At 45.8% G+C, this 61749-nt stretch overlaps 1 protein-coding gene across 1 annotated transcript; it reads right to left on the bottom strand.

The window, feature by feature from the left end:
* Positions 1-31672: 31672 nt before the first annotated feature.
* lkaaear1 (LKAAEAR motif containing 1) lies at positions 31673-39875 on the bottom strand. The gene is made up of 4 exons (XM_033041260.1): positions 39827-39875; positions 36753-37066; positions 34335-34457; positions 31673-31860 (listed from the first exon to the last, which is right to left on the bottom strand). The coding sequence occupies exons 2-4, from the start codon at positions 37035-37037 to the stop codon at positions 31798-31800; spliced, it is 471 nt and encodes a 156-aa protein (XP_032897151.1). The 5' UTR covers positions 37038-37066; positions 39827-39875; the 3' UTR covers positions 31673-31797.
* Between the last annotated feature and the right edge of the window lie 21874 nt (positions 39876-61749).

Consider the following 61749-nt stretch of genomic DNA (forward strand, 5'->3'; position numbering starts at 1 on the left):
CCCAATTTCGCATTCACTACCTTCACAACTAACCTACAAACCCGCACGTCTTTGGGACGTGGAAAGAAACCGCAGCACCTGGAGGAAACCCACGCAGTCACAGCGAGAACGTGCAGACTCCACACAGGCAGCACCCCGGGTCAGGATCAGCTGCACCACTGTGCCACCCAAAGGTATCATTGAATGAAGCTGTTAATAGAACGCCCATATAAAAACAAGAAGGTCTTGATAGATGCTGGGAGTATCTGAGCTAATGGTATGCTCGCAGGAAGAACAAAAAGCTATTGGTTATTTTTTGGCTGCAACTGGAGCCACTGATTCATCGCTTCGGAGATCCAGGTTCAATCCTGACCTCGGATGCTGTCTGCGTGGAGTCCACACCTTCTCCCTGTGACCAAGTGAGTTTCCAATAGGTATTTTCCTGCCCCATCCAGAGACATGCGCAGATAGGCACAAAATGCTGGAGTACCTCAGCGGGAACGGCAGCATCTCTGGAGAGAAGGAATGGGTGATGTTTCGGGTCCAGACCCTTCTTCAGACTGAAGTCAGGGGAGAGGGAGATACAGAGATAACAATGATCTATTCTACTTCCCCCCCCCCCCTGATCTCCATCCCCTTTATCTCATTTTCACACTTTACACTTCCTTATCTCTGTATCCAGCATTTTGTGCCTATCTTCGGTTTAAACCAGCATCTGCAGTTCCTTCCTATCTAAGACATGCAAGTTGGTCCGTTAATTAAATCGATAAACTGCTCCTCGTGTGTAGTTGAGTGAGTACAATCTGGGAGAATTGATGGGAATGTGGGGAGATTAAAACATGGGATTAATATAGGATTAGTGTACATGGTCAGTGGGCCGAAGGGCCTGTTTCAGTGCTACATCTCTGTATCACCCTATGACTCTATGGTGCATGACACAAAAACATATTTTACCATTTCTGCATTTTAATATGAATACAATAAAAGTTGATATCATTATGATTTGATTTAGGAAAGCGAGTGTCGTGTCAGTTTTTTATGTGAGACAAAACGCATTGAATTACAATATGAAACTAAAACAGGAGAAATGCAAGAGCTAGATCGTTACACATCAGTAATCAGCAGCTGCATGGAATTGCTGTCAGAAAAACTAGAATTATGTGACTCGCACAGATATTTGTCAAGAATAATTAAGAGGTACGAGCCAAATGATGGGAATATCAATAACCGTCAAGAAACAGCAGGTGACGTTGGAGCAAGGAAGATACACACACACAAAATGCCAGAGTAACTCAGCGGGACAGGCAGCATCTCTGGAGAGAAGGAATGGAGTGATTCTGTCCGATTCACCTCTACCCCATTGCGGACATTGGACCTTGTCTATGGAATCGACGCACTACAATGCTGAGAACTATATTCTGCACTCCACATCTTTCTCACGCAGTCACGGTGGCGCAGCGAATGCAGCGCCGGAGACCCGGGTTCGATCCCGACTACAGCTGCTGTCTGTACGGAGTTTGTACGTTCTCCCCGTGATCTGCGTGGGTTTTCCGCGTGCAGGTTTGCAGGTTAATTGGCTTGGTAAACGTAAAAACTGTCCCTAGCGGGTGTAGGATAGTGTTAATGTGCGGGGATCGCTGGTCAGGGCGGACCCGGTGGGCCGAAGGGTCTGTTTCCGTGCTGTATATCTAAAAAAAAAATTTTCTCCATCTATTGTACTGGAGTTTGACTTGAATGTATGGTAGCTGTCAGTCTGAAGAAAGGTCTTGACCCTAAATGTCACCCATTACTTCTCTCCAGAGACGCTGCCTGTCCCGCTGAGTTACTCCAGCATTTTGTGTCTTTCTTCGATTTAAATCAGCATCTGCAGTTCTTTCCTACACGTTGATGCAAGGAATATGAATAAGAAAAGCAGTTATTGTGGAGAAGAGGTGCATGATATTCGAGCAATGGGGCATTTGAACAAGAACATGTGATGAATCTTCAAAGAAGCAAAGATTACCATCGAGGGGACAGCTTCAAATAATTGAAGTGCGGAGCTAAATTATTCTGAGTAAATCACCAAAAAAGATCGTAGTGTGGTGAATCGCAGGAGTACATTGATAAGATCAATGAAATGCCCGATCTGAATCAGATCTGTGAGAAAATTGTCCAATTCAATGGATTCCCTGTAAATGCTAATTCTCCGGGGGCTACTGTGAAAGTGGTGTGAGTCGCGAAGAAAAAAACCCAAACCTCATGAAAAATGCTTCCAAAAATGAATTAATTTTAAAAGAAGTGAATATTGAATAAGTTGCTGGAATAAGTGAAAGGAAGTGGCCGATTCGGAAATCCTAGCTGCGGAGGGTGTTCCCCGTACCGATGCCGGAGCTCCGATCATCCCGGCGAGAGGGCCTGTAACATCGGGCTGCCCTTAGCGGCGACTGCGGAGGGCCCAAAAGGCCCCGACCACTTTATTGCCTTCCCACACAGTGGGGAGTGGGAGGTACATAGAAAAGGAACTGTATAGATAAGGAAGTGAAAGGTGTGAAAACAGGATAAAGGGAATGGAGATCAAGAAAAATGTAGAATAGATCATTGTTAGTTGGGAGAAGGTAATAACAAAGAAATGTTGATTCCGCTGTGTGGGGATGTTCATGTTAAACTCTATCATGCATTGTGTTCGTTTTTATTCGTGTGGCTGCATGGTAACTCAAATCTCACTGTACCAACTGGTGCATGTGACAATAAATGTCTCTTGAACTCTTGAACTCTTGAAAATGTGGAAATATATTTTCTTTGATTGCAGAGGCGTTATAACATAATGGAAACCTTTCTTATTGTTGCACAGCGGGTCATGGCAGCATCTCTGGAGAACATGGATGGGTGACGTTTCAGGTCAGGACCCTTCTTCCGCAGATCCGAAACGTCACCTATTCATGTTCTCCATAGATGCTGCCTGACCCGCTGAGTTACTCCAGCACTCTGTGAAACGTCACCTATCCATGTTCTCCACAGATGCTGCCTGACCCACGGAGCTAAGGAAATAGGCAACGTTTCGGGCCGAAATCCTTCTGGAAATAGGCAAAGTTGCCTATTTCCTTCGCTCCATAGATGCTGCCTGACCCGCTGAGTTACTCCCAGCACTCTGTGAAACGTCACCTATCCATGTTCTCCACAGATGCTGCCTGACTCGCTGAGTTACTCCAGCACTCTGTAGTTCCACACCTGCAGTTCCTGGCGTCTCCTTTCTTTGATCTCATGTGCCCAGTGAGTCCAAAGAAACACCACTCAAAAATGTTGGTAAAACACCAGACTGTTGTATCTTTTGAGAACATTTATTTTTTGACATTTTTTATAAAGATGAGTGAAATTGCTCCTTTACAGTTAGATAATGAGATATTAATACACAGGAAATTGTCTTGGTGAGACTGCTCTATAAAACAGCCGTGAAGTATTTTGATAACAGGCGCATGATGGAAATTGTTGAGAAAATATTTGTGTTGTGAAAGCGAAATACTGTGAAAATCTAAAATTAAAAAATAGCTGATAGTGCGAATGCTTGACAGATCTAGCAGGCAGGAAAGATCACACACCTGTCACTGCTCCCCAGACTGTTTGAACTGACTTGTGACCCTCTGGCAGGCACTTGCTGGATGAAGGTGAAAGGGGCAAAGGTTAAAAGAGATGTGCGGGGCAACTTTTATTTTTACACAAAGGATGGTGAGTGCCTGGCGGTGGTGGTTGATCTGAATGGTGGCCGATTAGGAAAAGGGGAGATGCAACGAGACCTGGGTGTCATGGTACACCAGTCATTGAAAGTAGGCATGCAGGTGCAGCAGGCAGTGAAGAAAGCGAATGGTATGTTAGCATTCATAGCAAAAGGATTTGAGTATAGGAGCAGGGAGGTTCTACTGCAGTTGTACAGGGTCTTGGTGAGACCACACCTGGAGTATTGTGTACAGTTTTGGTCTCCAAATCTGAGGAAGGACATTCTTGCCATAGAGGGAGTGCAGAGAAGATTCACCAGACTGATTCCTAGGATGTCAGGACTTTCATATGAAGAAAGACTGGATGGTACTCGCTAGAATTTAGAAGATTGAGGGGGGTTCTTATAGAAACTTATAAAATTCTTAAGGGGTTGGACAGGCTAGATGCAGGACAAGGGGTCACAGTTTAAGGATAAGGGGGAATTCCTTTAGGACCGAGATGAGGAAAACATTTTTCACTCAGAGAGTGGTGAATCTCTGGAATTCTCTGCCACAGAAGGTAGTTGAGGCCAGTTCATTGGCTATATTTAAGAGGGAGTTAGATGTGGCCCTTGTGGCTAAAGGGATCAGGGGGTATGGAGAGAAGGCAGGTACAGGATACTGAGTTGAATGATCAGCCATGATCATATTGAATGGCGGTGCAGGCTCGAAGGGCCGAATGGCCTACTCCTGCACCTATTTTCTATGGTTCTATGTTTGAGACAGCTACGATAGTGACATTGAAGAGACTTCTGGATAGGCACAAGGATATGGAGGTGCCTCACATGTTACACATGGGTTGCGTTCGTGTAAAGCAGCATGCATTCCACAAACATGTAAATTAAACATATGTGCGTTTAAGCTGGTGCACGGAGGAACTGCAGATGCTGGGTTTAAATCGAAGATAGACACAAAATGCTGGAGTAACTCAGCGGGTCAGGCAGCATCTCTGGAGAGAAGGAATGAGTGACGTTTCGGGTCGAGACTCTTCTTCAGGCTGATGTCAGGGGAGTGGGAGGTACATAGATCTTCTTGTGTATGGCGTGCACAGCCTAAAGTTGTAGGTCAACTTGTTCTATTTGATCTTATTTGATTGTGCACGCCGGGTTGATTGCATTCGTCGAAACAGGGCGGACCACGTGAAGGTTGCAATCTCCCACCCCAAGGTACATAGATAACCAAGTGAGTTCATTGTCATGTGTCCCTGTATAGGACAATGAAATTCTTGCTTTGCTTAAGCACACAGAAAATAGTAGGCATTTACTACAAAACAGATAAATGTGTCCATATACCATGATATAAATATATACACACATGAATAAATAAACTGGTAAAGTGCAAATAACAGAAAGTGGTTATTAATAATCAGAGTTTTGTCCGAGCCAGGTTTAATAGCCTGATGGCTGTGGGGAAGTAGCTATTCCTGAACCTGGTTGTTGCAGTCTTCAGGCTCCTGTACCTTCTACCTGAAGGTAGCAGGGAGATGAGTGTGTGGCCAGGATGGTGTGGGTCTTTGATGATACTGCCAGCCTTTTTGAGGCAGCGACTGCGATATAACTAAGGAAGTGTAAGATGTGAAAACTGGACAAAGGGAATGTAAATTGTAAATTGTCCCTAGTGTGTAAGATAGTGCGAGTGTACGGGGATCGCTTGACTGAACAATATCATGTTATGACAATTTGCTGAGTATTTGTTTGCCAATGACATTTCTCAACATAACTGTGTCAAACTTACATGAGATCAAAGTGTGATGTGCTGTGGTTACTTTAGCTTCTGTCAGCTGCTTTACATGGATAGTACCGGATCAACAACCCACTTTAGTGTTTAAGTTTAGTTTAGAGATATAGATATAGATGTTTTAGCTTGGTTTAGACACAGTCCACTTTGGCCCACCAAGTCCGCACCGACCAGCGATCCCAGCACATTAACACTATCTTACACATACTAGGGACAATTTACCCATACACTAAGCCTATTAACCTACAAACATGTACGTCTTTGGAGTGTGGGTGGAAACCGAAGATCTCGCAGAAAACCCACGCAGGTCACGTGGGAGGACGTACAAACTCCGTACAGACAGCACCCGTAGTCGGGATCGAACCCGGGTCTCTGGCGCTGCAAGCGCTGTAAGGCAGCAACTCTACCGCTGCCCCACCGTGCCGTTCTTCTTTTACTTCCCAATTCCCAAATCTAAAGCAATATTGGCAGGAAGGCAAACTGCTCATGTGATTTTCATGCTCATGTTTCTCCTCGACCTCAGGGTAAAAATCTGGGATTATCCAAGAAAAAGAAAGGACGAGGCTGTTAAGGGGTTGGACAGGCTAGACGCAGGAAGATTGTTCCCGATGTTGGGGAAGTCCAGAACAAGGGGTCACAGTTTGAGGATAAGGGGGAAATCTTTTAGGACCGAGATGAGAAAAACATTTTTCACACAGAGAGTGGTGAATCTCTGGAATTCTCTGCCGCAGAAGGTAGTTGAGGCCACAGTTCATTGGCTATATTTAAGAGGGAGTTAGCTGTGGCCCTTGTGGCTAAAGGTATCAGGGGGTATGGAGAGAAGGCAGGTACAGGATACTGAGTTGGATGATCAGCCATGATCATATTGAATGGCGGTGCAGGCTTGAAGGGCCGAATGGCCTACTCCTGCACCTATTTTCTATGTTTCTATATTTCTATGTTAGGTCTGGCAGGGTCTCGCAGGTCTGTTCTCTGCCCTGCATGTCTTTAACACATCTCTGCCTTTTCCTTTATTCCCCCCCTCCCCGACATCAGTCTGAGAAGGGTCTCGACCCGAAACGTCGCCTATTTCTTCTCCCCATAGATGCTGCCTCACCCGCCGAGTTCCACCAGTGTTTTTGTTTGCCTTCTGCAGTTTTTGTTTGGTTGCATTCGAGATCATTATCTGAGCACTTGGCAACAAGTTCAGGAAACAAGCGGCTGCTGCATTTTCCTACCCCTACACTTATTTGCATGCACCTTTGCTGCGTGAATTTCCCTCTGCAAACTTCTCTGAATAAGTTGCGTGCATGTGCATGTGAAAATGTACCTTCACAACAACAGCGACAAATGAGCAAATAAATAGTCTTCTTGAGGATGCAACAAGTAGGATAGATAAAGTGAACCAGTGTGTGTAGTTATGTATGGATTGCTAACAAATAATTCACAAGGCTTTTCCACACAAAATGTACATACAAACATATTAACAGTAAAGTTAGGTCTCGTCAGGTAGACAAAGGCGCTGGAGAAACTCAGCGGGTGCAGCAGCATCTATGGAGCGAAGGAAATAGGCAACGTTTCGGGACATAACCCAAAGGAAATAGGCAACGTTTCGGGCCGAAACCCAAAGGGTTTCGGCCCGAAACGTTACCTATTTCCTTCGCTCCATAGATGCTGCTGCACCCGCTGAGTTTCTCCAGCACCTTTGTCTACCTGACGAGACCTAACTTTACTGTTAATATGTTTGTATGTACATTTTGTGTGGAAAAGCCTTGTGAATTATTTGTTAACGTTGCCTATTTCCTTTGGGTTTCGTCCCGAAACGTTGCCTATTTCCTTCGCTCCATAGATGCTGCTGCACCCGCTGAGTTTCTCCAGCACTTTTGTCTACCTTCGATTTTCCAGCATCTGCAGTTCCTTCTTAAACACTTAGGTCTCGTCAGGTTTGGTTGACCAATAGTTAGGAAACAGAGTGAGTGTGAACAGGTTTGTCTCAGTTCGGGCTTGTGTTTCCGGTAGAGTCTCACAGGTCTTTGGAATGTGGGAGCAAACCAGGGCGCCCGGAGGAAACCCACGGGGTCACAGGGAGAACGTGCAAACTCCACACACAGACAGCACCCGTAGTCAGGATCGAACCCAGGTGAAGTCTGCGCGGAGTTTGCACGTTCAACCCCGTGACCGCGTGGGTTTCCTCTGGGTGCTCGGGTTTCCTTCCACATCCCAAAGATGTGTAAGCTTTGCAGGCTAATTGGCCTCTGTAAATTGCCTCTAATATTTAGCGAGTGGATGAGAAAGTAGGATAAGATAGAACTAGTGTAGGCGGGTGATCAATGGGCAGCATGGACTCGGTGGGCCGAATGGCCTGCTTCTTTGCTCCATCTCAAAACTTAACTAAACGTACCAGCCCTTCACACCCGCTAACTTATTTAACGTGCGTTTATGCGTGTTTGTGTGTGTGTGTGTGTGTGTGTGTGAGAAAACTAGTCTAAGCAAATAAATCTTATCTTTCCTCATAACGTCATTCCGTGTCGGCAAAACACGCGGGGATGTGGTATAATCTGAATGAGATCTTGGCCGATTACAAAAACACATCAAAAAGGAGGAGTTTTTTTTTGACTATCAACCTTCAGTTTAGATTGAACAGAAAACATTTCTTAATCTAATATTCATTAAGATATAAAGACATGGTGTCATTTGAAATATCAATGTTATGTCATATTACACCAGCACAATGCTTTTTGTATGTTACATGTTAAACAAAAAAATCCTGCTTACAGTGCAAATCTTACTTTATGTTCATATAATTGTAATACTTCCAGGTTATTTAAAAAAACATTAGACCAAGGGGGACCCGTAGGGTCTCGTCCCCTCAACACGTGATTGCGGGAGGGGGTAGATCGGCCTGCGGCGTCACACACATACTAACCACCCCCCCCCCCCACACACACACACTAACCACCCCCCACACACACACACACTAACCACCCCCCCACACACACACACTAACTACCCCCTCCCCCATACACACACACTAACCACCCCCCTTGATATTATATTAATATTATTCATTCGCTCCTTTTACCCCATCCCCTGCCCCATCCACTCACACATAGCCCCCAACTCGCAGGCACGTCTAGAGAGGGAGAGGTAAGTGGGGATAGAGAGAGAGAGGGCAGAGAAAGAGGGGGCAGAGACAGGGAGAGAGGGGCAGAGACAGAGAGAGAGGGGTATGGATAGTCCTTGGAGAGGGAACACGCGGTGTCCACGGGAACTTTGGAGGCCTTCCGTGGGCGCTGGTCACCCCGTGGGGTTGAGAGTATTGTAAACAATGAATGCACTGTTGTGCTATAATGATTATTTGTTATATTGTAATTTCTGATTATGTTTTGATGTGTTATATCATATGATTGTGTCGAATAAAGTTTTTGAAAAGGAAAAAAAAAAAGGGTATGAATAGGAAGGATTTAAAAGGCTTTTGTGCCAAATGCAAGTATATGGGACATTGCCCAGCATGCCAACTTAGTCAGCATTGACAAAGTGGGCCGAAGGGTCTGTTTCTGTGCTGTATAGTTTTATGGCTGTGTGAAGCGTCTCGACCCGAAACGTCACCTATTTCTTTTCCCCAGAGATGCTGCCTGACCCGCTGAGTTACTCCAGCGTCTATCTGTAGTCTCATGGATTCATTGGAAATATGGAAAGTGGTGGATTTGGCTGTTTCTGAACTTGATGACTGCTGTTCCTGTGCTAAACAAGAAAAATACCTAACCGTGGCTTTGCCTTGGAGACAGTTTGCTAATTCATTCACCAGCTTCTACAAAGGAAACCGCTAAGGTTGCACTGAGTTTATCCTCCGGAGTTTCGGCACTGCTGTGCTGCACACACACAAATAGGCAAATGTTTTGTACCAAGTGAATTAATATTTCTGAATACTGTAATATGTTACTGCAATCTTAAACTGATCCAATTCTTTTTAAAATCTCAACATCTATTATTGATGGAAAGAAACAGCATGGAAACAGCCCCCTCGACCTATCTCTCCATCCTAACCCCATTCTCCTGTCCTCTACCCATAACCCTTGACACCTAATCACAAATTTGTCTATCTCTGCCTTAAAAATATCCACTGACTTGACCTCCACAGCCTTCTGTGGCAAAGAATTCCACAGATTCACCACCCTCTGACTAAAGAAATTCAATAGACAATAGGTGCAGGAGTAGGCCATTCGGCCCCACGAGCCAGCACCGCCATTCAATGTGATCATGGCTGATCATCCACAATCAGTACCCCGTTCCTGCCTTCTCCCCATATCCCCTGACTCCGCTATCTTTAAGAGCTCTGTCTAGCTCTCTCTTGAAAGCATCCATAGAACCTGCCTACACCGCCCTCCGAGGCAGAGAATTCCACACTCACAACTCTCTGTGTGAAAAAATTCCTCCTCATCTCCTTCCTAAAGGATCATCCTTTAATTCTGAGGCTGTGACCTCTGGTCCTAGACATCCACTAGTGGAAACATCCTCTCCACATCCACTCTATCCAAGCTAACAGACCATTTGCCTGGGGTCTGAAGAAGGGTCCCGACCTGAAACGCCACCCATTCCTTTTCTCCAGAGATGCTGCCTGACCCACTGAGTTACTGCAGCCCGTTGTGTCTATCTTCGGTGTAAACTAGCATCTGTAATTCCATCCGACACCGTTTGCCTTCCCGAGCGCTCACTGTGCATGAGCGATGGCTTTCAGTAATGTGCGCATCTCAGCGTTAAAAAGTGGCAATTAAAACAGCTGAAAGGATGATTGATAAAAGGTTCAGTGCCACGATCCCAGGGCAAGCAGAGAGAGAACATCATTGCAGTTTTGATGCTAACTTCCACATTCTAAGAACGAAATAATACTGAGCAATGATACCAGGAAGCAGAACAAACAGAACAAATCTATGAAAAACCCTCACAGGTCTCAGAATCCATGTACGCACAACCTCTCAATAACCACAAAGTGTTTTATATGGTAAAGTTCATCTTGTTATCATGGGCTGAAGAGTCCTGACACTACTGGGACACATCATTTAGCAAGCAAGCCAATGGAAGGTGCTACAAGGTGGAGTACCACCAAGAACACAGGGCTCCTCATCTATGGACACACTGTGCGTAGGTAGGGGAGAGGGTAGGGCTGGTTGGGTTGCTCCTGGGCCCGGCCAATCTGGCCATCCGCGAGTCACGGCGCCAGGCGGAAGAGGGCTCTGCCCGAGCCGGGGTTACGTCTGCGCCCGGGTGGTGCTAGAAAGGGACTACGCGCTGTCCACGGGCACCCTGGGGGATTTCCGGGAGCGCTGGGCACCGCGGAGGGTTGAATATATCCTGGACAAGGATTGCAAGGATTGCAATGTATTGGAAGGATTGCAATAAACTGTGTAGCAGTTTACTTAGTATATTGGTATTGTCTGGTGCTATGGTGGTGGGTTCTGATTTGTTTTATTGTCTTGTAAATACTATTTTAATATTTGAATAAATATTTTTGAATTAAAAAACAACAGGGCAGCACGGTGGTAGAGCTGCTGCCTCACAGCGCCAGAGACACAGGTTCGATCCAGACCCCGGATGCTGACTGTACGGAGTTTGCATGTTCTCCTCCATCACCACGTGGGATATATCTGGGTGTTCCCATTTCTTCCAACATCCCAAAGATGTGCGGGTTTGTAGGTTAATTGGGCCTCTGTAAATTGTCCCTAGTGTGTAGGGTGCAAAACTGGGATAATAGAACCCGTGTTGATGGGGTGATCATTGGTTTCCATGTTGTATCTCTAAATTAAACTAAATTAAACTGCACCTGTAGTATAAATACACAGTTTGTTAGGAGCCAACTGACTAATGGGCCTGTCCCACTAAGGCGATTTTTTAGGCCACTTCAGGCGACTAGGCTGTGGCTGTGATGTCGCCTGTACGGTCGTGAGTCGTCTCCCAAAGTCGCCCAAAGAGTCGCAGCGCATTTCTGGTCGCCGCTGGATTTTCAACATGTTGAACATGTTCCGGCGACAGTGGCGACCCTGGGATTGACGCCAATGAGCGTAGCTTGACATAGGTGCTGCGTAGGTTGTCGCCAGGTTAACGTGGGTTGTTGCCGCCGCTGACTTTGGTGAATTCCCCCATTGCCGTCTTCGCCGGCAGTCGCCTAAAAAAATCGCCTAACGTGGCCGGTTTTTCAGCGACCCGCTACGACTATGACCATCGCCAGCAGTCGCCTACAAATCGACAAAGTGGGACCGGCCCATAAGTCAGTTATCGAGTTCCATAGCGTGCAACGACGTATCCCTCGTGAGTTCTCCCTGCCTGAGGTCATCTGTTGTCAGCCATGATTTGTGTCGGTCTCTTCTTGCTTCCAATTCCTTCCCCACAATCAATCTGAAGAAGGGTCCTGACCCGAAACATCGCCTATCCTCTTTTCCGAGATGCTGCTTGACCCACTGAGTTACTCCAGCATTTTGTGTCTTTCGTAGGAGTCAACTGGGTTGGAGTCACACGGGGCAGGTGAGAGATGGATGGCAAACTTCATCCCCAGAGGGCATTAGTGATACCAGGTGGGTTTTAACAACAGTTCTGTAGTGTGGTGGCCATCATCAGAAAGGACACGAGAAGTCACAGAGTGCTGGAGTAACTCAACGGGTCTGGCAGCATCTGTGGAGAACATGGATAGATGACGTTTCACAGAGTGCTGGAGTAACTCAGCGGGTCAGGCAGCATCTATGGAGCGAAGGAAATAGGCAACGTTTCGGGACGAAACCCATAAGGGTTTCGGCCCGAAACGTTGCCTATTTCCAGAAGGATTTCGGCCCGAAACGTTGCCTATTTCCTTAGCTCCGTGGGTCAGGCAGCATCTGTGGAGAACATGGATAGGTGACGTTTCACAGAGTGCTGGAGTAACTCAGCGGGTCAGGCAGCATCTGTGGAGAACATGGATAGGTGACGTTTCACAGAGTGCTGGAGTAACTCAGCGGGTCAGGCAGCATCTGTGGAGAACATGGATAGGTGACGTTTCACAGAGTGCTGGAGTAACTCAGCGGGTCAGGCAGCATCTGTGGAGAACATGGATAGGTGACGTTTCACAGAGTGCTGGAGTAACTCAGCGGGTCAGGCAGCATCTGTGGAGAACATGGATAGGTGACATTTCACAGAGTGCTGGAGTAACTCAGCGGGTCAGGCAGCATCTGTGGAGAACATGGATAGGTGACGTTTCACAGAGTGCTGGAGTAACTCAGCGGGTCAGGCAGCATCTCAGGAGAACATGGATAGGTGATGTTTTGGTTCAGACCCTTCTTCAGACTGATGCAGAATGGCCTTACCTTTGTGTTTATCTTCGATTACAAATGACTAGTTTGTTTTCAAAACTCTCTCCCAATTTAGATGACGAAGCAATTCCATGAGCAAACACATAGTGCACAGTACCAAAAATATCACTTCCATAGCAAACGTTAGCAAACACAACGGTGTTGAGACTTTGCTGTGTCCCCTTCAGTTCACTGGTCTCCTACCAATGATCACAGAAGCACCTCTTGGTTATAAAGTGCTTTAGGTTGAAAGAATTTCATTTCAAAATGAAATTACTGAAATGTAAGATTAAAATATCACTGACGTCATAACACCGAGAGGTCAAACCAACCTTCAAAAGCTGCGGTTTTTCTAAAAAGCGAAGCTATGCAAAGTCAAGCATGTGTTTTTGAATGTCAAATAGGTTAAAGGCCTGTCCCACTTGGTGATGTTTTTGGCGACTGCCGGCATCGTTGACTGACGTATCAGGTCTCTGTAAAACTTGCGGCATGATGCGGCGTGATGACGTATCAGCGCGCGGTGTTTTCTCAAGTGTCGCAACATTTTTTTGTCGCCGCTGGATTTCGAAATGTTCAAATACCGCGAATATACTCAGGCCTGTTCCCATACTGTATCTCCAAAGTCTAAAGTAATTTTTGGAATTTGTTTGGAAGCGCTGGATACATTAGGTTAATGCGGGACACTGAGAGAAAGTCAGTTGAGATATTTTCTGAATCAGAACGCCTCTTTCCTTTCTTAATCACTCAAACCATGCAAAAGGGAGGGTGATACTCTGTCACACTGCGTAGTCATAGGGTCAAAAGTGATAGGACCAGAATTAGGCCATTCGGCCCGTCAAGTCTACTCCGCCATTCAATCATGGCTGATCTATCTCTCCCCCCTAACCCCATTCTCCTGCCTTCTCCCCGTAACCCCCGACACCCAGCCTCATTGTTACAGTACAGGTCATAACGTGGCATCTCCCATGATAGAATGGACACTGCATCTGTTTGCTGCTAAATAAATCTTAACCATTTTTCTGATTCATAATTTAATTATAGCAGTAAGGATAAATCAAGGCCATTTGATGATTTAATTTTAAAAGAAAATACTTTTTAATATTACAAAATCGCTTAAACTTTTCCACCTGTGTCAATGTATTGATTATGTTAAATCATTATTTTAGTTTAAAATTAAATATAAACCAGCACAAACAAAGTGCAGCAGTGAATGGACTTAGTTGTAATACAAAGTAGCATTCAGTTGGAGATATTCGCACTGTAGCGCAGCGGTAGAGTTGCTGCCTTAAGGGCCTGTCTAACTTGGGCGTCATTTGCGTGTCACGCAGATGGCGCGCAAAGATTTTGTACATCACAAAATACTAGGGCGCCGCGCGCACCCGTGCGTCACTGCCTACGCGCGCGACCATACGTCACCACGCACCATGCGCACTTAATGCGCACCATGCACGCATCACGTGCACGTCACAACATGCACGTCGTGACGCGTAAATTATGTTGCGTAAATGTCGTGCAAATGAAGCCCAAGTGGGACAGGCCCTTTACAGTGCCAGAGATCCGGGTTCGATCCTGACTATGGGTGCTGTCTGTGTGGAGTACGCACGTTCTCCTGTGACCACGTGGGTTTCCTCCGGGTGCTCCCATTTCCACCCACATCCCATAGACATGCAGCTTTGTAGGTTAACTGCCCCTTGTGTGTAGGGAGTGGATGAGAAAGTGGGATGATATAGATCTAATGTGAATCGGTGATCAGCGTGGACCCGTTGGGCCGAAGGGCCTGTTTCCGTGCTGTTTCCTTTCAATTAATCAATCATTGGTTATAAAAGACTTGTACCTGGTTAGGGAGGGAGAATGGTGAATCGATCAGGATCTCCGACGTACACAAGGTTTACGTGACCAAGTGTTTACATGGCCATTTCCGGTTGCCCCACCACGAGCTACAGTGCTTTAGTATCAAACCACAGAGGTAAGGTGGCCTTCACCACGTCTAACACGATTGTGGTTTAGTAGGAAGGGGGACAAAGAGATGAACGGAACTGACAATTAAAAGTAAATTAAAAGTAAATACCGCCCCACCTTGCCATCTCCATTTCTCGTTGTCCCACCCCGCCTCCCGTCAGGACTCTATTCCATTTCCCCAGTCTTCTGTCTTAAGGGGCCGTCCCACTGTACAAGGTAATTCAAGAGTTCTCCCGAGTTCTCCCCTGATTCGAGCTTGTGTAATGTACGTAGCGGGTACGTAGGGGCTCGTGGATGTCACGTAGCGGCTCGTACGAGTAACGGTAGGTACTCGGGAAACCTGGTAAACTCGTGACGTTTTTTACTCGTACGACCCGCTACCCGATCTCGAACTCACCGGGGAAGTCTGTGGAACTCTCTGCCTCAGAGGGCGATGGAGGCCGGTTCTCTGGATACTTTCAAGAGAGAGCAGAGGATATGAGGAGAAGGCAGGAACGGGGTACTGATTGGGGATGATCAGCCATGATTACATTGAATGGCGGTGCTGGCTCGAAGGGCCTACTCCTGCACTTATTGTCTATTGTCTATTGACTTCTGCGGCCGATCTTCCCCCTGCAGCCGGGGTTCTGGAACTTCAGCCTGACCGGAGCTGGCAGATCCGTTCCCGCAGCCGACTTCCGGAATGTTCCTGTACCGTTGAACTCCTCTTAGAGGCTGTGACCTCCGTTGGTCCGACAACAGGGATAATCCAGAAAGGCTGAGTTACTCCAGCACTATGCTACAGAGAATGGTGGACACTGCCCAGTCCGTCACAGATACTGGCATTCCCACCATCCAAGGGTTACTCCTGAGGAAAGAAGGCCAGTAGATAAAAGTGCAGGGAGGACTGACGTGGAATTTATTTTGTTAATGGTTTTGTTGTTCATTTGAAATCAATAAATTACGATAGATTGAGAGTGGCCTAATTGCATTGAAGATATGTAAAATGAATTTTAACCAGATGCATCCTGATTTTTTGCAAAAGATAGACACAAAGGCTGGAGTTACTCAGCAGGTCAGACAGTATCTCTGGAGATAAGGTGCCGATTCGGGTCGAGACTCTTCTTCAGTCTCAAGAAAGGTCTCAACCCGAAACGTCACCTATTCCTTTTCTCCAGAGATGCTTTTTGTGTCTATCTTCGATTTAAATCAGCATCTGCACGTCCTTCCTTCACATTCCTACCGATTTTTTTGCACCATTAGAAGGAATTTTATGAGGATGTTGCCAGGACTCGAGGGTCGGAGCTACAGGGAGAGGTTGAGCAGTCTGGGACTCTATTCCTTGGAGAGCAGAAGGGTGCGGGGTGATCTTATAGAGTTGTATAAAATCATGAGAGGAATAGATCTGGTAGATGCACAGAGTTTCTTGTCCAGAGAAGGGGAATCGAGGCCTTAGGTTTATGGTGAAGGAGAAAAGATTTAAATGGAATATCCGCTGCTCTAGGTGTCAGCTACTCTACATCGGTGAGACCAAGCGTAGGCTTGGCAATCGCTTCGCCCAACACCCAACAGCACTTCAACTCCCCCTCCCATTCCGAATCCGACCTTTCTGTCCTGGGCCTCCTCCATGGCCAGAGTGAGTCCCACCGTAAATTGGAGGAGCAGCACCTCATATTTCGCTTGGGCAGTTTACACCCCAGCGGTATGAACATTGACTTCTCCAATTTCAGGTAGTCCTTGTTTTCTCCCTCCTTCCCTTCCCCTCCCCTTCCCACTGTCTCCGCCTCTTCCTTTCTTCTTCCCGACCCCCCCCCCCTACCCCCACATCAGTCTGAAGAAGGGTCTCGACCCGAAACATCACCTATTTCCTTCGCTCCATAGATGCTGCCTCACCCGCTGAGTTTCTCCAGCATTTTTGTCTACATTCGATTTTTCCAGCATCTGCAGTTCTTTCTTAAACAATAGGAATATGAGGGGTAACTTTTTCACACTGAGAGTGGTGGGTATATGGAAGTTGCTGCTGGAGCAGGTAGTTGAGGCAGGGACTATCACAACGTTTAAGAAGCAATTGGACAGGTACATCGATTGGACAGGTTTAGAGGAATATGGGTCAAGGTGGGACTAGTGTAGTTGGTCGGAGTGGGCAAGTTGGGCCAAAGGGCCTGTTTCCACGCTGTATCACTCAATGACTCTAATTCTTGAAACACTGATGGCCCTGCCAATGAGCAGCACAGAAGGCGGCTGCCTGCCCCTTTTCCGGGGATACGTCCGTGCCCGGGTGCGGTTGGAAAGGGAATACGCCGTCTACGGGTACCCTGAGGGAGTTCCGCCACCGCTGGGCACCGAGGGGGGTTGAATGAATCCTGGACAAGGATTGCAATATAGTTGTTTAGCAGTTGCTTAGCATATTTGTTTCGTATTGTATTATGGTGGTGTTTTGTTTTATTGTATTGTAAATACTATTTTAATATTTGAATAAATATTTTTGATTTAAAAAAAAAAAAAAAAAAAAAAAAATGAGCAGCTCAGAAGTTTAATCAGGGCACGCCGTGGAAAGTTTGAGGCATTACACAATCCACCAGTGAGACCATTACTTCTGCAACACGCCAATTGTGCAACCCAACGCTGAAGAGCTGGTAGAAATGGCTTAACAGGAAACATTTGATGTGACATGCAGACCCAGTTTTGCATCACACTGCTCATTTTGCTCATTCCACACTTGGCCTCCACAGCCCTCTGTGGCAACTAGTTCCACAGATTAACTACCCTCTGAACAAAGAAGTTCGTCCTTACCTCCTTTCTAAAAGAGCGCCATTTAATTTTGAGAAGCCCAGGTCTCGTTGCACCTCCTCTTCTCCTAATCTGACACCATTCTAATAACAATCTGCCTTCCTGTTCTTGTCACCAAATTGGATAACCTTACATTTATCCACATTATACTGCATCTGCCATGCTTCTGCAGCCTCATAGCATCCTCCTCGCAGCTCACACTGCCACCCAGCTTTGTGCCACCCGCAAACTTAAAGATGTTATATTTCCCTCGTCTAAATCGGTAATATATATTGTAAACAACTGTGGTCCCAGCACCGAGCCTTGCGGCACCCCACTAGTCACTGCCTGCCATTCTGAAAAGGACCCGTTAATATCAACTCTTTGTTTCCTGTCTGCCAACCAGTTCTCTATCCATGTCAATACCCTACTCCCAATACCATGTGCTCTAAATTTGCACACTAATCTCTTGTGTGGGACCTTGTCAAAGGCTTTTTGAAAGTCCAGACACACCACATCCACTGGATCTCCCTTATCTATTCCACTTGTTACATCATCAAAAAATTCCATAAGATTAGTCAAGCACGATTTCCCCTTCACAAATCCATGCTGACTTTGACCGATCCTGTCACTGCTTTCCAAATGCGCTGCTATAACATCTTTAATAATCGACTCAAGCCCCACTACCGATATAAGGCTAACTGGTCTATAATTCCCCGTTTTCTCTCTCCCTCCTTTCTTAAAAAGTGGAGTTACATTGGCTACCCTCCAGTCCACAGGAACTGATACAGAGTCGAGAGAACATTGGAAAATGATCACCAATGCATCCACGATTTCTAGGGCCACCTCCTTGAGTAACATTTAGCAAGCCAGGCAGCATATCAATTATGAAAATAATGAACTACTTTGATCATTTATTACAAATCGTTAAAGTGTATTCTTTACCATCATTCTATCTTTTTGGTATATTCAGTAGATATTAAGTGTAGTAAAGAACTGCTGGTTTACACCGAAGACAGGCACAAAAAGCTTGAGTAACTCAGCAGGTCAGGCAGCATCCCTGGAGAAAAGGAATACGTGATGTTTCTCAATCTGAAACGTCACCTATTCCTTTTGTGTGTAGGATAGAACTTGTGTATCACTGGTTGGCGTGGACACAGTGGGCCGAAGGGCCTGTTGACACACTGCATCTCTAAAGTCTAAAATAAAGTCTAAAAAATCTATCCAACATTGCCTGAAAAATACTCAAAGACTCTGCCTCCATTGGCATTGAAGGAGGAACTCCATTCACCTGGGACCCTCACGAGAAAAAACCTTGTCTCGGAGCTTGTGAACAATATAAAACGTGAACAAGATATGAAGATGAACAAGACACGGTACCTGTGTTTATATTGGCATCTGCTGACTCTATGCGTCTGATCTCCCATCAATTTGGACCTCCTTGTCATTGTTGGTCCAACAGCAAGAAGGTCCAAGACAAGTAGACACAAAATGCTGGAGTAACTCAGCGGGTCAGGCAGCATCTCTGGAGAGAAGGAATGGGTGATGTTTCGGGTCGAGACCCTTCTTCAGACTTCAGGTCCAGGTGTCATAGGTTATGGGCAGAAGGCAGGAGAATGGGGCTAGGAGGGAGAGATAGATCAGCCATAATTGAATGGCAGAGTAGACTTGATGGGGCCGAATGGCCTAATTTTACTCCTATTCCTTATGATCGTGTGACCTTATTGGAGCTGGGGGTCTGCTCTGATCTTGTCAAGATAACTCTGGTAGCTGGTGTGCAACCACCAGCCCACACCATAGGATTCCAGACACAGGCATCCATCCCAGAGCTGCCGTAGAAGGAACTCTACTCACTCGTGGAGTTACAGAATGGAAACAGGCCCTTCAGCCCACCAAGTCCACGCCGACCAGCGATCACCCCTTCACGCGAGGTCTATGTCATCCCACTTTCCCATCCCCTCTCCACACACTAGGGACAATTTAAAGAGGGCCAATAAACACACTACCCCCCACCCCCGCAAGTCTTTAGGGTGTGGGAGGAGGCCAGAGCACCCGGAGGAAACCCACATGCTCAAAGGGAGAACGTGCAAACTCTACGCAGACAGTGCCCGAGGTCAGGATCAAACCCAGGTCTCTGGCGCTGTGAGGCAGCAGTTCTACCAGCTGCGCCACTGTGCTCGATTCGAAGACTTGACTCAAACAGAAGGTTGTGAGACCAGAGGGATTTCCAGAGTTACGAAACCACTTCTGATTCTCACTAAAAGATATTGGGTAACCCTCCACTTTATGCTATTGTCACATGTATAAAACGGCACAATTTTAATGGCATGTCTTCTATTCCACAGGAAACCCAAATAGGCATAAAGTTTTAACTGACGTTCATTGATCTTATTGATCAACACATAAGTATTTGATTTGAGGTCAATAAAGAAGGGGGAGGGAGGCCAGGTCCAAGCCAGGGGGCACGGGACAGTTCAGATGAGAATCGGTCAGTACAAGCTATCCCTGTGACATAGTAGACACGAAATGCTGGAGTACCTCAGCGGGACAGGCAGCATCTCTGGAGAGAAGGAATGGGTGACGTTTCGGGATGAGACCCTTCCTCAGACCCGAAACATCACCCATTCCTTCTCTCCAGAGATGCTGCCTGTCCCGCTGAGTTACTCCAGCATTTTGTGTCTATCATTGGCGTAAAGCAGCATCTGCAGTTCCTTCCTGCACATCTCAGCGACATGTTGGGGCGGTGAAGATGGGGGGGGGTCCCATCCTGGAGGGGCTGAGCATGAGGTGGGGGGGGGGGGGTGCAGGTGGGAGGGGGGGGGGTAAAGACACCCGCTTGGGACCCACACCCGGGCTGCGGGCGGGGAGAGAGCGCGGCCTGAACCCCGACTAGGGGCCACAGGGAGAGGGGGTGTGGGGATCCCACAGTTAGGGGGGGGAGTGCGATGCAAAGTGCGGTAACTTCGAGACCCGGCACGTCTTCCCTGTCCCTATCTCTTTCCGCCCTCTCCCTCTACCCCTCTTTCACCCATACCTAACCCCCCCATCTCCCCCCCCATCTCTCTTCCTCTCCCCCCTCTTTCACCCCCCCCATTTCCCCGTCTCCCTCTACCCCTCTTGCACCCCCTCATCTCCCCCTCTCCCCCTCTCTCTCCATCTACCCCTCTCTTTCACCCCCTCCCTAACCCCCCCCCCATCTCCCCCCTCTCCCCATTTCTTTCACCCCTCCCTCGTCTCCCCCTCTCTCTCCCTCTACCCCTCTCTTTCATCCCCTCCCTAACCGCCCCCCCCCCATCTCCCCCACCCCCCCCCTCTCTCTCCCTTTCCCCCTCTCTTTCACCCATCAGCCCCCCCATCTCCCCCCCTCCACCTCCCCACAACTAGTCCCAACGCCCACACTCGCCAACTTCAGTTTCCAAAACTGCGGGCAACGCGAGGGCGAGAAATACTACAACGTGGAGCAAACGGATGGGAGAGGGGGGGGGGATTGGTTATACCCCCTCTCCCCCCCCCCCCCCCCCCCATAAAAAAACAACCAGCTGTAGAGAGCCAGCACTTGCGCTGCACGATGCAACGCTCAAATAAACGCTGACACGCGGGACCACAGGCGCTGAACCTCAACCCCACCGCCCGCCCTCTCCACAGACGCTGCCCGACCCGCTGAGTTATTCCGGCATCGCACTTCAAGTAAACCAAAAAAATGCACGCGTGGTGCAAAACTCTAAATGCACCGAGGCCCCGCACGGAACTGCAACAAAAAATTAATAAACCTTGCAGGTTTGCAAATGAAACCGACACACACACACACACACACACACACACACACACACAAAAGTGTTTAAGAAGGAACTGCAGATGCTGGAAAATCGAAGGTAGACAAAAAATGCTGGAGAAACTCAGCGGGTGAAGCAGCATCTATGGAGCGAAGGAAATAGGCAACGTTTCGGGACGAAACACAAAGCAAATAGGCAACGTTTCGGGTCGAAACCCAAAGGGTTTCGGCCCGAAACGTTACCTATTTCCTTCGCTCCATAGATGCTGCTGCACCCGCTGAGTTTCTCCAGCATTTTTGTGTGCACAGATAAAAGTGCTGGAGGAAAAATCGTTCCCTATGTTGGGGGAGTCCAGGACCAGGGGGGGGGGGGGGGGGGCACACACAGTTCAAGGATAAAGGAGATCCTCTCAATTTAGGACTGAGACGAGGGAAAACTTTTTCAGCCAGAGAGTTGTGAATCTGTGTGGAATTCTCTGCCACAGAAGGCAGTTGAGGCCAATTCACTGGATGTTTTCAAGAGAGAGTTAGACGTGGCTCTTGGGGGCTAAAGGAATCAAGGGATATGGGGGAGAAAGCAGGAACGGGGTACTGCCTTCGCTCCATAGACGCTGCCTCACCCGCTGAGTTTCTCCAGCATTTTTTTTGTCTACCTTCGATTTTTCCAGCATCTGCAGTTCCTTCTTAAACGCGCCGACTGTGGATGATCAGCCAATGATCACATTGAATGGCGGTGCTGGCTGGAGGGGCCGAATAGCCTACTCTTGCACCTGTTCCGTGTGTTTCTATGTGGACAGGCGACTCCACCACCCCGGGCTGGTGTAGATGCATTGGAGCGTTTTGCAAGGAGATGGTTTATTTCATGCAGCGCCGCGTACAGCTTTGCAAGAGAGGGGTTCTTGCTCCCACTCCCCACCCCACACTCCCCCCCCCCCTCCCACCCCAGCCACACGGACTGACCCCTCGCCAGCCAGCTACAGTGACAGAGCTGCCACCCCCGTTGCGTGTGTGTGTGTGTGTGTGTGTGTGTGTTTGTGTGTGTTTGTGTGATCTTCTCTGTCTCCCTCCCACCCCCGCCACACGGACTGACCCCTCGCCAGCTACAGAGACAGAGCTGTCACCCCCCGGTGTGTGTGTGTGTGTGTGTGTGATCCTCTCCGTCCCCACCCCCCCTATATCCAACCCTATATCTGCCTCTCTCTGCAACACTCCCTCCACCTGCATCCTCATCGTTCACACATCACATCCACTCACTCACTCACCGGTTACTGTGGCATTAATGCCCGGGCGGCGGCGGCGGCGGTGTCTGTCTGTCTGTCTGTCTGTCTGTCTGTCTGCCCGTGTAGTCAGTCCGGTGCTGAAGCAGCGAGCGAGGCACCCAAGTCCGCCCGTCAACCCGGCGGCGACACGTTGCGCATGCGGGCCCGACCGGGGGGAGGGAGATGGGGGAGAGAAGGGGAGGAGAGAGGGGTGAGGGGGAGGTAGAGGGGTGGGGGGAGAGGGGAGGAGGAGAAGATGAGTGAGGGGAGAGAGGGGGGGGGGGGGGGGGAGAGGGGAGAGGGAAGGGGGGAGAGGTAGGAGGAGATGGGATGGGGAGGAGAGAGGGGAGGGGGGAGAGTTGGAGGGGAGGGCAGAGAGATGGAGGGGGGAGGAGAGAGCGTGGAGGGAGGGAAGGAGGGAGGAGAGGGAGAGGAAATGGGGAGGGGAAGAGGGAGGGGAGGGGTGACAGAGAGAGAGAGGGAATGAGCGATACCACTCTTTTCCTGACAGGAGCCCAATCTCACCTCCGCCTCAATCCAAACATCCCCCAAGTCAGTTTATATTGTAATATTTATGGTCAAACGAGGATAGGGCAGGTTTAGAGGGATGTGGGCCAAATGTGGGCAGGTGGGACTAGTGTAGATGGGGCATGTTGGGCGGTGTGGGCACGAAGGGCCTGTTTCCGTGCTGTAACACTCTGTGCCGTTAGTCTTCTTCACCACATTGAGGAAAAATGTGAGGATCTGGGAGATTTTGAGTTGAGTGCATCAGTGGAGGGACTGGGCCGACAACAGGATCAGGACCCTTCTTCAAACTGACCCATTCTTATTGTTTTAAGTCCGAAGAAGGGTCCCGGTCCCAACGTCGCCTGTCCATTCCCTCCGCAGATGCTGATTGGCCCGCTGAGTTCCTCCAGCACTTTAGCTCAAGATTCCAGCATCTGCAGTTCCTCGTGGCTCCATTATGTACATTGTTGGGTGGGTTATTTAGATTTTTACATGAATATATATACATGAGATTTTAAGCAATTAGTCAAGTCAAGATTGTTTTATTGTCACGTGTCCAAGATAGAACAATGACATTCTTACTCGCAGCAGCACAACAGTATATGTAAACAATATACTAAACGGAAAAATAGTTCTGTCACTGTATGTATATTTATACTTATATATACAGGTATAACTTTCAGAGAGAGTATATATACGCATACTTACATACACATATACAGATCATATATATATATATATATATATATATATATGGTAGATACAACATGCTGGAGTAACTCAGCGGGACAGGCAGCATCTTTGGAGAGAAGGAATGGGTGACGTTTCGGGTCGAGACCCTTCTCAGACTGATATCTATATATAAACATAAACACACACATATATATATATATATATGAAATGTATATATGTGAGTATGTGTATATATACCCTCACTGAACGTTATATATATATATATCACTTGCGGGCAGAGCACCAAGGCAAATTCCTTGTATGTGAATACTTGGCCAATAAACTTATTCATCCATTCATACACATACATACACACACACAAACACACACACACACACACACACATACACACACACACACACACACACACACACACACACACACACACACACACATACACACACGCGTACACACACACACACGTACACACACACGTACACACACACACACACACACGCGTACACACACACACACACGTACACACACACATACACACACACACACACACACACACACACACACACACACACCCACACACACACACACACACACACACACACACACACACACACAATTAGCTCTACCCGAACGCTATGTTTTATCCCTACTAAGGTATAGCCGAGAAATGTGCTTAAATTCTTACACATGATGCATTAGTTAAACTATGATTTATTTCTGAAGGATCCTGACCCAAAATCGCCTTCAATCCATTCCTTCCACAGATGCCCCGATCCAGCTGAAATCCTCCAGCACTTTGTGTTTTTCTCACGATTCCAGAGTCTGCAGTTCCTTGCTTCTAAATCGTTAACAACAACAACAAAACATACAAAGTGCTGGAATAACTCAGTGGGTTTGGCAGTATCTCTGGAGAACATGTTTCAGGTCTGGACCCTTCCCGACCCGATAGATCACCTATCCATGTCCTCCAGAGATGCTGCCTGAACCGCTGAGTTCCTCCAGCACTTTGTGATTTGCTCAAAATTCCAGCACCTGCCGTTCCCCTAGTCTTCAAGATGCTGATTTCAGCAGCAGCTTAACTCCCTGCTTTGGGCACCGACAAAGTGAAAGCAAATTTGTTTAAAAACAGGATGTGAAACGAAGCAGTTCATTCAATTTCTCTCCCGTGGAAAGTTTTTTTTTGTTTGGTGATAAAATACAATCAAAATACAAAAAAAAAACAACAGAGTGAATTGGATTAAATACCAGAGATACGAGGAACTGCAGATGCTGGAATCTTGAGCACAGAAAAAGGTGCTGGAGGAACTCAGCGGGTCAGGCAGCATCTGTGGGGAGAATGGATAGAAGATATTCCGAGTCAAGACTTTTTCCAGGAATAACAAATGCTCTTTGATGTCCTTTGATGTCTCGTTTTCACACCTCATCCTTCCATATCTCCGTGTCTCCCTCTCCACTGAGTCTCACAATGAAGAAAGGTCTCGACCCGAAACGTCACCCATCCCTTCTCTCCAGAGATGCTGCCTGTCCCGCCGAGTTACTCCAGCACTTTGTGTCTATCTTCAGTGTAAACCAGCATCTGCAGTTCCTTCCTACACATAGTAATATCGGATATGTATGGATTTGAGTCGAGTGTATTTGTTACATGTCGGTGTACATTTGAAGGTCTAGTGTTTATATATTAATGTCAAATGCTAAATTACTCGCCCATCCACCTATCAATGGAAGCACGAGGAATTGCAGACGCTGGAATCTTGAGCAAAACACAAAGTGCTGGTGGAACTCGGTGGGTGAGGCGGCATCTGTGGACGGAACGGACAGGCGATTTCTTCAGTCTGAAGAAGGGTCTCGACCCGAAACATCGTCCACCCATTCAGACAGATGCTGCCTGACCCTCTGAGTTCAATAGACAATAGACAATAGGTGCAGGATAAGGCCATTTGTCCCTTCGAGCCAGCACCGCCATTCAATGTGATCATGGCTGATCATCCCCAATCAGTACCCCGTTCCTGCCTTCTCCCCATATCCCCTGACTCCGCTATCTTTAAGAGCCCTATCTAGCTCTCTCTTGAAAGCATCCAGAGAACCTGCCTCCAGAAACTGATTCTAGAAGTTTATTGCTTCTTGTTAAATCTATCCGTGAACTAAATTGTCCAAGCGAATCTTTCAAACGCGAGCAAGACTAGCCCTTGCTCAGAAATACTCAGCAGGTGGGAAAGCGTTGGGCGAGAGTAAAGCGAGTTCCCGTTTCACATCCATGACGTGTTGTCAGAATTCAAACAAGTCGACCCTTATCAATAATCATAGCATTTTAAATTTTGATCAGACACAAGGAACTGCAGATGCTGGAATCTTGAGCAAAACACAAAGTGCTGGAGTAACCTAGCGGGTCAGGCAGCGTGTGTGGAAGGGGTTATCTCAATGTGTAGTCGGTGTATGTAGGTTGTTGGCACAACAGGCTTACATCGACATGTTTACAGTTTATACACAAAAATGCTGGAGAAACTCAGCGGGCGAGGCAGCATCTATGGAGCGAAGGAATAGGTGACGTTTCGGGTCGAGACCCTTCGCTCTATAGATGCTGCTGCACCCGCTGAGTTCCTCCAGCATTTTTGTCTACCTTCCATTTTTCCAGCATCTGCAGTTCCTTCTTAAACATTTTTACAGTTGATGTTGGTGATTGTGGATCTGGGGACGATGTTCGCATCGAGATGAAATAATATTTCTACAAGGTGCCGGCAGAGTTTTACATCATCAACGTGGAACTGCTGCTTTTTAGCGATTTGATCTTCCGGAATAATTTTTTTGCATTTCAAAATATTTTTTTTTTGAAAGTATTCTTCCTATTCTTCCGTTTATTTATTTTTTTAAAAGACAATTTGACATTTTTTTCCAAGTCATTCAAATACAGAGAACAAGTTTCCAATTTACTATACGGCATGTTTCGACTATTCGAAGCTTTACACTTTTCCATTCACCGGGTTATTTCATTGTGTTATTTTTAAAACCTCTCTCGCTTCACACACACGTACCTTGACTCACTTAAAAGGTTCGTTTTGCACACCTACCTATCTATGTGAGTTGTTTTCAGATGTCAGCGAAGTGGGGGGTTTTAAACGAGTAGTTGTCGACATCAGCAAAATGCATTCAGTGGGCACTGATTTATCATAGAAACATAGAAAATAGGTGCAGGATAGGCCATTCGGCCCCTCGAGCCAGCCACCACCATTCAATATGATCGTAGCTCACAGACTCCCAGAGAGTGGTGAGTCTGTGGAATTCTCTGCCTGGTGGAGGCCGGTTCCCTGGATACTTTCAAGAGAGAGCTAGATAGAGCTCTTAAAGATAGCGGAGTCAGGGGATATGGGTAGAAGGCAGGGACGGGATACTGATTGGGGATCACTTTGAATGGCGGTGCTGGCTCGAAGGGCCGAATGGCCTACTCCTGCACCTATTGTCTATTGTCTATTGTCATGGCTGATCATCCAAAATCAGTACCCCGTTCCTGCTTTCCCCCCATATCCCTTGATTCCCTTAGCCCTTAGAACTAAATCTAAAACTCTCTCTTGAAAACTCCCATGAGACGAGCGAATGGTGGGATTAAATCCCAAATGTATCCACGAGCGCACGTATTCTGACCGCAATTCACATCCGCCAGACCACATTTATTTTCAAATTATACCCAGGAAGGAACTGCAGATGCTGGTTTAAACCGAAGATAGACACAACATGCTGGAGTAACTCAGCGGGACAGGCAGCATCTCCGGAGAGAAGGAATGGGTGGCGTTTCGCGTCGAGTCCCTTCGACAGACTCTCTGACCCGCTGAGTTACTTCAGTTCTTTTGTGTCCAGCTCCCTATTTTCAAGCTAAAATGTGTCCTTTTTTTGCCTTTAGTCTCAGAGGGTGGCGCCAAACACCGCAGATAATCCACGCAACCGATTAACCAACGACTATCCAGCCCATCGCCGAAGATGTATCCAGAGGTAAGGCATGAGGTTTTTGGAATGATCTTGTTCGGATTTATGATGTGTTTGTGTGTGGTTGATAGGTAGTCAAATATCAGCAGAAAAAAATAGAAATATGTCTATACCCTATGTGTTTTGATGGCGTGGACACAAAAAAACGATACAGAGTAACTCAGCGGGCCAGGCGGCATCTCTGGAGGACATGGACAGGTGATGTTTCTTCAGATTGAGTGTAGGAGCGGATGGGGGGGAAACTGGGAGAGAGGAGGGGCGAGTGATAGATAGAAATACAGAACTGCAGGTGCTAGTTTATATCAAAGATAGACACAAAGTGCTGGAGTAACTCTGCGGGTCAGGCAGCGTCTTTGGAGATAAAGGATGGGTGACGTTTCAGGTCGGGACCGTTCTTCAGACTACTAGATAGACTAGATAGATGAACAAGTGAGCGATCAGCCATGAGCGCAATGAATGGCGGTGCTGGCTCGAAGGGCCGAATGGCCTCCTCCTTCACCTATTTTCTATTTTCTATGTTTCTAGAGGTTGATTCAGGTGAGGGAGGCAGTTAATAGGCAGATGGTGGATGTGCTGGATGGGTGGAGAGACTACTTGTGCTGGGACATGGATTAGATAGATGCAAGCAGAGGAGAGAGGTCTTCTGCCACACAGGTTCGATCCTGATTAGATCCTGAAGCTGCCAGAGGAGGTAGTTGAGGCTGGGACTATCCCATCGTTTAAGAAACAATTTGACAGGTACATGTATAGAACCGGTTTGGAGGGGTGTGGACCTGGGCAGGTAGACGGGACATGTTGGTCGATGTGGGCCAAAGGGCCTGTTTCCACGCTGTATCACTATGACTCGATGTCAAAGTGCATTTAAGGATAAGGGGGAAATCCTTTAGGACCAAGATGAGAAAAACATTTTTCACACAGAGAGTGATGAATCTCTGGAACTCTCTGCCACAGAAGGTAGTTGAGGCCAGTTCATTGGCTATATTTAAGAGGGAGTTAGATGTGGCCCTTGTGGCTAAAGGGATCAGGGGGTATGGAGAGAAGGCAGGTACAGGATACTGAGTAGGATGATCAGCCATGATCACATTGAATGGCGGTGCTGGCTCGAAGGGCCGAATGGCCTACTCCTGCACCTATTGTCTATGTTTCTATGTTTCTATGACTACAGGTGCTGTCTGCACAGAGTTTGTATGATCTTCCCGTGACCTGCGTCGATTTTCTACAGGTGCTCCGGTTTTTTCCCACATCCCAAAGACATGCGGGTTTGTAGGTAAATTGTCTTGGTGTCACTGTAAATTGTCCCTAGTGTGTGTAGGATAATGTTAGTGTAAAGGGGTTGGTACATGAATAGATCAGGTTTAGAAAGATATGGGCAGGTGGGACGAGTGTAGATGGGACATGTTGGCTGGTGTGGGCAGGTTGGGTCGAATGGCCTGTTTCCATGCTGTATGCCTCTATGACTCTAACTGATCACACAAACGTCTTAAGAGAAGCATTTTCAAAACCCCACTTGTTTATTTTGAACATCAAATGACAGGAAACACCTTGCAGTTACAGAGACCAGATAAGGAAGATCTGTGTCTCTCAAGGCATGCTATTACTGTAAGGTAGATGCTAAATTGTTCAGAAAACAGACTTACAGGAATTATTGCTTCAGTAAGATTCCTATAAATATTTTATAATAAAAACTATATTTTGCCACGTACACCCATTGGCAGATTTACTGCAGGGCCAATGTTTCATCAAAGCTAAAGCAATATTTCTGATTTTATGATATATGTTGGTGCATTTGATGCAAAGGACTGTTCTGGCAAATGAAAGCTGATGTTTATTGCAAACAGGTTTATTTTCAGAAAGGCCCAGAGACGAGTTATGCCACAGTTTCTGCCGTTTGATGCAAATGCCTCTGCCCCCAACAGTTCAAAACAAATAGCCTTCTTCTTGCGACGGCTTGCATGGCCTAAAGTTGTCGGTCAATTTGTTCTATTTGATCTAATTGTTTGTGCACGTCGGGTTGATTGCATTAGTCAAAACAGGGTGGACCACATGAGGGTTGCAATCTCCCACCCCAAACGAATAGTGAAAGGCCTGGATAGCATGGATGTGGAGAGGATGTTTCCACTAGTGGGAGAGTCTTGGACCAGAGGCCATATAGCCTCAGAATGAAAGGACATTCCTTTAAGGAGATGAGGAGGAATTTCTTTAGTCAGAGGGTGGTGAATCTGTGGAATCTGTCAAGGCCAAGTCAAAGGATATTTTCAAGGCAGAGATAGATAGATTCTTACGGGTGTCATGGATTATGGGCAGGAGAATGGGGTTAAGAGGGAAAGATAGATCAGCCATGATTGAATGGCAGAGTAGACTTGATGGGGCGAATGGCCTAATTCTCCTCCTATCACTGATGAATGTATGAAAACTGACATTCTTAACATCATAAAGAACTCGTAACTTGAAAGAAGAACCTTTCCACACTTTGATAGATTTCCCAGTCTTGACACCAGAAAATACCGTCATTCAATCTTTTTGGTTTATGCAGTAAAGAACTGCAGACGCAGGTTGAAACTGAAAATAGTCACAAAAAGTTGGAGTAACTCAGCGGGTCAGACAGCATCTCTGGATAAAAGGAATATGTGACATTTCAGACTGAAGAAGGGCCTCGACCCGAAACGTCACCTATTCCTTGTCTCCTGAGATGCTGCCTGACCTGCCGAGCTTTTTGTGTCTATCTTCCGTTTGGACCAGCATCTGCAGTTCCTTCCTACGCAATATAATGGTTAGTCCACTTCCTTCTTGTGGCTTGTAGAAACCTCTACTAAGTAATTTCTGAGTTCAGTGACGAACATGTTGCGAGGGTTGAGAATGTCCTTTTGTTCATCTTCATCCAGCAGAACATTGAAGGTGATACGTTGTTTAGTTTCGTTTAGTTTGGAGATACAACATGGAAACAGGCCCTTCGGCCCACTGAGTCCGAACATTAATCCCCATTCATTAACGTTATCCTACACACCATGGACAATTTATAATCTTTACCAAAGCCAATTAACCTACAAATATGTGAAGTGGAAACAGCGATAACATTTCTGATTGATTCTCTTTGATCAGGTTCAGATTATCAGCTTCATTAAAATGAAACATTGACAATTCATTCTTCCACGACTGATCAGAACTGCAGAGTGTTTCCATAATTTTCTATTTTTGTTTCAGGTTTTCACCATCTATGTTTTATTTGTAATACTCCATTGTACCTACTGATGGATCAGATTTTAATATCGAACATATATATTTTTTAAAGCAGAGGGATTCAAATTGTGATTGGAATTAAAAGTTAAAAAAAAGGTTTTCCACTTTTTTGGAAATCTTTGAATTGTTACCCAAAATGTTCATGTTCCAGGAGCAGAACCAGGCCATTCAGCCCGACCGTCTACTCCGCCATTCAATCGTGGCTGATCTATCTTTCTCTCTCAACTCATGTTCTCCTGTTTTTTGCCCCATAAACCCCTGACATAGAAACATGCCCGACCACCTGCACTGCCATTCAATATGATCATGGCTGATCATCCAACTCAGTATCCTGTACCTGCCTTCTCTCCATACCCCCTGATCCCTCTGGCCACAAGGGCCACATCTAACTCCCTCTTAAATATAGCCAATGAACTGGCCTCAACTATTTTCTGTGGCAGAGAATTCCACAGACACCCGTACTAATCAAGAATCCTTCATTCTCTGCCTTAAAAATATCCATTGACGTGGCCTCCACAGCTGTCTGTGGCAATGTGAGAATTTTAAATTACATTTTAATTCAAATTTCTGATTGTCAGTAACGTGTGCAAATGAAAACAAACTTACTAAAGCAAGGCCAGTGATATTTATCCAGGTCTTCCAAAGTTTAATAAGATTTAGTTGTGTTTCATAGACAATAATCAATTTTCGGAAAAAAATAGAATCTAAATTAAAATAAAATAACCTAACAATGGATTTCTACTGATTTCGAAGCCTATCTATAATAACATCTCATTGCATCTGTGCTAGGCTTTGATCTTTATTTACAAATGATAAGTCACCATTATTGAGGTTTATTCAGAGTAAGCAAGTTACAAAAGGTGTTCCCAGATGTTTGATGAAGTGGGACAAATGTTACGACGTATCGGCTTTTATAAGGTACGATTTATCGTTACCCCTGCCTCATCGCTCATGATTTCTTCCACTCTCTTTCTCTGTAAAACAATTGCAAAAGAAAAATTGTCACAAGCATGTGCAAAATTGATTGAGTAACATTGAAGTAACACATGCTGCTGAGATAATCATAGATGGAATGAACCTGAAACACATCGTGATTGCTCTTCATATAGGGGTGATTGTTGCAGCCAGTTGGGTCTTGGTGTACACTGTCTGGAGATAGGCTGCAGGAGCATTGATAAAGGTGGCCACGAAAAGCTGGGGTAACTCAGTGGGACAGGCAGCATCTCTGGAGAGAAGGAATGGGCGACGTTTCGGGTCGAGACCCTTCTTCAGACTGATGTCGGGGGAGTGGGCGGGACAGAGATAGAATGTAGTTGGAGACAGTAAACCTCCTGTCCCACTTAGGAGACCTAAACAACAACCTCTGGTGGTCTTGCCCGCCACCCAAAAAAAGATCAAGGTCGAGGTGACCTGCAACCTCCTACCACCTCCCACGCAAATGTTGAAAACCTTCCTCGACTATGAAGAAAACCGGCTCCAACTAGACATGCGACTAAAAAAATGATCGATTTTTAAAACGGCAACCTATTTTTAGTCGAGGCCGGTTTTAATCATGATGAAAAAATAGCAGCAACCTAGATGAAGCCTGTTGGATTATTATTGTCACATGTATTGAAGTGCAATGACAAGCTTTGAATTGTATGCTTTCCAAAGTGAACAGATATTATTACTGTATACATAAATACAACCAAGTCAAACTCAAGATAAGAGCATGGGGTGGAGCAAAGGGGAAAGTACAGGACATATTCCTCACCATTGTAGCGCACCAGTTGCAGAGACAAAGTCCAATGACTACAATGGGGGAGAGGTGAATCGGACAGTATATGTCAACTGTAATACAGCACAGAAATGATGCTGGTCCCTTCCTCATTTGCACTGTGCTACCACAGGGAGGAGTCCTGACATTTTAAATGTTTTAAAGTAATTTAAAACGTTTTAATGTCCCTTTCAATTGTTTCTGAATGTTCCTGATCTTCTGAGATGTTTAGGAACCATGGAAAGTCCTTCTGACAGCAGGAGATGTTGGTTCACATAGAAACATAGAAAATGGGTGCAGGAGTAGGCCATTCGGCCCTTCGAGCCAGTCAATATGATCATGGCTGATCATCCAAAATCAGTACCCCGTTCCTGCTTTTTCCCCACCTCCGTTGATTCCTTTAGCCCCTAGAGCTACAGTATATCTAAAGGGCCTGTCCCACGGTGATTTTTTTTGGCGACCGCCGGCATCATTGACTGATGTATCAGGTCACCGAAAAATTCGCAACGTGATGCCGTGTTGACGTGCGGTGTTTTGTCAAGTGTCGCAACATTTTTTTTGTCACCGCTGGATTTTGAAATGTTCAAAATCTTTTGGTGACTCTGATATGATGCCAGCAGTCGCCGAAAAAATCGCCAAGTGGGACAGGCCCTTAAATCTCTCTTGAAAACATCCAGTGAATTGGCCTCCACTGCCTTCTGTGGCAGGGAATTCCACAGATTCACAACTGTCTGGGTGAAAATGTTTTTCCTCATCTCAGTCCTAAATGGCCTACCCCTTATTCTTAAACTGTGCGACCCCTGGTTCTGGACTCCCCCCAAAATATCGGGAACACGTTTCCTGCTTCACATTTCAGCGCGAGTCCAGCTAGCTGTTTATGGATTGCTCTGATCTGTGAGACAACCAAGCGTTATACTTCCAGGATACTGAACCTTCTCCAAATGTGGTTCAGAAAAATGGCCAATGCATTTTCCCAAATCTTCCGCCTTGGTCTAATTCTACTCCTAGAACTCGTGAACTTGTGAACCACAGATTAGACTACAATACCACTGTTTGAATTTCTCATCTACTGTCACTGGAATGGAGCAGCTGGGCTTGTACACTCTGGAGTTTAGAAGGATGAGAGGATTGAAACATATCCGATTGTTAAGGGTTTGGACACGCTAGAGGCAGGAAACATGTTCCCGATGTTGGGGGAGTCCAGAACCAGGGGCCACACAGTTTAAGAATAAGGGGTAAGCCATTTAGAACGGAGACGAGGAAACACTTTTTCCTCACAGAGAATTGTGAGTCTGTGGAATTCTCTGCCTCAGGGGGCGGTGGAGGCAGGTTCTCTGGATACTTTCAAGAGAGAGCCGGATAGGGCTCTTAAAGATAGCGGAGTCAGGGGATATGGGGAGAAGGCAGGAACGGGGTACTGATTGGGGATGATCAGCCATGATCACATTGAATGACGGTGCTGGCTCGAAGGGCCGAATGGCCTACTCCTGCACCTATTGTCTATTGTCACGTATTGACACAACAGCTCAGTCTGAAGAAGCGTATCGGCACGAAACATCACCTAATCCTTCTCTCCAGAGACGCTGCCTGACCCGCTGAGTTACTCCAGCTACTGGTGCCTGTCTACAACACAACAGCATCCACTTACATAGTTTTAAGGCCAAAAATTTACTCGTGCAGTAACTCACTCACCTCCAGTTTATTCAGAGTATCTTTGAGGTGAATTTCTTCCTGAAATGGTGGAAGAAGAGCCTCCAATCGAATAGCCTTTCTGGCTGTGGACTGAGATGATATCAAAAGATTTATTTCATCAGCCTAAACATGAGAAAGTACAAGTGTTAGTTTCCGGGAAGCAAGATCATTTATGGACAATTGAGTCTGACGAAGGGTCTCGGCTCTGACCTTCCTTCCATCGAGGGGATCTATCGCAGTCGCTGCCTCAAAAAGGCTAACAGTATCATCAAGGACCCACACCATCCTGGCCACACGCTCATCTCCCCGCTACCATCAGGTAGAAGGTACAGGAGCCTGAAGACTGCAACGACAAGGTTCAGGAATAGCTACTTCCCCACAGCCATCAGGCTATTAAACCTGGCTCGGACAAAACTCTGAACATTAATAGCCCATTATCTGTTATTTGCACTTTATCAGTTTATTTATTCATATCATGTGTGTGTATATTTTTATAATAGTATATGGACACACTGATCTGTTCTGTATTCATGCCTACTATGTTCTGGCCATATCCCCTGACTCCACTATCTTTAAGAGCCCTATCTAGCTCTCTCTTAAAAGTATCCAGAGAACTGGCCTCCACCGCCCTCTGAGGCAGAGAATTCCACAGACTCACAACTCCCTGTGAGAAAAAGTGTTTCCTCGTCTTCGTTCTAAATGGCTTACCCCTTATTCTTAAACTGTGGCCGCTGGTTCTGGACTCCCCCAACATCGGGAACATGTTTCCTGCCTCTAGCGTGTCCAAACCCTTAACAATCTTATACGTTTCAATAAGAATCCCTCTCATCCTTCTAAACTCCAGAGTGTACAAGCCCAGCTGTTCCATTCTCTCAGCATATGACAGTCCCGCCATCCCGGGAATTAACCTTGTAAACCTACGCTGCACTCCCTCAATAGCAAGAATGTCCTTCCTCAAATGAGGGGTCCAAAACTGCACACAATACTCCAGGTGTGGCTTTACTGGCTTTATCTTGCACTGCCCATTCAAGTGCTAGCTCGAAGGGCCGAATGGCCTACTGCGTCTATTGTATAAACATTATTCACTTTATTCCCTTTATCATGTATTTGTACACTGTGTACGGCTCGATTATAATCATGTATTGTTATATGACTTTCCGCTGACTGGTTAGCACACGACAAAAGCTTTTCATTGTACCTCGGTACACGTGACAATAAACCAAACACACACATCAGGAATTCCCTACTTCATCTCTGCATTTTTTGGCAGATGTTTGTTAACTTTAATAGAAATGCCTGGGCGTGAATAGAGCCCTCGTTATACAGTATGGAAACAGGCCCTTCAGCCCAACTTCCCCATGCTGTCCAAGATGCCCCATCAAGGCTATTCCCACCTGCTTGCATGGGTCCCATATCCCTCTATCCATGTACCTGTCCAAATGTCTGTCCAGTGTTATCATAGTACCTGCCTCAATTACCTCCTCTGGCAGTTCATTCCATCTTGTAATTTGTGTTTTTACGGCAAATTAATTTCCCTCCTGGGCTAAATAAAGTTCTATGGTATCATATTGTATACTCAACCACTCCTTGTGTGAAAAAGTTGCCCCTCAGGTTCTAATAATAATAATAATAATAATGCATTTTATTTGCTGGCGCCTTTCTGGACACCCAAGGACACCTTACAGGACATAAAATCACAATACATTTATCAATATTAAAGTCAAGTTGATTAAAAACAAAAAAACAAAAACAACAAAAAAATACACAAAACATTTTAAGTCATTAAAATCAGGGTGAACATGGTGGAAGTTATGTCGGGTATGCTAATCTAAACAGGTGTGTTTTGAGTTGTGATTTGAATTGATCGATAGTGTCCAGGTGACGGATGGGAGGTGGGAGAGTGTTCCAGAGGCGTGGGGCAGAGCAGCTGAAGGCTCTGGCACCCATGGTGCTGAGTCTAAATGTGGGGACAGTTAAAATTGCAGCTGAGGAGGAACGAAGTGTATGGTAGCAGCAGGTCAGAGAGGTATTGGGGAGCAAGGTGGTGTAGGGCTTTGAAGGTCAGCAGTAAAATCTTGTAGTTAATCCGGTGGTGCACAGGGAGCCAGTGGAGCTGAGTGAGGATGGGTGTGATGTGGTCCGATGATCTGGTGCGGGTGATGATCCGGGCTGCAGAGTTCTGAATGCATTGGAGGCGTTGAAGAAGTTTATTGGAGGTGCAAGTGAGGAGGGCGTTGCAGTAATCGATGATGCGGGATGTGACCAGAGCGTGGATGAGGACTTTTGTATTGTCTTTGGAGAGGGAGGGGCGGAGTCTGGAGATGTTCTGATTAAACCTTTCCCCTCTCACCTTAAACACAAGGCCAAAAATTATTCTCTGGCATAGGTTTCAATTATTTGTCATGAGCACCTACTCACCCTCATAGCTCGGTAACGCTGTCTCATGTTCTGGATCTTGTTGTGTGACTCGGCAGCTCTTAGCTGGCCAACTAGAATGAGCTGTTTTTTCTTTTCCAATTCCTCTTGACAATTAAGAGGCACATCAGGTCGAGACAAAATGAAACCTATCCTCCTTGGGGGAATTTGCGATCTTGATCCATCATTGGCTTTCTGCAGTTTGGAAGCTGATTTCCCTTCACTTGCAATGGGTTTAGGTTCAGTTTTAGGAGCCAAGTCTTCAACTCTGTCATCCTTCTTCGACATGTTAATCGATCAGCTATTTCTTCTACATTCTGTAATGAAATGAAATGAATTCTTGCTATTGAGGGAGTGCAGCGAAGGTTCACAAGGTTAATTCCCGAGATGGCGGGACTGTCATATGCTGAGAGAATGGAGCGGCTGGGCTTGTACACTCTGGAATTTAGAAGGATGAGAGGGTATCTTATTGAAACATATAAGATTATTAAGGGTTCGGACACTAGCGTAGGCAGGAAACATGTTCCCGACGTTGGGGGAGTCCAGAACCGGGGGCCACAGTTTAAGAGTAAGGGGTAAGCCATTTCAAACGGAGATGAGGAAATACATTTTCACACTGAGAGTTGTGAGTCTGTGGAATTCTCTGCCTTAGAGAGCGGTGGAGGCCGATTCTCTGGATACTTTAAAGAGGGAGCTAGATAGGGCTCTTAAAGATAGCGGAGTCAGGGGATGTGGGGAGGGGGGAAGTGGGGAGGATAAAAGGAAATATGGGATCCCGGGCTGGGAGATGAGTGCAGGGAGGAGGGAATGTAATAATAATAATAATAATAATTTGTTTATAGGGACAGTGCATATTAATGAACATTTGCATGTAAATATGCGAGATTGTAGCCAATCAGTAGCTAATTTCCGTCTCTAGTCCCAGGCAAAGGTAGGTGAAGTGTCTTGCCCAAGGACACAACGACAGTACACACTCCAAGCAGGATTCGAACCGGCCACCTTCAGGTTGCCAGCCGAACACTTAGCCCATTGTGCCATCTGTCGTCCATAGCGCCACCTGTCGTCCAATGGAGTAGGGTGATTGAGGGAAGCTGTGGGACATGTGCTGAAAGTATCTAGCATCGTCTGTTTTGTACATGCTACAGGCAGACACAAAGTCCTGGAGTAACTGTGCGGGTCAGGCAGCATCTCTGGAGAAAAGGGGTGGGTGACATTTCAGGTCGGGATGGACCCGGATTGGAAACGTCACCCACACTTTCTCTCCAGGGATGCTGCCTGACCCGCTGAGTTACTCCAGCACTTTGTGTTTATCTTTGGTATAAACCAGCATCTGCAGTTCTTTGTCTCTACACTATACTTGATACCTAGGTCCCCAATTAGAGTTGTACCGTGGTGTCCATTCATTCCACAGATGTTGCCAGACCCGCTGAGTTCCTCCAGCACTTTGGGTCCTTTTCTGAAGATCAGCACCTGCAGTTCCTTGTCTCTAGATTAGTACAATGGTGTCCATTCCCTCCACAGACGTTACCTATTCGCTGGATAGTTTTATGGCAGAGATAGACAGATTCTTGATTAGTACAGGTGTCAGAGGTTATGGGGAGAAGGCAGGAGAATGGGGTTAGGAGGGAGAGATAGATCAATGGTGGAGTAGGCTTGATGGGCCGAATGGCCCAATTCTCTTCCTATCACGTATGACCTTATAACCATATAACAATTACAGCACGGAAACAGACCATCTCGGCCCTTCTAGTCCGTGCCGGACACTTACTCTCACCTAGTCCCATCTACCTGCACTCAGACCATAAACCTCCATTCCTTTCCCGTCCATATACCTATCCAATTTATTTTTAAATGATAAAATCGAACCTGCCTCCACCACTTCCACTGGAAGCTCATTCCACACAGCTACCACTCTCTGAGTAAAGAAGTTCCCCCTCATGTTACCCCTAAACCTTTGTCCCTTAATTTTCAAATCATGTCCTCTTGTTTGAATCTTCCCTACTCTCAATGGAAAAAAAGCTTATCCACGGATAAGGGACCTTGTGACCCGCTGAGTTCCCCCGGCACTTTGTGTGTGTGTGTGTGTTTGTTAACATTTGTCCCTCTTGCTAGTGGAGTTTCTCCACTGTGAGTGTAGCCAATGCACAACATATGTCTTATTGGTGATACATTGAACAGTGATCAAGTAATATTCACCCAGAGAGTTGTGAATCTGGGGAATTCTCTGCCACAGAAGACAGTGGAGGCCAAATCACTGGATGTTTTCAAGAGAGAGTTAGATTTAGCTCTTAGGGCTAAAGGAATATGGGGGAAAAGCAGGAACAAAGTACTGATTTTAGATGATCAGCCATGATCATATTGAATGGCGGTCTAGGCTCGAAGGGCCGAATGGCCTACTCCTGCACCTATTTTTCTATGTTTCTATGAACAGGAGGGGTGGACACAGCGCGGTTCTCTCTGCGTTTGCCACCGAGGGACTTGACATGGAAGCTGGAGGCTGCAAGCAGACACACGGTGTGTGTGGCCATGCTTCTGTATTGCAGGGGGCATGGCCCTGACATGATGCATCTCTACCCCACGTTACAGCCCCTCCTTGTCTCCCCCCCACCCCAAACACACATACACCACACATACACTCCCTACACACACGCATACACACCCTACACACACACATACACACCCTACACACACACACACATACACCCCCCACACACACATACACCCCCCACACACACATACACCACACACACACACACATCCCACACACACATACACCCCCCACACACACATACACCCCCCCACACACACACACACACATATACCACACACACACATACACCACACACACATACACACACACACCCCACACACACACACACATAGCCACACACACACACACATAGTCACACACACACACACACATATATACCACACACACACACCCCCCACACATACACCACACACACACACACATACAACACACACCACACATACACCCCACACACATACATACACACACCCCACCCCACACACACACATACACGTTCCCCAGCAAACCGTGCAGCCAACAAACTCACCCTCGGCCAGAGGCAGCGCGTCCTCGCCCAGCAGAAGCCAAACAAATAATCACTATGAAGTCACAAGAAGTTACTATGGTAACCTCGACTAATGGGTTCACCGCAGATAGACCGACGCAAAATGCTGGAGTAACTCAGCGGGACGGGCGGCGTCTCTGACTCTGCAGAGAAGCGATGCCTGGATGGACACCTTTCTTCAGACTCCCTTATGTCCTCTGGTGTAAAGCAGCACCTGCAGTTCCCACCAACACTGGTGATTTAAGAAGGAACTGCAGATGCTGGAAAATCGAAGGTGGACAAAAGTGCTGGAGAAACTCAGCGGGTGCAGCAGCATCTATGGAGCGAAGGAAATAGGCAACGTTTCGGGACGAAACCCAAAGGAAATAGGCAACGTTTCGGGTCGAAACCCTTCGGGTTTCGGCCCGAAACGTTACCTATTTCCTTCGCTCCATAGATGCTGCTGCACCCGCTGAGTTTCTCCAGCACTTTTGTCCACACAGGTGATTTTTCCGGGTTACCTGCAGAGGTGGGGGAGACTGAATAGCCGGGGCTGGGTGACACAAGCACTTACTACTGCACGACTCGTGTAGACAGACACACACACACACACTGTGTGTAGGAAGCAACTGCAGGTGTTGGCTCACACCGAAGGTAGACACAAAGTGCTGGAGTAACTCAGCGGGACAGACACTAGCATCTCTGGAGAGAAGGAATGGGTGACAATAGGTGCAGGAGTAGACCATTCGGCCCTTCGAGCCAGCACCACCATTCAATGTGATCACGGCTGATCATCCCCAATCAGTACCCCGTTCCTGCCTTCTCCCCATATCCCCTGACTGATTGGGGATGATCAGCCATGATCACATTGAATGGCGGTGCTGGCTCGAAGGGCCTACTCCTGCACCTATTGTCTATTGTTTAATATATAAGTCAGATAATTATGAAAGATAAGACAATCCAACCGAATTTTCAATATTCTATTTATTTTCCATTAGATATAACATACTGAATAAAACCCACATGGCATCTAAATGTCGGCAAATAAATAATATTTTATCCATGGAAATGTTGATTGGCAATTTCCCACCATTTCACTGAAGGGTTGCGTATTGAGACTATTTTATAGCACATTCAGTTTTTGTAACAAAATGAGACACATGCTTTATTATCCTTGGGAACATGATGCATTTCCTTGAATGTCACAGTTGTGTGTGATTAGCACATAAGAGAGAAGCCAGTAATATATTAAATTCTCCAGGTATTCCTAAAGGATATCCCACCATCAAAACAAATGAAAAACCCATGTCCTCTAATATCACATAATGGATGTAAAGTTACATTTACGATTGACTGTTTCAACTATTTTAATATTAACTTCAGAGTTGGACACCTATCACACAATCCATCCTTTCTTTTTTATTTATTTATTTATTTTTAAAAATTTTATTTTATTAGAAGTAAGTACAATCATATGGCACCAAAGTGCCTAATATATATTTTCATAATACATTTTATGTACAGCTTCTTATTTTTTTAAATTATAATAAAGAAGAATAAGAATAAGAACAATAAATTAGATAGTAAAGGATAGAAAAACGTGAGATATATAGTGTGTGAAAAAGAAGAAAAAAGAAGAATGAATGAAGTTGAAGACAATCCATCCTTTCAAAATAGACAATAGACAATAGGTGCAGGAGGAGGCCATTTGACCCTTCGAGCCAGCACCGCGATTCAATGTGATCATGGCTGATCATCCCCAATCAGTACCCCGTTCCTGCCTTCTCCCCATATCCCCTGACTCCGCTATTTTTAAGAGCCCTATCTAGCTCTCTCTTGAAAGCATCCAGAGAACCGGCCTCTGAGGCAGAGAATTCCACAGACTCACCACTCTCTGTGAGAAAAAGTGTTTCCTCGTCTCCGTTCTAAATGGCTTACCCCTTATTCTTAAACTGTGTGGCCCCTGGTTCTGGACTCCTCCAACATCGGGAACATGTTTCCTGCCTCTAGTGTGTCCAAGCCCTTAACAATCTTATATGTTTCAATGAGATCCCCTCTCATTTCATAAACTAATGATGTTTAAGGCCATTTTCAGCCAGACAGCCATCGAGACAACTTTTGTGCATTTATTTCCAATTTAGTTTTGACAAGGAAATTAGTGTCATAGAATCATAGTCATACAGCAAGGAAACAGTCTCTCTGGCTCAACTTGCCCATGCCAACCAAGATGCCCCATCTACGCTATTCCCACCGTGCCCGCCTTTGGCCCATATCCCTCCAAATCTTTTAGCTTAACTGGGTATATTACAACTATAACCAGTTACCGTTACATTTTATCTGCCTGTAATTATGTGGGTGGGATTTATACGTAGTCTGAGGGAGTTTGCAGCTGGGATTCTCAAGAGAGAGTTCAAGAGAGAGAGTTTATTGTCATGTGTCCCCGGTAGGACAATGAAATTCTTGCTTTGCTTCAGCACAACAGAACATAGTAGGCATTGACTACAGAACAGATCAGTGTGTCCATATACCATTATATAAATATATACACACATGAATAAATAAACTGATAAAGTGCAAATAACAGATAATGGGCAATTAACGTTCAGAGTTTTGTTTGAGTTGAGTTTAATAGCCTGATGGCTGTGGGAAGTAGCTGTTCCTGAACCTGGTTGTTGCAGTCTTCAGGCTCCTGTACCTTCTACCTGAAGGTAGCGGGGAGATGAGTGTGTGGCCAGGATGGTGTGGGTCCTTGATGATACTGCCAGCCTTTTTGAGGCAGCGACTGCGATAGATCCCCTCGCGCAGACTCCCAAGGAGTTTAGTTTAGTTTAGTTTGAAGAAGATCGGGGAAGAGACATAGTTTTTGGCCATGCACGAGTATGATTGAAATGTACAAGATGATAGTATGAATTGTACTACTACAGTAAAGAAATAATTAATCAAGAGACTGTTTTTGGAAGATTAATCTTTCGACGGCATTGAATGTCTCATGGAGAGCTCGTGGCTGCGTATTAATTCCCTTCTGATCCTCGGTCATCTATTAAAGTGACTATCGTGGACTAAATCCTTGAGACACTGTAAAATCTGTCACTTCACCTTTCCTATCCAAAGGAGTTGATCACAACCGATCATGCACAAATCCGTTTATTTGCCATTTAACAGGAAGTAGTTGAGACAGGAACAATAATGGGAGACACTTAATAGACACAAAAAGCTAGAGTAACTCAGCAGGACAGGCAGCATCTTCGGAGAGAAGGAACGGGTCAAACCGAAACGTCACCCATTTCCTTCCCTCCAGAGATGCTGCCTGTCCCGCTGAGTTACTCCAGCATTTTGTGTCTATCTTCGGTTTAAACCAGCATCTGCAGTTCCTTCCTCTACATAGAAGACACTTGGACAGGTACATGGGTAGGGAAAGTTTGGAGGGAGAAGGGCCAAACGCGGGCAAATGGAACTAGCTTAGATGGGGCATCATGGACGAGTTGGACCGAAGGGCCGTATAGACATCACCTGTAGTCCGGATTGAACCTAGATCTGTGTCGCTGTGAGGCAGCAACTCTACCGCTGCACCACTGTGCCGCCCCATTTACATAGAGACATAGAAACATAGAAAATAGGTGCAGGAGTAGGCCATTCGGCCCTTCGAGCCTGCACCGCCATTCGATATGATCATGGGTGATCATCCAACTCAGTATCCCATCCCTGCCTTCTCTCCATACCCCCTGATCCCTTTAGCCACATCTAACTCCCTCTTAAATATAGCCAATGAACTGGCCTCAACCACCTTCTGTGGCAGAGAATTCCACAGATTCACCACTCTCTGTGTAAAAAATGATTTTCTCATCTCGGTCCTAAAAGACTTCCCTCTTATCCTTAAACTGTGATCCCTAGTTCTGGACTTCCCCAACATCGGGAATAATCTTCCTGCATCTAGCCTGTCCAAGCCCTTAAGAATTTTGTAAGTTTCTATAAGATCCTTACAACATTTACGATTCTGATCAGCTTTCTCGTAATCTAAATTAGGCTCTTTGGCTGTTGCCCAAGGCTGTGGAAAAACTCCATGAAATATTCTGCACAGAATAATGGCCTTTTAACTGGTTCACTGGAAAACATAATCGAGAGAAACAGAAAAACCAGACAAAGGGAAAACTAAATTGCTTCATGCCCCACAATCTCGTTCATTCCTCAGATAACTTTGACTAACATTCTCTGCATGATTTGAAACGTAAGGGTCAAATGAATTCATTAAAGTGGCACAATGCTACAATGGCATTTAATTCACTAAACTGGTGAAATCCTCATTAATCCAGCATGAGATAGCCAAGGTGATTTACTGCACTGGGTTGTGAAGAAGTACCAATGTTGAACTGATATCTGGGTGATATTAGTAGCATCTTACTCAATCAAGGGAACAATGATGTGGAACAAATCTGGAAACTCAGGAACGATATGCACCACATGTCATGTTTTAATTCATCATTAAATGAGGAAAAACTCTGTGAAAACAATTCCCAGAAAATTCTTGGCCCATCTATTAATCTGTAAGTAATTTTGTCCACGGTCTGTAATATTACATTGCCATTAACCATTTTCACTCAGAGAATTTTCTGTTGATAAATGTCGCTGAATTTACAAGTCTGCATAATTTGATCGCTGTTTCATGTCAAATAATTCAAAGGCCATTTGCTGTGCAATGTGACATGCTCTTGCCATTTCTATCAAGTAATTATGAATCACGGGATAATTGCATCTATTAAAGGGTCATCAAAAGAGTACTGACTGCTTCCTTGAACAAAGGTCAATAAAAATGCTGGAGAAACTCAGCGGGTGAGGCAGCTTCTATGGAGCGAAGGAATAGGTGATGTTTCGGGTCGAGACCCTTCTTCAGTCTGAGGAAGGGTCTCGACCCGAATGGCCTATTCCTGCACCTATCGTCTATGTATCCATGTATGATTAATGTATGAGTAGTTTACACCCCAGCGGTATGAACATTGACTTCTCCAATTTCAGGTAGTCCCTGCTTTCTCCCTCCTTCCCCTCCCTTTCCCAGCTCTCCCACAGCCCACTGTCTCCGCCTCTTCCTTTCTTCTTCCTGCTCTCCCCCCCCCCCCCCCCCCCACCTCCACATCAGTCAGAATAAGGGTCTCGACCCGAAACATCACCTATTCCTTCGCTCCATAGATGTTGCCTCACCTGCTGAGTTTCTCCAGCATTTATATCTACCTTCGATTTTTTCCAGCATCTGCAGTTCCTTCTTAAACGCTCCCTTGAACAGAATCTGCAGCAAGAACTGTCCGGAGAGAAAATATTTGCACAAAACCGTATTTCTTTTAGGGCGGCATAGTGTCGCAGCGATGGAATTGCTGCCTCACGCCGTTGGAGAACAGGGTTCAACCCTGACTATTAGTGCTGTCTGTACGGAGCTTGTACCTTCTTTGTGCGACTGCGTGCGCTTCCTCCCACAATGCAGAGACTTACAGGTTTGTAGGTTAATTGGTTAATTGTGAATTGTCCCCAGCGTATAGGATAGTGCTCGTGTACAGGGTGATCGCTGGTGAGCGCGGACTCGATGGGCAGATGGGCTTGCATCCGCACTGTGTCTCTAAAGTCTGAAGCCAATATTTTTAGCATTCAGTGTATCATTCACACCCATTTATCATAATATATCAAATATAGCAACCGTTCTTAATGCTGTAGAGTTTTAAAACACTGAATTTAGTTGAATATTCACGTGATAGGAGTAGAACTAGGCCATTCGGCCCATCGAGTACTACTCCGCCATTCAATCATGGCTGATCTCTGCCTCCTAATCATGTTATCGCACCCCCATTTCTCCTTCCCTTTGTCTCCTTCAACCTGCATCCCTGCCTCTGCCTTCACATTCTGCTACCCTCTCTATTTATGTCACAAGGAATAGGAGTGGAACAAGGCCATTCGGCCCATCAAGTCTACTCCGCCATTCGATCATGGCTGATCTATCTCTCCTTCCCAACCCCATTCTCCTGCCTTCTCCCCATCACCTCTGACACCCGAACTAATCAATAATCTATCTATCTATCTCTGCCTTAAAAATATCCACATTTTAAGGCAGAGTAAATATAGTGTTTTTATATACTATAAATACACTATATATGGTATATAGTATCTGTTGTGAGTAAGTGTGTAGAATGGAACTGCAGGCGCTGTTCTTCACCAAAGATAGACACAAAGTGCTGGAATGTGTTACAACATATACATCATTGTTTGTTAAACACCAGACACTCTTAAATACAATTCAAAGTACTACATAGATTACACTACTCCAAAACAAAACTAAACAGAATTTTTCCAAATATCTCTCCTATCTGTGATAAATGTCAATGCCTAGAAGCTAACTTAACTCATACCTTTGTAAACTGCATAAAAATTATAAAAATCTGGATGGATATTTTTTAAATTATCTCTGAAGTTGTTAACATTCAAGGATCCTGATCCAAAACTAATAATATTAGGAATATCAGAACAAAGTATAAAACTCCCAATAAATCAAAGACATTTTCTTGATTATAGTATAATAATTGGGAAAAAATTAATACTAAAATTTTGGAAAAACCCAACAGCCCCCCCCAATTAAAATGTGGATTACGGAAATGTCTGAGACCTTACACTTGGAAAAAATGAGACTTGTCTTAATTGACAGATCAGAACTATTTGCTAGAATATGATCTCCATTTATCGATTTTCTAAAAGGGTAAATTGGTTCAACACAGAAGCTGGACTGAAACTTGAGTTCAGGACTGGATGAATAATTACACCTTATAGTCTATGGACCTATCTCCAAAACTGTGTAATTGGTCATTTCCTTTGTTTTTACCTTTCCCTCTATATTAGTTTATAGTTTTTTCTTCTCTTATTTTTTTCTTTCTCTACAGTTCTATCTTTCAAAAATTTCCAATAAAAAATAGAAGCTTTGTATGTATGTAATTGGTAAACAAATTGTGTTTTGCTATTATATGTATATGCGTCTAATAAAAATATGAAAAAAAAAAAAAAGTGCTGGAATAACCCAGTGGGCCAGTAGCATCCCTGGAGAAAAAGGATGGGTGCCGTTTTGCGGTGGGTCACTATGTTTTGAATAAATCGCTTGCAGTCTCACAGCCTTTTGTGTCCTTTTCATTTCTGGCCTTTGTCCACCCATCTGTTCAACAAACCCCCCCTCTCTCTCTCCTATATCCACCTATCACTTGCCGAGCTTTGTCTCGCCCCCACTTGTCTTCCTGCTTCCTGCCCCCAACTACAATCAGTTTGACAAAGGGACCCGGACTGAAACGTTGCCTTCCCATGTCCTCCAGAAATGTTAGGACCGAGATGAGAAAAACATTTTTCACACAGAGAGTGGTGAATCTGTGGAATTCTCCGCCACAGAAGGTAGTGAGTTGAGGCCAGTTCATTGGCTATATTTAAGAGGGAGTTAGATGTGGCCCTTGTGGCTAAAGGGATCAGGGGGTATGGAGAGAAGGCAGGTACAGGATACTGAGTTGGATGATCAGCCATGATCATATTGAATGGCGGTGCAGGCTCGAAGGGCTGAATGGCCTACTCCTGCACCTATTTTCTATGTTTCTATGTCTATGTTTCTATGTAGAAACAAGAAACCGCAGAGGCTGGTTTACAAAAGAAGACACAAAGTGCTGGATTAACTCAGTGGTTCAGGCAGCATCTCTGGAGAACATGGATAGGAGATATTTCAGGTGATATGTCATCTATCTGAAGAAGGCTTTCGACCCGAAACATCACCTATTCCTTCGCTCCATAGATGCTGCCTCACCCACTGAGTTTCTCCAGCATTTTTGTCTACCTTCGATTTTCCAGCATCTGCAGTTCCTTCTTAACCATGTCATTTATCCATGTTCTCCAGAGATGCTGCCTGAACCGCTGAGTTAATCCAGCACTTTGTGACATTTCCTCTATCATATTAATTGATCATTAACAGGTAATTTATGTTATAGTTTTAGATCATAATATATCAAATCGAGCAACCGTTCTCAATGCTGTCGTTTTAAAATACTGAATTTTGTTGAATATTCACAAGTTCACGAGTGATAGGATTAAAATTAAGGCCATTCGGCCCATTGAGTACTATGCCATTCAATCATGGCTGATCTCTGCTTCTAATCCCATTTTTCTGCCTTCTCCTCATAACCCTTGACACACGTTCTAATCAAGAATGTGTCTATCTCTGCCTTTAAAATATCCACTGACTTGGCCTCCACAGCCCTCTGTGGCAAAGAGTTCCACAGATTAACTACACTCTGACTAAAGAAGTTTCTCGTCACACCCTTTTTAAAAGTGCACCCTTTAATCCTGAGGCTGTGACCTCTGGTCCTAGACTCTCCCACCAGTGGAAACATCCTCTCCACATCCACTCTATCCATGCCTTTCATTATTCTGTAAGTTTCAATGAGGTCCCCTCACAACCTTCTAAACTCCAATGAGTAGAGTCCCAGTGCTGTCAAACACTCATCATATGCTAACCCACTCATTCCTGGGATCAAAAATATTCAAAGCAGTATTATGCCACCGACTGTCGTGATCAAAGACATGAGATAGACACAAAAAGTTGGAGTAACTCAGCGGGATAGGCAGCATCTCTGGGGAGAAGGAATGGGCGACTTTTCGGGTCGAGACCCTTCTTCAGACTGGTTAGGGATAAGGGAAACGTGAGATATAGACTGTGATGTGGCGTTTCCTTTATCCTTAACCAGTCTGAAACATAGAAACATAGAAAATAGGTGCAGGAGGAGGCCATTCGGCCCTTTGAGCCTGCACCCCCATTCATTGTGATCATGGCTGATCGTCCCCTGTCAATAACCGGTGCCTGCCTTCTCCCCATATCCCTTGACTCCACTAGCCCCTAGAGCTCTCTCTTAAATCCATCAGGTGACTTGGCCTCCACTGCCCTCTGTGGCAGGGAATTCCATAAATTCACAACTCTCTGTATGAAAAAGTTTTTTTCTCACCTCAGTCTTAAATGACCTCCCCTTTATTCTAAGACTGTGGCCCCTGGTTCTGGGCTCGCCCAACATTGGGAACATTGCAGATGCTGGTCTACAAAGTAGACAAAGTGATGGTGTAACTCAATGGGCCAGGCAGCATCTATAGAGGATATGGATAGAAACATAGAAACATAGAAAATAGGTGCAGGAGTAGGCCATTCGGCCCTTCGAGCCTGCACCGCCATTCAATATGATCATGGCTGATCATCCAACTCAGTATCCTGTACCTGCTTTCTTTCCATACCCCCTGATCCCTTTAGCCACAAGGGCCACATCTAACTCCCTCTTAAATATATCCAATGAACTGGCCTCAACTACATTCTGCGGCAGAGAATTCCAGAGATTCACCACTCTCTGTGTGAAAAATGTTTTTCTCATCTCATTCCTAAAAGATTTCCCCTTTATCCTTAAACTGTGACCCCTTGTTCTGGACTTCCCCAACATCGGGAACAATCTTCCTGCATCTAGCCTGTCCAACCCCTTCAGGACTGGATAGGCAACATTTCAGGACAGAACTCTTCTTCAGACTGATTGTAGCAAGGGGGAGACAGCTGCCTGAAGATGGGTCTCGACCCGACACGTCACCCATTCCTTCTCTCCAGAGATGCTGCCTGTCCCGCTGAGAGTTACTCCAGCTTTTTGTGTCTATCTTCGGTTTAAACCAGCATCTGCAGTTCCTTCTTATTCCACAGTGATCAAACATATGCCTGAACCTGGTGGCAATATTAATAGTGCGCCTTCTAATCTCTCAGCGATGTGTCCAGGCACTAAGTGAGACAATATAATCCATTTAGCATGCTGTTTTATTGAGTTGAAGAGCTACTGCAGAAAATTGCTTCAGAAAACCACAGGAAGTTCCCTTAGGATGTTTTACCAGCACTGTATCATATGGATTACATCCAGACAATGGACTGCAAGTGCACAAAATTGCTGGGGAAACTCAGCGGGTGCAGCAGCATCTATGGAGCGAAGGAAATAGGCGACGTTTCGGGCCGAAACCCTTCTTCAGACTGCAAGTGCTGGTTTCCAAAAAAAGACACAAAGTGCTGGAGTAACTTAGCAGGTCAGGCAGCATCTCCGGAGAACATGGATAGATGGCGTTTCGGGTCGGGACCCTTCTTTAATTAAAAGAAGGGGGAAGACAGATGGAAAAGAGTATGGCACAGTGGCGCAGCGGTAGAGTCGCTGCCTTACAGCGCCAGAGACCCGGGTTCCATCCTGACTACGTGAGCTGTCTGTATGGAGTTTGTACGTTTCCCCTGTGACCACGTGGGTTTTCTCCGGGTGCTCCGGTTTCCTCCCACACTCCAAAGACGTGCGGGTTTGTAGGTGGATTGGCTTCTGTTAAATGTATAAATTGTCCCCAGTGTGTGTAGGATAGTGCCAGTGTACGGGGTGATCACTGGCCGGCACGGACTCTGTGGGCCGAAGGGCCAGTGTCCACTCTGTATCTCTAAAGTCTAAAGTAAAGTCTACAGAGCAAGATTATTACATCCATCTTTTACAAGAGTGATCACAGGATCAAATGCAATGCAATTATAAGTGCAATGTATAGGTCAAGTCACCACAAGGTGGGTGAATGTATGACTTACTGCGCTGGTGCTTCCTCCAGAGTCAAGCCCTGGTTATATTTTTGAAAGACTTCCTACCATCGAGTCACAGAGTCGTACAGCATGGAAACAGGCCCTTCAGCCCCACTTGTCGACACCGGCCAACGTGCCCCATCTGCACTGGTCCCGCCTGCCTGTGTTAGAATTTAGAAGATTGAGGGGGGATCTTATAGAAACTTGCTACCTCACTGTACCAGAGTTCGATCCTAGCCTCGGGAGCTGTCTGCGTGGAGTTTGCATGATGTGCATAGATTTTTTTTTCCTGGTGCTACGGTTTCCCCTGTAGTGTGTAGGAGGTGGGATAAATTCTTCAGGGGTTGGACAGGCTAGATGCAGGAAGATTGTTCCCGATGTTGGGGAAGTCCAGAGCACGGGGTCACAGTTTAAGGATAAGAGGGAAGTCTTTTAGGACCGAGATGAGAAAATCATTTTTCACACAGAGAGTGGTGAGTCTGTGGAATTCTCTGCCACGGAAGGTAGTTGAGGCCAGTTCATTGGCTAAAGGGATCAGGGGGTATGGAGAGAAGGCAGGTACAGGATACTGAGTTGGATGATCAGCCATGATCATATTGAATGGCGGATCAGGCTCGAAGGGCCGAATGGCCTACTCCAGCACCTATTTTCTATGTTTCTATGTTTGGCCCATATCCCTCTAAACCTGTCCTATCCATGTACCTGTCTAAACTACCTCCTCCAGGCATTTCGTTCCATACACCCATCACCCTTTGTGTGGAAAAAGTCATCCCTCAGATTGTTGATCCATTTCCCTCCACAGATGCTGCCTGACCCAATTGAGTTCCTCCAGCACTTTGTGTTTTGCTGAAGATTGCAGCATCTGCAGTTCCGTGTGTCTTCAATTGTTGACATCACCTGGAAAGAATAAAACAGGCGTTTAAGAAGGAGTTGCAGATGCTGGAAAATCGAAGGTAGACAAAAATGCTGGAGAAACTCAGCGGGTGCAGCAGCATCTATGGAGCGAAGGAAATAGGCAACGTTTCGTCCCGAAACGTTGCCTATTTCCTTCGCTCCATAGATGCTGCTGCACCCGCTAAGTTTCTCCATGAATAAAACAGGATAAAAGCACAGATTCGGTGAAGAGCTATCAGGAGGAAGCAGAGATGAATCATTCACTTGGGACAGTTTTTTGGCTAGACATGATCATCTAATGTCTTTATCGTGTGCCTTTATCAGCTTTTTCAATCTGTTTTACTAGCACCGTGATATTTGGTGGCCCTGACTGAATATGATTTAGATTACAAAGGAACTGCAGATGCTGATTTAAACCGAAGATAGACACAAAATGCGTAAGATGGCACAATGGGCTAAGTGTTCGGCTGGCAACCGGAAGGTAGCCGGTTCGAATCCCGCTTGGAGTGCATACTGTCGTTGTGTCCTTGGGCAAGACACTTCACCCACCTTTGCCTGTGTGTGAATGTGTGTGAGTGTGTGTGAGTGATTGGTGGTGGTCGGAGGGGCCGTAGGCGCAGATTGGCAGCCACGCTTCCGTCAGTCTGCCCCAGGGCAGCTGTGGCTACAGAAGTAGCTTACCACCACCGAGTGTGACTGAGGAGTGAATGAATAATGCGATGTAAAGCGCCTTGAGTATTAGAAAGGCGCTATATAAATCCCATCCATTATTATTAACTCAGCGGGACAGGCAGTATCTCTGGATAAAAAGAATGGGTGACGTTTATCCAGAAGAAGTGTCTTGACCCGAAACGTCATCCGTTCCTTCTCTCCAGAGATGCTTCCTGTCCCACTGAGTTGCTACAGCATTTTGTGTCTATTTATAATTTAGTTTAGTTTCGAGATACTGCGCGGAAACAGGCCCTTCAGCCCACCGAGTCTGCACCGGCCAGCGATTCCCACATATCAACACTATCCTGCACACACTAGGGACAATTTACACTTATCCCAAGCCAATTAACCTCCAAACCTGTAAGTCTTTGGAGTGTGGAAGAAAAGCTGAAGATCTGGGAGAAAACCTACTCAGGTCACGGGGAGAATGTAGAAAAGTCCGTCTAGACAGCACCTGTAGTCGGGATCGAACCCGGGTCTCTGGCGCTGCAAGCGCTGTAAGGCAGTAACTCTACCACTCCACCACCGTGCTGGAATTGAAAATTGAAATTGAAAATGCTGGAAAAGTTTTCAAATCAATTATGTACCAAATCTGAGTTTGGAGCAATTTTCATGCAATTTTTCTTTCTGCATTGCCTGCTAAATACATTTGCTTTCTGATTTCTTGCAATGAATTGGTTAATTATATGTATTCTTTGGCAAAAAACAAACACTCATCAAAACACAGCAAATGTGCCAATGATGTATCTAGAGTTTGTGATTATAACCCCGGGTGCAACATTGATTACGTGCATCCTTTGCTGAAGCAGTAGAATAGTTCTTCATTTGGTCAATTTACCCAGCATATGGGCTACGTCAAGGATTATTTATTTGAGTGCAAAAATAAGAAACACATTTTACAAGAAAAATCCCATCGGGCAAAAGGTACAGAAGTGTGAAAACGCCCACCACCACATTCCCAGCGGTATGAACATTGACTTCCCCAATTTCAGGTAGTCCTTGCTTTCTCCCTCCTCCCCCCCCCCACCCCCCTTCCCCTTCCCAACTCTCCCCCCAAGCCTACTGTCTCCACCTCTTCCTTTCCTTTTCCCCACCCCAGTCCGACATCAGTCTCGACCCGAAACGTCGCCTATTTCCTTCTCTCAATAGATGCTGCCTCACTCGCTGAGACTCTCCAACATTTTAGTCTACTGTGCCTGTGTCTGCCTATCTGTGTGTCCACGTGTTGTGCATGTGAGTGAGTCTGTGTAAATGTGTACCTGTGTGCATATATATGTGTGTGTGAGTGTGTGTGTAAATGTGTACCTGTGTGCATATGAGTGTGTGTGTGAGTGTGTGTGAATGCCTGCACTCCCATCAGTTAGTTCTATGTGACAAATTTAGTGAGCTCATGTATGTTCTTTCTGCATCGGTCCCACATGCAGGCTGATTCACTCCAGGCAGCTATTCCAACCGTCATTTCAGATCATGTCCTGTTCATTTCTTCTCTTAGGAATCTCCTGGTACTCAGTGCAAAGAACACACCTCCCCCCCCACCCCTCTACCTGACCCTCGAGGAGATGAAAGTCTGAGTTTGTAAAGCTGGTTACACACACGGACCGCAGGGGGGGGGGGGGGGGGGGAGGAGGACGAGAAAATCCCCAGTGAAAAGACCAAAAACCATTGGAGCTCTGGTTTAAAGAAATTGCTTGAAGGATTAGAAGGGAGATGAAGAAATTATAGAGTCATGCCATAGATAATATGGAACTAGTGTGAAAGGGTAGACAAAAATGCTGGAGAAACTCTGCGGGTGAGGCAGCATCTATGGAGGGAAGGAGTAGGTGACGTTTCTGGTCGAGACCCTTCTTCAGTGATCGATGGCCAGTGGCTGAACGGCCTATTTCCATTCTAAACTAAACTAAACTAAACTAAACTAAACTACACTAAACTAAACAAACCAAAAACAACAAAACTGATTATAAAACATAAACAAAAAACGTAAACTGAAAATCCTCACATTATTTTCACATTAAAATTCTGATTATTTCAAACCATTGAACAAAAATTCTTGCACAATTTCAAAACTGGATAGATATGTTAACAAACTGGTTGATCGGATATTTTGAATTTTAAATTGTCATTTTGTCATTTTTTTAATGGGGATTCAATCAAGATTATTAAAGGTCCGTGCTTAATGCCACAGAGGGCAGTGGAGGCCAATTCACTGGATGTTTTCAAGAGAGAGTTAGATTTAGCTCTTAGGGCTGAAGGAATCAAGGGATATGGGGAGAAAGCAGGAACGGGGTACTGATTTTGGATGATCAGCCTTGATCATATTGAATGGCGGCGCTGGCTCGAAGGGCCGAATGACCTACTCCTGCACCTATATTTCTATGTTTCTAATAATTATCTCAAGTTCAAGTTCAAGTGAGTTTATTGTCATGTGTCCCTGTATAGGACAATGAAATTCTTGCTTTGCTTAAGCACACAGAAAATAGTAGGCATTTACTACAAAACAGATAAATGTGTCCATATACCATGATATAAATATATACACACATGAATACATAAACTGGTAAAGTGCAAATAACAGAAAGTGGTTATTAATAATCAGAGTTTTGTCCGAGCCAGGTTTAATAGCCTGATGGCTGTGGGGAAGTAGCTATTCCTGAACCTGGTTGTTGCAGTCTTCAGGCTCCTGTACCTTCTTCCTGAAGGTAGCAGGGAGATGAGTGTGTGGCCAGGATGGTGTGGGTCTTTGATGATACTGCCAGCCTTTTTGAGGCAGCGACTGCGATAAAGATTGCATTAAAATACAGAGTGCAGGTTTTTCCCCCAAATCTTCATGCCCACATGTTCGAGTAAGGCAGAAATCTCTTCCCAGCTATGATCAGGCAACACTGAATTGGCACTAAAATGTCCTAGCCTGTTTGATATGATTGCTCATTGATCTCTATGGTCCTTGCTGACAGAATACTACTCCGACACAATCAATAACTGTGTTTTGCAGTGAAATCAGATATCCCTTTGTATCAAAGATAGACACAGAAAGCTGGAGTAACTCAGCGGGACAGGCAGCATCTCTGGAGAGAAGGAATGGGTGGGTGACGTTTCGGGTCAAGACCCTTCTTCAGATTGAAAGCCACGGGAAAGGGAAACAAGAGATATAGACAATGATGTGGAGAGATAAAGAACAATGAATGAAAGATATGCAAAAAAGGAAACAGGCTGTTGTTAGCTGTTTGTAGGGTGAAAACGAGGACCTCGTGTGACTTGGGTGGGGGAGGGATGGAGAGAGAGGGAATGCCGGAGTTTCTTGAAGTTAGAGAAACCAATATTCATACCACTGGGCTGTAAGCTGCCCAAGCAAAATATGAGATGCTGTTCCTCCAATTTGCGTTTAGCCTCACTATGACAATGGAGGAGGCCTAGGACAGAAAGGTCAGTGTGGGAATGGGAAGGAGAATTAAAGTGTTTAACAACCGGGAGATCAGGCATGTCCAGGCGGGCTGAGCGAAGGTGTTCAGCAAAACGATCGCCCAGTCTATGTTTGGTCTCGCCGATGTATAAGAGTCCACATCTTGAACACCGTCAACACTGGTCCCACACAGAGGGTGGTGGGTGTTTGGGATGAGTTGCCAGAGGAGGTTGTTGAGGCAGGTACTATCACAACATTTAATAAGCACTTGGATAGATTCATGTTTAAGAAGGAACTGCAGATGCTGGAAAATCGAAGGTAGACAAAAAATGCTGGAGAAACTCAGCGGGTGCAGCAGCATCTATGGAGCGAAGGAAATAGGCAACGTTTCGGGCCGAGACCCTTTTTAGATGGTTGAGAGGGTTATGGGCCAAATGCAGCAAATGGGAACTAGCTTAGATGGGGCGTCCAGGTTGGAATGGATGAGTTGGGCTGAAGGGTCTGTTTGCGTGCTGCTGACACTATGACTATGGTGCACTTTCATTTACCACACGGTATCCTTCACTGTCTGTTGGAACTACTGGGGTTAAGTGACCTTCCAGCCTTTTATTCCCAAGGGCTGTTCAACCCCTGTCATCTGTGACTGTGTACAGACACAAAATGCTGGCGTATCTCAGCGGCCCAGGCATCATCTCTTCTTCCCCCCCGACACGCCACCTATTCCTTCTCTCCAGAGATGGCTGCCTGACCCCGCCTGAATGACTCCAGTATTTTGTGTCTCTCTTCGGAATAAACCAGATCCGCAATTCCTTCCTGCAACGTCTGTGACTGTGTGTTTGTTCCTGACGCTGGTTTATTAACTACTATTCTGCTGCCCACACACTCTCTGCACCTTGTTCCTCTGTCCCAGTCATTGAAAGTTCTTTGCCAGAATGAATCACTCACTGCCCAGACATGAGCTGGGCTCAGGGACTTCTTGGAGCATGAGCGTGATTCATATATTGTACAGCATCGCTAATCCCTTTGTGTCCATTTGTCTCCTTGTTTATTACTTACACTCTCATCCTGTGTCTTCAGGAAGTGACAGTAGACCTTTCCAACTGCACTTACAACAACTGGGACTTGAAAATGGCACCAAACTGGCGACTCTGTATACTGCAGCATCTGCAGTTCCCTTTTGAAGACTCTGTATACTGTATCAGTGTACAACTGCTATACATGTGTACTGTGTCTGAGATAGACAATAGACAATAGACAATAGACTAATAGGTGCAGGAGTAGGCCATTCGGCCCTTCGAGCCAGCACCAATCAGTACCCTGTTCCTGCCTTCTCCCCATATCCCCCGACTCCGCTATTTTTAGGAGCCCTATCTATCTCTCTCTTGAGAGCATCCAGAGAACCGGCCTCCACCGCCCTCTGAGGCAGAGATACTTCTCCAATATGAACGGATGCTCCTCGACTTGCGATGCTTCGAGTTACGATATTTCGACTTTACGATGGTGCAAAAGTGTCACACATTCAGTAGAAACCGAACTTCGAATTTTGAATTTCGATCTGATCTGGGCCGCTGAGTTACGCCAGCATTTTGTGTCTGTACGCAGGCAGTCACAGATGACAGGGGTTGAACAGCCCTTGGGAATAAAAGGCTGGCAGGTCGCTGAACCCCCCCAGTAGTTTAAGTACGATACTCTCTTGTGATGCCGGGCAACGGCAGCGAGCCGCAGGTCCCACAGCAACGCGACCACCACGTAAACAACCGTGACCACGTCAACTAAGTCAATTGGATGTCAATTACAAAATGGACGTCAATTTTGAGAGATTGGCAAAAACTGACAGTGTCGATGCCCCAGTGCCTAATAACAATGTTTTATTATTAATGTTTAATGTTTTATTTATCATTCCCAACTGTATACCGAGGTACAGTCGAAAATGACGAGTTGCGCTGTTTGCTGGTCCGCTCCACACACCCAGGCTGCTGATGAACGCAGCCCCACAGCGATGCATGTTGGCGTTGAACCAGCCGACCCCTGTAGGGAGCCGATTTAGGCCGACACTCTCTTTGCGGGGCAGGTCCGAGCCGGGTGGGGCTATGTATGAACATAGATGTAACTAGTAGCGTGGATAGGGGAGAACCAGTGGATGTGTTGTATCTGGACTTCCAGAAGGCTTTCGACAAGGTCCCACATAAGAGATTAGTTTACAAACTTAAAGCACACGGCATTGGGGGTTCAGTATTGATGTGGATAGAGAACTGGCTGGCAAACAAGAAGCAAAGAGTAGGAGTAAACGGGTCCTTTTCACAATGGCAGGCAGTGACTAGTGGGGTACCGCAAGGCTCAGTGCTGGGACCCCAGCTATTTACAATATATATTAATGATCTGGATGAGGGAATTGAAGGCAATATCTCCAAGTTTGCGGATGACACTAAGCTGGGAGGCAGTGTTAGCTGTGAGGAGGATGCTTGGAGACTGCAAGGTGACTTGGATAGGCTGGGTGAGTGGGCAAATGTTTGGCAGATGCAGTATAATGTGGATAAATGTGAGGTTATCCATTTTGGTGGCAAAAACAGGAAAGCAGACTATTATCTAAATGGTGGCCGACTAGGAAAAGGGGAGATGCAGCGAGACCTGGGTGTCATGGTACACCAGTCATTGAAAGTAGGCATGCAGGTGCAGCAGGCAGTGAAGAAAGCGAATGGTATGTTAGCTTTCATAGCAAAAGGATTTGAGTATAGGAGCAGGGAGGTTCTACTGCAGTTGTACAGGGTCTTGGTGAGACCACACCTGGAGTATTGCGTACAGTTTTGGTCTCCAATCTGAGGAAGGACATTATTGCCATAGAGGGAGTGCAGAGAAGGTTCACCAGACTGATTCCTGGGATGTCAGGACTGTCTTATGAAGAAAGACTGGATAGACTTGGTTTATACTCTCTAGAATTTAGGAGTTTGAGAGGGGATCTTATAGAAACTTATAAAATTCTTAAGGGGTTGGACAGGCTAGATGCAGGAAGATTGCTCCCGATGTTGGGGAAGTCCAGGACAAGGGGTCACAGCTTAAGGATAAGGGGGAAATCCTTTAAAACCGAGATGAGAAGAACTTTTTTCACACAGAGAGTGGTGAATCTCTGGAACTCTCTGCCACAGAGGGTAGTCGAGGCCAGTTCATTGGCTATATTTAAGAGGGAGTTAGATGTGGCCCTTGTGGCTAAGGGGATCAGAGGGTATGGAGAGAAGGCAGGTACGGGATACTGAGTTGGATGATCAGCCATGATCATATTGAATGGCGGTGCAGGCTCGAAGGGCCGAATGGCCTACTCCTGCACCTAATTTCTATGTTTCTATGTTTCTATGTTTCTACATGGTGAAACCAAAATGTATATAAAAGGCCTTTATTAAAATCTGACAATGTGCACTTTAACCACAGGTGATTTTTTTCTATTACCAAATCTCAAAATGTGGAGTCCAGAGGCAAATAAATAAATGATGTGTCTTTGTCCCAAACATTATGGAGGGCACTGTACCTGACTCTGAGCTACTGATTTAAAGACAAGGGCATTCCAACATTGACCTCTATGTCCTCACTGGTGCTCACTGATGCATTAGAACAAGATCTTCATCTACTCCTTAAGTACTTTTCTGTCTCGGTTCAAGTGCAACAATTTTAGATTAATATAATTTCTCCTATATTTAGCTTCTGGCTACGATTCTGCCTTTCCACTTTTTACCTGTAGTGCCTTATGTTCCATTAGAGCAATCTCTTCACATGCATCACTTGTCATTTAACCTCTCCTGTCTTTCACAAACCTTCATGATCCTCCTATTCCTCCTCCGCTGCATTACTTGCTAAACCCTGTTCTTACACCTCCAGTTCTGGTGAACAGATATTGAATGAAAATTCTCTCTCCACAGCCGTTAAGGAATTCCGATATTCCCTGCTTCAATATCAGATGCAAGTTTCAGTTTCATTTGCTATAAGGGCAGCAGAGTGGCGCAGCGGGTAGAGCTGCTACCTCACAACGCCAGAGACCCAGGTTCGATCCTGATCTCGGGTGCTTTCTGTGCGGAGTTTGCACGTTCTCCCTGTGACCATGTGGGTTTCCTCCGGGTGCTCTGGTTTCATGCATCATTTTCATTTGACCTCAAAAATGTGCGGGCTTCTAGGTTAATTGGCTTCCGTATTTCGTCCATAGTGTATAGGACATAGAACTAGTGTGCAGCTGATGGCTGGTCGGCTTGGACTGGGTGGACTGAAGGGCCTGTTTCCATGCTGTATCTCTGAACTAAACTAATTATGTACGATATTACGAAACATCACCTATCCCCGCGGGCCTGAAGAAGGGTCCTGACCTGAAACATCACCAATCCATGTTCTCCTGAGATGTTGCCTGACCCGCTGAGTTACTCCAGCACTTTGTGTCTTCTTTGTACACCAGTTTCCGCAGTGCCTTGCTTCTACTGATAACTGATCCATTTATCACAAGAATGATGAAGGCAGCAGAGTTGATATGATGAGAATCCACGGCATCATCCACCTATCCACTTACACAGCGTGCAGAGAATACTCAGTTAACTCAGCACAGTGCTGGATCCTTATCAACACTCGTACTCAACCATTCATCGCAATCCAATCTCGGCAGCTTCGTGAAGACAATGAATAAATATAGCTTGAATAGAAGCCTTCCTCAGGTACATGGCATCCTGCAAGAAGTAATCAACATCACAATGCCGTGAGAATTGCAAGTGAGATAAGTGTAATTCATTTGAAATGTAACCCTTTGAGGAGGGCGTGATTTTCAATGAGAATCACACCTTACTGAATATGCTTTTTTATTTAGTTTCGTGATACAGCCTGGAAACAGGCCCTTCAGCCCATCGACCATCGAACTGCGCATTTTAGTTTAGTTGAGTTTATTGTCACGTGTACCGAGGAACAGTGACAAGCTTTTTGTAACATGCTAACCAGTCAGCAGAAAGACAATACATGATTACAATCTATACATTTACAGTGTATAGATACATGATAAGGGAATAATGTTTAGTGCAAGATAAAACCAGCAAAGTCCGATCAAGGATAGTCCGAGGGACATTAAAGAGGTAGATAGTAGTTCGGCACTGTTCTCTGGTTGTGGTAGGATGATTCAGATGCCTGATAACAGCTGGGAAGAAACTGTACCTGAATATGGAGGTGTGCGTTTTCACACTTCTGTACCTTTTGCCTGATGGGAGAGGGGAGAAGAGGGAGTGGCCGGGGTGCGACTGGTCCTTGATGATGCTGCTGGCCTTGCCGAGGCAGCGTGAGGTGTAGATGGAGTCAATGGAAGGGAGGTTGGTTTGTGTGATGGTCAGGGCTGCGTCCACAATTCGCTGCAATTTCTTATGGTCTTGGATGGAGCCGTTCCCAAACACTAACACTACCCTGCGAACACTAGGGACAATTTCTACATTTATACACTTATACCAAGACAATTATCTTACAAACCTGAACGGTTTTGGAGTGTGGCAGGAAACCGATGATCTCGGAGGAAATCCCATGCGGTCACGGGGAGAACGTACAAACTCCGTACAGACAAGCGCCCATAGTCAGGATCGAACCTGGGTCTGTGGCGCTGTGAGGCAGCAACTCTACCGCTACACCACCGTGGCGTCCTTTTCCTTTGAAATGAAAACTTGCAAAGTACATTTTCCACATCTTGGAGTGGCATGTTCATTAGATGTGTCATTGGTACACAAGGAAGTCTACAGGATCATAAACAAAAAATAAAACCCAAGTGCTGTGGAATTCTCTGCCTCAGAGGGCGGTGGAGGCCGGTTCTCTGGATGCTTTCAAGAAAGATCTAGATAGGGCTGTTAAAGATAGCGGAGTCAGGGGATATGGGGAGAAGGCAGGAACGGGGTACTGATTGTGGATGATCAGCCATGATCACATTGAATGGCGGTGCTGGCTCGGAGGGCCGAAATGGCCTAGTCCTGCACCTGTTGTCTATTGTCTATTGCTGGAGGAACTCAGTGGGTCAGGCAGCATCTGTGGAAAAGAATCTGTGGCATGGTTTCGGGGTCGGAACTTTTCTTCAGACTGAGCGGAGTGGGGGGGGGGGGGGGGGGTGAGGGGGGGAAGAAAGCTGGAAAAGCAGGTGGAGGTGGGACAAAGGCTGGCAAGTGATAGGTGGATACAGGTGAGGGGGTGGTGATTTGATGGGTGGAGTAAGTGACAATGACTGGAGGTGCAAAGGAGCAAAAGGGAGTCAGATAAGGAGAGAAGAGGAGGAGTGAAATGTAAAGGCTGGGGGGCGGTGGGGGGGGGGTGGGG

Source organism: Amblyraja radiata, chromosome 23 (assembly GCF_010909765.2).
Source record: "Amblyraja radiata isolate CabotCenter1 chromosome 23, sAmbRad1.1.pri, whole genome shotgun sequence".
NCBI lineage: Eukaryota > Metazoa > Chordata > Chondrichthyes > Rajiformes > Rajidae > Amblyraja > Amblyraja radiata.

Excerpts from the sequence above, each read along its gene's own strand:
- lkaaear1 (XM_033041260.1), bottom strand. The coding sequence starts at position 37,037 with ATGTCGAAGAAGGATGACAGAGTTGAAGACTTGGCTCCTAAAACTGAA. Across the intron at positions 34,458-36,752 it reads AGCGTTACCGAGCTATGAGG|GCTGATGAAATAAATCTTTT; the intron begins GTGAGTAGGTGC and ends TCTCATGTTTAG. Across the intron at positions 31,861-34,334 it reads ATACTCTGAATAAACTGGAG|AGAAAGAGAGTGGAAGAAAT; the intron begins GTGAGTGAGTTA and ends ATTGTTTTACAG.